The sequence below is a fragment of the Coffea arabica genome, chromosome 3c (assembly GCF_036785885.1).
Source record: "Coffea arabica cultivar ET-39 chromosome 3c, Coffea Arabica ET-39 HiFi, whole genome shotgun sequence".
NCBI classification, from domain to species: domain Eukaryota; kingdom Viridiplantae; phylum Streptophyta; class Magnoliopsida; order Gentianales; family Rubiaceae; genus Coffea; species Coffea arabica.
In genome coordinates this window covers 14,563,260-14,635,348 of record NC_092314.1, presented here as the reverse complement: position 1 = coordinate 14,635,348, position 72,089 = coordinate 14,563,260, and the positions used below count along the sequence as shown (strand labels likewise).

General features: G+C 34.4%; 2 protein-coding genes, 1 non-coding gene and 1 pseudogene across 3 annotated transcripts; 2 read left to right on the top strand and 2 right to left on the bottom strand.

Moving 5' to 3' along the window:
• The first annotated feature begins 36,497 nt into the window (after nucleotides 1–36,497).
• LOC113734748 (norfluorocurarine oxidase-like) lies at nucleotides 36,498–38,830 on the top strand. Its single transcript, XM_027261402.2, has 2 exons — nucleotides 36,498–37,436; nucleotides 38,000–38,830. Exons 1-2 carry the CDS (start codon nucleotides 36,501–36,503, stop codon nucleotides 38,609–38,611), a joined length of 1,548 nt encoding a protein of 515 aa, XP_027117203.1. The 5' UTR covers nucleotides 36,498–36,500; the 3' UTR covers nucleotides 38,612–38,830.
• Nucleotides 38,831–39,152: 322 nt separating this feature from the next.
• LOC113735649 (uncharacterized) lies at nucleotides 39,153–41,974 on the bottom strand. Its single transcript, XM_027262647.1, has 2 exons — nucleotides 41,456–41,974; nucleotides 39,153–39,326 (listed from the first exon to the last, which is right to left on the bottom strand). The coding sequence occupies exons 1-2, from the start codon at nucleotides 41,972–41,974 to the stop codon at nucleotides 39,153–39,155; spliced, it is 693 nt and encodes a 230-aa protein (XP_027118448.1).
• Nucleotides 41,975–44,075: 2,101 nt separating this feature from the next.
• LOC113735650 (hyoscyamine 6-dioxygenase-like) lies at nucleotides 44,076–52,287 on the bottom strand (annotated as a pseudogene).
• An 8,272-nt stretch (nucleotides 52,288–60,559) lies between these two features.
• TRNAA-UGC (transfer RNA alanine (anticodon UGC)) lies at nucleotides 60,560–60,632 on the top strand. The gene has a single exon. It is a non-coding gene; the product is annotated as a tRNA-Ala (tRNA).
• The last annotated feature ends 11,457 nt before the right edge of the window (nucleotides 60,633–72,089 follow it).

Here is a 72,089-nt window from a genome sequence, read left to right as displayed (position 1 = left end):
CCAGCCGATGTTCGATGAAATGCCCGACTGAGAGTTGGGTTAGTCTTGGTGCTTTTAGGTCATACACGTTGTCTCATGAACCTCTCCTTCATGGCTGTTTTTTTCCTTTCGGTTGGGTAGTTTTGTGTCTTAAAAATCTGTTTCTCTTGATAAACCTGGGGTAACTCCATTGATATTCTTAAGACTAGAGGGCTGCATTTTCTATTCGTCAAGGGGGCATGCTGTCATTGTTTTTCTTTCTTTCATTGCTTGTATTCCCCCTTGCTTAGCACGTTCCTGTCTAGGCAGTCTTATGGGCTAATATAGGGTAGTTTATTTTATCCCTTTGATGTTAGTTCTTGGTTGTTCATGCTAAAAATCCGCAGGGTAGTCTTGCTGTTTTGATCTTGATGTCTTGTATTTGAAAAAGTAATTTGATAAACTGCAAAGTTTTGCGGCAAGGAAAACCTAGTAGAAGTAAAGTGCAGCAGTTTTCATTTTTCGGTCGCTGAAATTTTAACAGAAATTAGTTGCAAAAACTTCTTGTCTTCTTTTGTTGCATGAAACTTGCATGAGAGTCTTCCAGGAATCTCATTGTTACTAGGTTTTAGCCATGTTTAATTGGAAATGGATCAAAGTGCTGCATGAATCTTGTTTGCCGAAAGTTCCATGGGGTTGCAAAAGCTCCCGAGTGAAAATTGCAGCAGAGATGTTAGCTGGAAATTGCAGAAGCATAAGCTTCGTAACTTTGCATGAACTTGCAAGAAAAACTTTCAAGAATTGCACTTCGGCCCCCCAAGTCTCCCCTTGTTTCGCTATGGCCCAAAATTAATTAATTTGACAATCTGCTATCATAGTTGGAGAAGGTGATCTGTAGTTTTTGGTAACTTGTGGTCACTGTGGACTGTTTTTTGGTAATAGCTGGTAATAGCATTTTTTGGGGCTGATATTATGCATCATTGTGGACTATTTTTTGTTATAGTTGTGTAGTTTATGGTTATGGTTATGGCTGATCTGTAGTTTTTGGTAACTTGTGGTCACTGTGGACTATTTTTTGGTAATAGCTGGTAATAGTATTTTTTGGGGCTGATGTTATGCATCATTGTAGACTGTTTTTTGTTATGGTTGTGTAGTTTATGGTTATGGTTATAGCTGATATGTAGTTTTTGGTAACTTGTAGTCATTGTGGACTATTTTTTGGTAATAGCTGGTGATAACATTTTTTGGGGCTGATGTTATCCATCATTGTGGACTATTTTTTGTTATGGTTGTGTAGTTTATGGTTATAGTTATGGGGCTGATGGTTGTGTAATAACATTTTTTGGGGCTGATGTTATGCATCATTGTTATCTGAACTTATTCTTTGGGAAATATCTAGGTATCATGTATATAGTGCTGTTAGTTTATCAATAGAGGTAAAAATCTGATTGTTCATCTGCAATAGTATATTATTTTCAAGTACAAGCGACAGACCATGCATGGATAGCAATCTTCTTTTTGCCTATGTAGTGACTTGAAAGAAATGAATATAATGCAAAGGGGGCGTTTGTGAACTTTGATTGGTTTCACCTGTTTAGATGGTCTTCACTTTGACATTGTGAGGCAAATGGCTCATTCTCTTTGCACAGTTTAATCCTACAGAGGCATCGTTTCCTTCATGATTTATGAAGCATAAACTCCTAAAATCAAAGAGGGCTAGTACCTCCCGTATTCACACCTCGTACAATAAGTTGCTTCTGTGTTTTAATATATAAACAACCAAAAGCATAAAGATTAAACAATAATTACTGTGGGAGTCCAATTTAATTGTTCAATAAGTTGAGCTATTTAAAGAAGAAGAAAGAAAATTAAAAAAAAAACTGTTTTAGAGAGCTCTTTAGTTGAGCTTATGCAGTGTTGTATTTGTATAGATTGGACTGTGATTTCTAACTTCTTGCTGGTGTTGTAATATGTGGGCCCAAATTATATGAGGTTCTTAATGAATTGTAATTTTTGTCTTAATAATCTAAGTCTCATTACTTGTTCTTTATTATTGTACTCCTTCCCTTACCTACTTCTTTTACTCTTTTATGACAGATAAATGCTATTCATACTAGCTTCTGGAAGATATCTATGGTTATGGTTGAAGAATGTTGAAGACAAAATTGCCTTTTGCTCATGGAGTGGTTCATTTAGATGTTCTTCAATTTCTTAAACTGTGACTGCTTTTGTAAATGTACCATATATACAAGTGATATTTTGGACAAATGTTATTTTTGTAGGCATTAGTTGGGTAATGTACACTTGAATTTGGCATTTGAGAATGCTATATTATTACCATGTAATCTAATGCAAATACTTTTGGTTATCAATCGTTCATGTTTATTTGTATGATTTGTTTAAAATCAATGATTTAGCAATGATTACAGGCCAAATTATGACTATTAAGCTATTGAGAAATTATCTAATGACAAAACAAAGTTGTCACAAAATAGAAAATAAAAACTCCTTGTCACAACAGAGATTGTCACTAAATCTAAGCTATATTTGTGACGACAATTGTTGTGAGTAAAATAGTTATATACAATGGCTTTCGGTGCTTTTTAGTGACGACTTTAAGTAGAGCATTTTTGACAAAAGATCAAGTCGTCAATAAAACACTTCCGGATTTTCGTCACTAATGACAACTATTTAGTGACGACATTTCAAGTCATCACTAAATAGTTGTCATTAGTGACGACAATCTGGAAGTGTTTTATTGACGACTTGATATTTTGTCAAAAATGATCTACTTAAAGTCGTCACTAATGACAACTATTTAGTGACGACATTTTAGGTAGTCACTGTTTACTTTTACCGACGGGGATTTAGTGACGACTTTGTGACGATCAAAAAGTCGTCAATAAAAGATATTTGTGACGATATTTGTATGTTCTGTGATGACTTTGTGTTGTCACTGATGAGCAATTTTCTTGTAGTGCGTGAGCACTCATTCTTTTTAGTTATTCCTTTCTATGTAATGGGTAGAAAACATTTTTAATCCTAAACTCACTTTCAATCTGTTTTGTAAAACCTCACTTCGTAAAAAGAAGATTCTGACAGCCTCCAGTCCATATACGGTGCACCCTAATTATAACAAAAAAAAAATTCTGATAGCCTTCTAGATGAATTGGACTTGGAATATTCTATTCAATGTTCAACTGTCTGGAGTTAAGTTTCAATTGAATCCCAGATTGTGATTTCAAATAATAGCCAAAAATTTAGGCAGCAATTTAAGCCAAATCAGTTAGGGCAAATGAGAAATTTTACTCAAGGGAAGTTCATTCGCAATTCAATAGTTAGGCACATGTAGATTGATCATAAACTTTAGTTAAACATGAAAATAAGATCAAAACTTGTATTATAGTTAAACATGAAATCAAATACAAAGAGAAAGTGATAGGAGAGATGTCACCCTTGTCACATGAGCTTCAAACTCTCCATCTTTGCTCTTCAAATCTTCATCCAAATCTAATTATAAATACAAGATGGATAAACTACACTACCTATACTATACTACTCTAACTAATGAACTAAAGAAACTCTAGTGAAAGTCTACATTTTTGGTGAATTTCTCTAGCCTTCCAAAAGTTGTGAAAATGCTCCAAAGCCTCTATTTATAGAGGAATTCAAGCTCAAGGTGAATTGTTGAGGTTGATGTAAATTGCTTCTTGGAATCATCAATAGATGTTACTTGAATTCTATATAATTGCTTGCTCAGTTCTAGCCGGATTTCTTGCAGACAAATTGATCAAAAAAACTTGTGTGAACAGAGCACAAGTTGCAGAGTCACAATTCGGGATCCAAGGGCAAGATCCGAGGTCGGATCGCTCAAAATTCCCCTCGGACCTCATTTTTCTTCATTTTTATCTTCACTGCACATTAGGATCCGAGGTCTGTAACATGGGGATCCAAGCTTGGATCCTTCTCTCGGATGTAGCCTCTGATTACAGAAGTTTATCCGAGGTTGGCTTTAGCACAGATCCTAACTCGGATTTACTTGCTATGTTTTTGGTCCAAATTTAACTGATGTTTTCTTGATGATAGAAGCTGAACTAGCTCTTGTGTAAAACATGAAAGTTGTAGCTCTTTGAGTTAGCTTTCCAATGCATCAAGAATTTTCCAATTTTGAACTCTGTGGATTGAGAAATAACCAACATACCCTCAATTGGTCAGAGCTCTGTTTCAGTTTTTGACAACAGAGTTGCACTTCTGTATTTTGACTTTTTGACTTTGAAAACGACTAAACTGGATTTTGATGTCTTCATATCAAATATAGATCTATCTCTTAGCTTTAAAATGGTTCAAGAATTACCTCAATCCAATACTTGTAACTCAAGGTATAGCTGAAATACCACAAGGTGTTAAAGCTGTGAAACTTGCTTCCTTTTATTCTTGATTGCATTTCTTCTCTTGCACTTCATATTCTCTTTTTATCACTTTAAACCATCATCAAATATCTTCTCAAATCACTCCATCTGAGGATTGAATCAGTAAACTACAAAAACATGAAGTTTTTACCATTAAAATCCATAGAAATGCAATTTTACCACTTAAACCATAAAATGCATATTTTCACTAGATTCCTAGTTAATTAGCAATAAAAGTAATTAAAACACACCAAAAATAACTAATAAAAAACACTTAAAACACGTAAAATATCTACTTATCATGTGATATTGTCCATCTCGAAAAAAAAAATTCTGTTCAAAGTGTTTCTTGGAAATCCAAAGTTCTTACCTAGGGTTCCTTTGTGACTCTTGTTGAATCTTGGATTGTGTGAGCTGTTCTCACTTGATACTTGAAACCCTAAATTTTGGTTTTTGAAGTTCTTGAAATTTTTGGGGAAATCTTGGCTGTTCATTTTTGTTTCTTGAATCTTTCTTGAGTTTCTTGAATTTCTTGATTAAATTCCAGAAGTTCTTGAAGATCTTGAAACAATCTTTAAGGTTTCTTGAATTCTCGTGCTCAAACTTTTCAAATCTTGAAATTCTTGAAACCTTGAAAATTTGGGGCTTGTCTTTTAGTGGTTTTGTCACAAGGTTGGTGGCGTTCGTATCAAGATTATTGCTCTTTTTTGGGTATTTTTTGGTTTACAAAGAATAGATTTACATATACATCTACAAATAATCTATATATGGTTGTAACTAGAATTGCACTATTTAACCTGTTAATTTCTCCCTTGTTTTTTTTACCCTGTATGTGAGGCTGAATTTATTCTCTAAACCTAGCTTTACTGCATATATCTTGAATAAGGTTACTAATTTCATCATTGGACTTATAATTTGTCAAATGCAGTTGCTTTGACGCGATTATATGAACACTAGCCTCTAATTGTGCTCTAAAATTAGTTATCTTCAGGCTTTTGATTGTGTCTCGTTCCTCATTACTTTTTGGTATTCAGGTTTCATCAATTGTGCACGTTTTGGGTTTCTGAGTTGATTTTCCCTTTTCACTTTTATGATTTTAAATGCAAAAAATTTTGGTTCCTACAAAATTTGTGATTCATTTATGTGACAAACTAAAATTGTTTCTATAATATATTGTTATTTCTTTTGCAAAAAGTCGTAGTTTGAATGCTTTTCAATTGGTTGATTTGTCAAATAGGTTGAAAAGATTCATCGTACTTTTTCCAGAATCGTTTGGCTTTCTCTTCTTTTGTTATGAATTTCTTTTAATTTGTTATTCAGCAAAAGGTTTGTTTTCTAAGTTTTTCTTTTTTTTTTTTTTGCTTTGTGTTATTTGTTTGAAACGTTAAAGAAGCTTGGTTGTTTGTAGTTGTTTACTTAGTTCCTGATCGAAGAATTCCTGCAGGCACGCAGAATCGATCGTAATAATAAATTACTTGGAGTATTTTCTACTTTATTTATTCTAACAAAAATAAAAAAAAAGTTGAACTCAAAGTGTGTTTTAATCACTACTCAAGAACGATTCAAAAGAATCAAGGTAAACCTTTGAAAACATTCAAGAAAATTACAATAAACCAACAACAGTTGAATAATGATTAATTAAAAGTCTACTAAGACAAGTCCTAATGACACCTATTTATAGGCGAAAAACATCTGAAACCGAAAAGGAAAAAAATATCAAGAAAATGAGAAGACAGTAAAAAATCTTGTTGTTGGCCAATGCTGGATTCAACGCTAGATCAGAGGCTCTCCAAGCCGGAGCCGGCGTCGGATTGAAGTGAAACGGCTTCAAAATTCTTGCAATTCCAAACGATACCGGATGATCCATTCATAGTACAGTAGTTTTTTTTTTTTGTGTGCATTCGGATTCTTTTTGTCCAAATTTTGTTCTTGCAAGTCTTTTTGGTTCCTGGATGATGTTTCACAATTTAAAGTTTATTTCCACGCCTCTTTATTGCCTTACCCTATTTTTATTAATTTAATTAGGAATTCATCAAAACTGATTATAATGATTGGTTAGAATGTAATCCGATAGATCTAATACAAAGATAATGCGATAAGAAAGTTCTGATTCATAATGCTTAAAGATTATCTCAAGCCGCTACCCGTCAAAGAAAAAAGAGTGATTTTTTTTCCATTTCCATGTTGTGTAAAAAATTAGGGAATAAAAATTTCAGGGTTATTATCATGTTACCCCTTAAACTATATCACTACTATCAGTTTATCTCCTAACGTTATCTTTTAGTCACTTTACCCTCATAAGTAATTCAGCTCAACATGTGAAGAAAGTTTGGACAAAAATACCCTTTTATTTTATAGCATTACTACATTATTATTATCATTTTATTTGTTTACATTATAGTGATACAATTACTTTAGTTCCTAACATTATTTTCTAGATATTTTACCTCGTCGTTGTGGCGACCCCACTTCCCCTTAAGGCGAACCAGAGGGTTGGCGGGCCGTCTGCCTAACTCTCGCCAGGACTCACGCCAGCAAGCTAGTAAAATCCTTTCGAAGTATAGCCTAAACTATTACAATATTGATCCTCCAAAATAGACCAATAACTAAGACCACATTAACTTCAGAGATAACAGCACTTTAAGATAGCTACTCGTCGATTCCTAAACACCTTACGCGTTACAAACCATGGAATAAAATCAAACAATCCCAATTAACAAATTCATACTCACCAAATACATTCTTACAGGCTAATTAACAAATTTACACAAGCCACATAACTAATCTAGGGTTTACATTTTCCAGCTTCAAGTGGCAACCCGAAACAAAACTACATTGTTTAATCCGAAATACATTACAACTACAGAGCTAAGTCATAAGGTTCAAATGCATTCATAAGAAAATAGAAGTAGGCTCAGATCTCTCAAATGTCAAGACCTGTCAAGGAAAACAAATAAACGTGGGGTGAGCTAAATCTCAGTGGTGCCCCAAAACATGCAATTACATAAGGCAAGTAGCAATTATTGATTTCAACTAAAGGAAACAATTAGGAAAGTGTATAACAGCACAAGGTAGGATACAGGGGCTCTCAGGAGCCATTCTCCTCGCTTGATCAAAATTTATCGTAACTGACCCTCCGTCAACTTTCACTACCTAAACTCCATTGTAAGGATCGAAGACAACCTAAGAGAGGGGGTGAATTAGGTTTTCTAAAAAATCAGCTAAGATATAGGTCACTTTTCTTTAAAGCCTACCTTTCTTTTCTTAAAGACCACCCAATGGATCAGATTACAAGAAAGCACAGGTATTCATAAGATGAAGAGAAGAATAGTTTATATAGAAAAGCTGTAAACGAAAATAGAGAAACAAACCAGGTTTCAAACTCAACTGGAGTTTGAACAGCACTTTTATATACCAGGTTACTTCAAGTTGAACAATCTTGCAACCAATATCCTTTGTACAAGGGAAGGATCACTTTCTTCTTACCCCAAACCACACTTGGTCAAGTAAGAAAGTTTTACAAACACTCAAAAAATCCTCACAATGCTACACTATTGAAGAAGCCGTGTCACACTTGAAAAACTACAAGAAAATTGCATAAGCTAAGAATACAAATGTTCCTTTGGAGTATTCTAACACTTGAATCACTCACGATCTGATGTAGACTTGATGTACAAAGTTATCCTGATGTGGTTGACTTTGTTCTTTTTATAGGAGACCAGAAAATTCTTCAATTAATGCTGTCAACGGGTAGAAGGCAACTGAAGAGTCAACTAGCCGTTGGTGCTGTCGGACGTCCGATATTCAGTTTTTATGCGTCTGAACGAGATCAATGAGTTCTGAAAGTTTTTTTGAATCTCTTAGGACGTCCGATCCCTTATCACCATGCGTTCGAGGGTAAGATGCACACTTGGAATTTCCTCTTCAATTTCTTTGGACGGCCGATGCGTCCAGAGTGTTGCTTCCGAAGTGCAGCAACGCTTGTCGGACGTCCGATACTCAGGTGTTGAGCGTCCGATCGTGATCAGTAATCGTAGAAGCCCTGGCTTGTCTTTTTCGGACGTCCGAGTCTGAGTTCTTCACACGTCCGAAGATACTCAAAGGATGTCGGACGTCCGATACTCTCCTTTTGTGCGTCCGACACTTCCTCAGCACTTTTCATCCCTTTTTATCTTCTTTTTTGCTTTAAGTCCACAGACCTGTTTAGTGTCGTTTCTGAAAAGGGTCTCTACAAAAAGTATTAGTAACATCCATTTGTTTTGTAATCATCAAAAGATATAAATTAAGATAAACAATCTCCCCCTTTTTGATGATGACAAAACATTTGGATAGAGCAAATATATACGAACTAGGATATAACAACTCCCCCTAACGAAGTGCATGAGTATACAGGAAGAAACGCAATCTACACCATCAGTGCTAATCCAACGCAACTCCCCCTGAAACTGACTCCCCCTAACTAGTTACTCTACACCATCAGTGCTAATCCAATTCTCCCCCTTTTTGTCATTACAAAAGTGAGTATCAGTTTTGATACCAGCAGTATCAGATAACATCAGTACGATCCATCAGAAACATTATCAATAACACGCAATATCAGATAGTATCAGCAAAATCCATTCATGTTCAGCACAATTTGGAATCAACAGAAACATTCATAACAAACACATTCATTCAGCAGATTCCATAACAAACAACCATTAAACATTCATAACAAACACTTAGTTATAACATCTATAAATAGTAGAAAATATCCAATTGTACAGACCAGGTGTACATCACTTAGCCAAAAGTTTTGCAATGCAAAAGATGAACTATAGTCCTAGATTAAGATGCAGTGACCTAATAGTGCCTAAATGGTGATTTTAGATGATCTAGGCCTCCTCCTAGCCAGACGAAACTGTTCAGGGACCTCTTCTTCCTCAGTTTCTTCATCATCATCTTCATATGCTTCCTCAGTTGTTGGAGCCTTGCCTTGATCCTTGGGCTGAGAACAGGAAGCTGGTGTGGTCTCAGTACCAGTAGTTGGCCCTGTGGGCTCAGGTCTTGGCTCTTTCCCATGAACATTTGCATTGTTTTCAGGTATTGGAGGGACAAGAAGATTTCTTTTTTCAATGAAGGAGGATTGTTGGGCAGGGGTCATGGTCATCATGAAACCATCTTCAATAAGCAAGACATGTTGTTTGAGGTCTTCAAGCAAGGAGATGACTTCAGAATTGGATGTGAAGGACTTGCTGGCAGGCTTTCTAGGATGAATGGTGAAGGGAGAGACATAGTCTGACTGATCACGAGAAGTCCTAAGAGTGACAGGGGTTTCATGAAAGTTTTTTCTTCTAGACTCAATCACAGTCTCCTTATAGCACCAATGGCCATCAAAAAATTTTAAGTTCTTTCGTTCAAAGTAAGCTTTTGAGAAAACTGATGAAGCACTGTTTTTGGGAGATTTTTCAGAAAAAGGTATTTCAAAATGGGTAAAGATGGGGGTCAAAAATCTGCCATAAGAGAACTTCCTACGACTGTCAGTGCTAATTTTGAGCAGAAACTTGCACATTACAAATCCAAAATCAATGCGAATTTTTTCAACAAAACAGTAGAAAAGATAGAGTTCCATTTTGTTTGCATCTGTTCTGTGGCCATCAGTTGGCACCAACAAATTTGAAATGATGGTGAAGATGATCAGATTCTGAGGATTGAGATCATCCAATCTTGTCTCAGCAGGAGTATTGAAATGGGTTTGAAAATAGGTCATGAGTTTAGCATTGTAAAAATGATGGTAGGCAGAAGATAATTCCTCATACGAAAAGAAATTTGTAATTTTTCCTTTGAAACCAGATTCAATACTAGTTTTCAGAATGGAATTCACAATGTCAGGAGTTAACGTGATGTCTACAGAGTTGACTCTAGAGATGAGTTCAGTGTGTGATTTACCCTTCCTAAGGTTAACAAAAAATTGATAAAGCATGTCAGGGTAAAAGACATTAGGAATGGTCAGAAGATGAGTCCATTTCTGGAATTCAAACAGTTTAATAACAGGTTCAAGATCAAGCTTACGAAATTCATAGGGAAGGATGAGCCTTTGGGTGAGAACCCTTTTTGAGAGACTAACTCAAATCTGTCTCTGGCTTCATCGTCAATGAATTTTGGGAGATGAGTGGGTTCTTCTACGGGTTGAGAAACAGGAGCCTTTCCAGAACGTTTCCTATTTGATGTTTGTGTGGCAGATGCCTCAACATTTTGAGCCTCAGTCCTTGTCCTTGGAGACTTCCTGGTGAAGGGTTCAGGTGTTTGTTGATTCTCAATAATGTTTCCTTCATCCTACTGATCAACAGAGGGATCGGCAGATTATTTTTTCTTGGATTGGGGAGTGCTCTTCCTCTTTGCAGTTCTCTTTCTTTTACCAGATGATCTTGTGACAGTTTCATCACCCTGGGTAGCCTGCTCTGGTTCCTCATTTCCACCAACAATGTTCCCTTCATAGTTCTGCCCTTCCATCTGCTCATCAGATGATTCAGAGTTGGAGTAACCAATTTTCTTTGGACAGTTTGCTTTACTTTATCACCACGGGTCACAATCTTCTTTTTAGGTGGCACAGGAGGTGGTTCCACAATCTCAATGTCCTCATCTCTAAGTCTAAAGGACCGTCCGGCACTAGTAGATCCTCCTCTGATTCTAACAATGATGCAATGTGGATATGATTTTTGATGCAGAATGTGGTGTATAGAGGAGGAATGCAGTGTGAGCCAACTAGAATGCACTAAAATGCCGCAATGAGAGAGTTATGTGAAGTTAGGGTTTCGTATGTAAATTGGGAGTTTTGGGGTAGTTGGAGGTTAGGAGTGATTTTTATGAGTGGTTAATGAACAATAGAGGTGTAATGGAGTTAGTTGAGTCAATTTCTTGGAACTTGGTTTGATGAGAGAGGAATTTGAATTTCAAATATGAGAGGAAACTGAAAAGTTGCGTCCGACACTATGGAAGATAATGAACTGGAAAGAATGGGTAACTGTCTTATAGTGCTCAATTTTTGAGTGTCGGACGTCCGAACGAAGTGAAGCGTCCGACACAATCGTCCGAACCAGGGTTTTTCTGAAACTGGACGAAGAACACTGTCGGACGTCCGTTCCAATTCATCGGACGTCCGATAAAGATTGACCAGAAACGAAACTTAGAATATTTTTTCTGAAACGCCCAGTTTTGTTCTCAGGAACACAAATTGATCCAGTGGAAGAGCTTTTATGAGGATATCAGCGATTTGCTCTTTAGAACAAACAAACTGGACACGGATTACCCCCTTTGAGACAAGATCGAGAATGAAATGATGCTTTATATCAATGTGCTTAGTCCTAGAGTGCTGAATGGGATTTTTTGTCAGATTAATTGCACTAGTGTTGTCACAGTACATAGGTACACATTCATACACTAAACCAAAATCATTCAATGTGTTTTTCATCCATAACAATTGAGCACAACAAGCACCAGCAGCAACATATTCAGCTTTAATAGTGGACAATGAGATAGCATTTTGTTTTTTACTAAACCAAGATACCAAAACAATTTTCAAGAAAGTTGCATATACCGGTAGTACTTTTCCTATCTATTTTATAACCACCGAAATCAGCATCAGAAAATCCATATAAAGGAAGTTCATGACATTTTGGAAACCACAAACCAAAGTTTAAGGTTCCGTTAAGATATCTAAAAATTCTTTTTACTGCATTCAAGTGTGATTCCTTTGGACAGGATTGAAATCGAGCACATAAGCATACAGCAAACATGATGTCAGGCCTACTGGCAGTTAAATAAAGTAAACTTCCAATCATACCTCTGTACTTCTTTTCCTCAACTTTTGTACCTTCCTCATCTTTGTCAAGTTTGGTAGAGGTGTACATAGGTGTTCCAACAGGCTTTGAATCCTCCATTCCAAATCTTTTCAGCAATTCTTTGGTGTATTTTGTTTGATTTATAAATGTTCCATCTTGGGTTTGAACCACTTGGAGTCCAAGGAAGAAGTTCAGTTCTCCCATCATGCTCATTTCAAATTCTTTTTGCATGATGATGGAAAAGTCCTTGCACAAGCTCTCATTAGTAGCACCAAATATGATATCATCCACATATATTTGCACAATTAAAAGATCTCGTGAGCTTTGTTTTGTGAAAAGTGTAGTATCTACAATACCCCTTTTAAAACCATTTTCAATCAAAAATCCACTCAGGCATTCATACCATGCTCTAGGAGCTTGCTTTAATCCGTATAAAGTTTTTGAGAGTTTAAAAATATGATCTGGATAAGATTCATTTTCAAAACTAGGAGATTGGTCAACATAGATTTTTTGATCTATAAAACCATTTAAGAAAGCACTCTTAACATCCATCTGAAATAATTTAAAATTCTTGAAACATGCAAATACTAGAAACATTCTTATGGACTCCAACCTAGCTACAGGTGCAAAGGACTCATCAAAGTCTATTCCCTCTTCTTGAGTGTATCCTTTAACCACCAGCCTGACCTTATTTCTAACAACCTCCCCTTTATCATTCATTTTATTTCCAAAAACTCATTTTGTGCCAATGATAGGATGGTCTTGTGGTCTAGCAACCAGGGTCCAAACCTTGTTTCTTTCAAATTGGATTAACTCTTCTTCCATAGCTAAAATTCAGTGCTCATCATTCAATGCATCAACAACATTTTTAGGTTCAATATGTGATACTAAAGCAAAATTATCTACTAGGTGTCTAGAAGAACGAGTTCTGACCTTTTCAGATGGATCACCAATTATAAGCTCCCTGGGATGGTTATGAACAAATTTCCAGGTTCTTGGAAGATCATTAGGAGTAGTGGTATCTCTGTCATTCACTTCTCCAGCTGGACTGTCCTGAGTATCAGTATCCTTTAAATCAGTTTCTGGTGAAGCAGAGTCATGATCATTGATTGCTAATTTCTTTAGTTCTTCTTGAACACCTGTATCATCATCTTCACCACAACTCATAGAAATGTCACAATTAGATTCATCAAACGTAATGTGTATCGCCTCCTCTATAGTCAGTGTTCTACGATTATAAACTCTGAAGCCTCTTTTGTTTTCACAATATCCCAAGAAAATTCCCTCATCAGATTTCTTGTCAAACTTCCAAGATGTTCCTTGATATTCAAAATGAAACATTTACAACCAAATATTTTGAAATAACCAACAACAGGTTTTTTGTCAAACATAAGCTCATAGGAGGTTTTGTTCAAAATTGATCTTAGGAGAACTGTGTTCATGGTATAACAGGCTGTGTTTATGGCATCAACCCAAAAATATTTTGGTAAATTGCATTCACTAAGCATGGTTCTAGCAGCCTCTTGGAGAATTTTATTTTTTTTTCTACAACTCCATTTTATTGGGGGACTCTAGCAATAGAGAATTCATGAGTAATGCTATTATGATCTCAAAATTCTGAAAAATCACATAACTTGAATTCTGTCCTATTATCACTTCTAATCCTAACAATTTTCAAGCCAAGCAGATTTTGCACTTTAGCAAACAATGAAGTAAAATTCTTAAAGGCATCATCTTTATAAGCAAGAAATATCACCCAAGTATATCTAAAGTAATCATCAACAATCACAAAACAATATTTCTTACCACCAAGGCTTGTAGTTTGTGTAGGACCAAACAGGTCAAGGTGTAAAAGTTCAAGTGATTTTGAAGTAGAAACACATTTCTTGGGTTTAAAAGATATCTTGACTTGTTTTCCAAATTGGCAAGCATCACATATTCGGTCCTTTTCAAATCTGATTTTTGGGAGACCTCTAACAAGATCCTTTTTAGAGATTTCCTTTAACAAATCCATGTTGAAGTGACACAGTCTTCTATGCCATAACCATGGGTCCTCATTTGCTACTTTGAGAGATTTGAGATAGGAGGAATCAATTTTTTCAAGAACAACTATATAGACATCATTAACCCTTTTTCCTTTGAAAACAATATTGAACTTTGAGTCAAATATGAGACATTCAAGCTTTTTGAACAATACAAACAGATTCCTATCACACAGTTGGCTAACACTTAATAAATTGTAACTCAGATTGTCAACGAGAAGAACATTGTGGATAGAGGTTTGACCATTCTTACCAACATCACCAATACCAATAGTTTTGGCTTTATTATCATCTCCAAACGTTACCTTTTCACTTGCTTTTTGCTTGAGTTTAATGAATTGTGATGCATCACCAGTCATATGTTTTGAACATCCACTATCAATGAACCATTTTGATTCTTTAGCAATGTTATCCTGGTTCACCTACACACAAACTCACAAGATAATACTTGGTACCCTTTACATGTTGGGTCCTTGAGAGTTAGTCTTATCTCATGTCATTCCTCATGTTTTTCTTAACATAACAGTTGCTATTCATGTGACCAAATTGACAACAAAAATTGCATACTGACATTGGATCAATCAAATGAACAGGTTTAATGAATCTGACTTGCCTTCTCCTGTGGATAGCAAACTCATTTGCATTTTGATTCAGTCTTATTTGATGAGTATTAACATAAGGTTTAATGTCATTCTTTTGAAGACGGTTCTGTTTCATATGATGTAACAATTGACATAAATCATCCATCCTTTTTCTTAAGCTACATTGCTCATTTCTTAGTATGTCACAGAAATTTTTCTTTTTATAAAGTTCAGCAATCACATCAGTTTCAGTCCTTTTCAGGTTCTCATTTTCATGCTTAAGACACTTGTTTTGTCGAAAAAGATTTGTATTGTCTTGTATTAGAAAGCTAATTTTCTGCTTTAGTTCCTTGTTTTTAACATAGGATTTTTTCAAGCTGTTATGCATTTTTTCTAGAAAAGAATTAACATCATCATCAGATTCACTATCACTGTCGATTTGAGAGTTGTATTGTGTTACCTCTTCATCTCCAATGGCCATGAAAGCCACTTGAGCAGATTCCTCTTCTTCTTCAACTTCGCCTTCTGAGTTGCAATCATTGCAGGTAATCTGGAAATTGTTGAACTTTGGTTTTCGTTCAACCTTGTTCTCCTTCTTTTTCTTCATTGGACACTTATTTGCATAGTGTCCTGGTTGGCCACATTCGAAACACTTATCAGTCAGATTCTTGTTGAACTCCAGTTTCCCTCTGTTTCTGAAGTCATTAGACTGATTTGGGAAGAAATCGCTGGATCCGCCTTTCCTGAATCTTCTCTTGTTGAGAAATCTTTTGAAACCTCTTGTGATGAGTGCAATATCACTGTCATCACCTTCCAAATTATTTTCATCCTGTGAGGCTGTTTCATCTTCGTCTTGTGAAGCTTTCAGAGCAATACTCTTTCTTACTTTTGTGTCTTCTTCATCCTGCATCTTAGATTTAAGTTTCAGTTCGTAAGAAGTTAGAGAGTTAATCAGAGATTCAATGGATAAAATATTTAGATCCTTGGCTTCCTCAATGGCAGTCACTTTGCTTTCCCAGTCCTTTGATAGAGCATTCAGAATTTTTCTGTTCTTCTCACCTAGAGAGTATTCCTTCTCAAGTACCTCTAAATCCTTGATCAGATCATTGAATCTACAATACATTTTGTCAATATTTTCATGAGGCTCCATCTTAAAAGATTCATACTTAGTGACTAGAATAGATTTCTTTTGTTCTCTCACATTCTCGCTTCCCTCATGGATCTCTCTAAGTTTATCCCAAATTTCTTTTACAGATCTGCAGTCTTTGACTCTAATAGACTCATTTGAGTCTAATGCACTGTATAGAACGTTCATAGCCTTGGCATTTAGAGTGAGATGAGTTCTATTTTCAGCAGTCAGCTCACTTCTGGCCTTTTGTCTCGGCCTATGAGTAGTTTCATCAATAATAGTTGCGTCATATGGACCTTCACTAACAATAAACCACAACTCAATATCAATAGATTGTAAGAATATAATCATCCTTTCCTTCCAACTCACATAGTTTGATCCATTGAACATTGGAGGTCTAGTAACAGATTGTCCCTCAAAGAACATGGCATTGTTGGTTGTCATATCTACTCCCAAACCGATTGAGCTTAATCTCTAGAAAACCAAGCTCTGATACCAATTGTAAGGATCGAAGACAACCTAAGAGGGGGGTGAATTAGGTTTTCTAAAAAATCAGCTAAGATATAGGTCACTTTTCTTCAAAGCTTACATTTCTTTTCTCAAAGACCACCCAATGGATCAGATTACAAGAAAGCACAGGTATTCGTAAGATGAAGAGGAGAACAGTTTATATAGAAAAGCTGTAAACGAAAATAGAGAAACAAACCAGGTTTCAAACTCAACTGGAGTTTGAACAGCACTTTTATATACCAGGTTACTTCAAGTTGAACAATCTTGCAACCAATATCCTGTGTACAAGGAAAGGATCACTTCCTTCTTGTTCCAAACCACACTTGGTCAAACAAGAAAGTTTTACAAACACTCGAAAAACCCTCACAATGCTACACTATTGAAGAAGCTGTGTCACACTTGAAAAACTACAAGAAAATTGCACAAGCTAAGAATACAAATGTTCCTTTGGAGTATTCTAACATTCGAATCACTCACGATATGATGTAGACTTGATGTACAAAGTTATCCTGAGGTGGTTAACTTTGTTCTTTTTATAGGAGACCAGAAAATTTTTCAATTAATGCTGTCAACGGGTAGAAGGCAACTGAAGAGTCAACTAGCCGTTGGTGCTGTCGGACGTCCGATATTCAGTTTTTATGTGTCCGAACGAGATCAATGAGTTCTGGAAGTTTTCTTGAATCTCTTAGGACGTCCGATCCCTTATCACCATGCGTCCGAGGGTAAGATGCACACTTGGAATTTCCTCTTCAATTCCTTCGGACGGCCGATGCGTCCAGAGTGTTGCGTCCGAAGTGCAGCAACGCTTGTCGGACGTCCGATACTCAGGTGTTAAGCGTCCGATCGTGATCAATAATCGTAGAAGCCCTGGCTTGTCTTCTTCGGACGTCCGAGTCTGAGTTCTTCACATGTCCGAAGATATTCAAAGGATGTCGGACGTCCGATACTCTCTTTTTGTGCGTCCGACATCTTCCTCAGCACTTTTCATCCTTTTTGATCTTCTTTTTTGTTTTAAGTCCACAGACCTGTTTAGTGTCGTTTCTGAAAAGGGTCTCTACAAAAAGTATTAGTAACATCCATTTGTTTTGTAATCATCAAAAGATATGAATTGAGATAAACATCCATGTAGATCTTTTTATTTTTCTTATCTCCGACCAACTTATCATACTCCTGTACCGGGCCCGAACGCCAAACAAGAGAGTGGTAATACTCGAGTATACTTTAATATACCTGGTCGAGGGATTCACCCAACGACGTTACATCCAACACGTGGTTACTAGGTCAGGATAAGAGGCCCTCCCACCTTTAAGGTGTGGTACATTCCCCTGCCTAGTGATTTAGTACTTAACATAGGATAAGAGGCCCTCCCACCCTCAGGTGTGATACATTCCCCTACTCAGTACTTAGCACATGAGATAGGATAAAAGACCCTCCTACCCTCAGGTGTGGTACATTCCCCTACTCAGTGCTTAGCAAGTGCAAGCAGGATGTTTACGAAAACATTTCACACAACTCACCACTCGAAAGGCTAATGTGATAAAGTATAAACTGCTCACTTCGATGGATCAGAAACCATTTTCCAGTTTTCACATATCAAGTCAAGAAAGCACTTTAATCAAGTACGCATAGAACAAGCAGGGACACTTACCAAAAGTCAAGTTGGGAATCGAAGTCCACGTCCTCGCTAACTCCTAGAAAACCAAGTTTTAAAACTATAAGTTTTATTATACAAGTTCTTGGTTTACGTATATAAAAAAAATTATCTAGTATATGACTAGTTTATTTTCTCGAAATAAATCGACAATCAACTTAAAGTTAAAACTAGTAAAAATAGTAAATATTTCGTATAGTTTCCTTAAAAATACTTTTCTTTCTAAAGGTGCAATCATTTTCTAAAAATAATAAAGCTAATTTAAGCCAGGAAAAGAAATAACTAGTTGACAATGTATTTCAAATCCCGAATTTCTCACGTGATCGTACAAGACGAATTTTTTGTAGTTTAATACATAGAGTACAATATATTCACGTAGCCCGATTTGAAAATACTCAAGTTCACAGAGTCAAAACGAACTTTTCAGATTCCGATTCACAAGCACATTATATCTCAGATTTGCCAATATAGCAAAATTACATTTCAAACAGCAATATCACTAGGGCTTCCACAATCATTAGCCCTAGGTTTCAACAAATTCATTTCTGATCAAAAATAAAACAAATGACCAAGGCTTCGTCAATCATTAGCTCTTGGTTTCAACAAGCTCATATCAGATCACATTTAAACACAATAAATTCAAGGCCTCCAAGAAATTCCATCGACTAAACCGCAAGGGTTTTATCCACCAAGTAGAAATAATAACAAGTAATTCCAGCAGTTAATTTCATCAAAACTTTAATGCTTGTAAAAATCACTCAAATAGCCAAGGGCTTCATCAATCATTAGCCCTTAGCATCCAACAATCATTTCTTATAGCAATTTAGCCAAAATTTCAAATGTTTAAATCAATTTAGCCAAAATTTCAAATGTTTAAATTTACTAACAGGTACATAACACAGGGACAAGATTTGCAACAATATCCTGTCCAAGATTGCAATCGAAATCTCATTATTCATAGACAAATACAGATTAAACATTTTTTTTCCAGAAATTTTTATTCCAAAAACAACTGAAATTTCCAGTTTCACTCCCTTGACAAAACACAAAATTTTTCCAGCAGCCAAATGGTCCTAAATCCAAACTTTCCTCGTTTAAAACATGGTATTAGGTACTCAAATTCGACATGCAAACACTTAGCTAGCTAATTAACATTTCCAGTTCAAGATTAAATTCGAACAACAGCCATAATCATCAAATTTTCCAGAAATTTTTCCAGCTAGCCTCGGATGATCTTGCATGCAAGTTGATTTCATTTCATTTTTATTTTTCTTGCCTAACCGAGCTAACTATCCTCATGCAAGACTTAAACACCTAGTGTTTAGTTGGATAATCGAAATTACAAGCTCAGATTACTTTAATTAAGCAAGATTAAGTCTGCATTTCCTAATCAACTCTCGGCAATTTCTATTTCCTTCCGAATCAGATTTCTTAAGCTATCAATCTCATCATCCGAACGCACAAACAGTACATGCATGTCTTAATCATCTTATTTTTACTTAGTTAAACACAATTGCATGCTCAGATTGTCAAGAGATAAACGAATTAATCTCAGCATTATCCCCTTACAGTCTCGGCAAACCCATTTTCTGCGCACATCAGAATTTTCCTTTCCTCAATTACTCATCCGAACGCTTAAACATTACATGCAAGCTCCTTAACATCTTCACCTACTTGTAGTTAGTCAGTCTAAGTCCAAGATTTACCTCGAACTGAAGCTTATACGCGTGGCACAAAAGCTGTCAAGTTTCCTCCTCTCTCGGACAGCTTACGCACTCGATGGTTGCAGCTGTGGAGTTGCGGTTGGAACTGATGAAGATGGTGACGATCAGCAGTTGGTTGAGGTTAAGCAAATGCAGAAGGAACTCACGCAATGTTTCTCTCCTTTCTTCCCTCTAGCTCCAGGACAGAACAGAAAAACTGCAGCTCGGGGTTTTCTTTTTCTTACTCTCGGATGCGGCAGGCAGCTCTCTTCTCACGGTCGATACTCACGAGGTAAGGTGGAGTGTTTGAGAGAGGTGATTCGCGGTGAAGAGAGGTTGATTTGTCTCTCTCTCTATCGATATTATCAAGGTAGCAGCTCACAAGGCTCTCTCTCTCTCTCTCTCTCTCTCTCTCTCTCTCTCTGTGTCCAGGGCAGAAGAAGAATGTGAAATGGAGTTGTTTGGTGCTTTGTAGTTGTGGTAGTGGAGATGAGATGGAGATAAGTTGCGGATAAGGGAGTTGAGTGTGCGAGTGGAGAAGAAATGCAGTCTGGCAGAGAATGGAAATGTTCTGATTTGAAGAATGGCCAATGGAGCTCGAATGGTTGCATGGAAATTTTCCGAAATTGTGGAGGCTATTTTAGTCATTTCACATTTCCTCCGAATTTTCACCTAAGACCTCAATTCTAATCTAATTCCCAAAATTTACCCCAAATGTAATTTGAATGCCTAATAATATACTAATCTCGCAAAGATTTAATTATCGAGATTTTAACGTCCTAAGTGTACCCAGTGTTCTTGTAACGGTTTATCTAAAATATATCGATTTCGTCTTAATTCTAGGGTTTCCGTTGACACTTAACGTTATTAACACTTAAAACTAGCTATCGGAATTCAAAGATTTAATATTAAAGCATTAACAAAATCTACATCAAGAAATATTAATTTAACTTGGCAAAAATTCAAATAGTTTAGTATGTTGCACAATTAAATGATTTGTATCATAAGAATTATCTTTACAAACCTAACTAAAACAAATAATAATAAAATTTATTCAAAGTCTAAAATGCACATGTAACAAGTATATTTATGTATATATGTATATATATATATTTTTTTTCAAGGCTCTCACAATCGTTAATCTAACTAGTATGGTCAAAAAATTTTAAATATATTTACCCTTTTTATATATAATTAAAAATAAAAAGTTGGAATGGTTATTCTTCCTTTTTTTCACTTTAAGAGATCGAAAAACATAAAATAAAAGGATTTTCTCAAATTTCTTTTTTCACATTTATTAATACTAGGAAAAGAAAAAGAGATAGGAAAGAAGGATACAAAAAAATTAGATTTTGCAAAAAAAAAGAAAATAAAGAAAAGTCTAACATTATCATATTACTTTAAAGTTATCGAGATTAGGATTGGAATTTGTGGTAAACAAAAAAGTAAAATAATTTTACAATAATAAAAATATTTAATTCTTTCTTATTTGTAATTTTTAAAAAAAGAATTGAGCTCTCTCTCTCTCTCTCTCCCTCTTCCCTCTCCATCTTTCTATTTTTTTTTCAATATTAATAAGATTATCAAAAAGAAAGAAATTAATACTTTTAATTTTATTCTTGATACTAAAAAGGAAAAGAGTTAATCTAAATTTTTTATTATTTTTATTATGCAAAGAGGAGGGTATTTTCTTCTAAAGTTTTTAACTTGCTAAGTTGGTTTAATAGCAGGATAAATTGCCTAAAAAATAACTTTAGGGGATAAATTGATAATGATTCTATATTTTATGGGGATAAAGTGATAATAATTTTAAGGGTTAAACATGTTGATAAGTGAATATTTAACGTACATTTTGTACAAATTTGGCATGAATTTTTGGTATGTTTTGAGAAGATTAAAGCCATATTTGAACTCTTTTGGTGATAATTGCTTAAATATTGTTTAAGGGTTCAAAAAATTGATAAATGAGTGGATTAATGCGTTAATTTTGTGAAATTATGAAGGTAATTGATGTATGAAATTCATGCACAAGCTGAAAGAAATGTAAGGGTCATCCATAGGAAAAAGTACACAAGAAATTGGGAGCAAAAATGTAGAAAAAGGGAAGAAGTGAAAAACTGGAAAATTACTCAACACGGATCCGAGCTCGGATCCGTGTGTACAAGAGAGATCCGAGCCCTCGTCTGTACTTCTGGCGGAGTGTATCCGAGGTTAGGAAGATCCGACCTCAGATCCATTATGGAAAGTCTGCGGATCCAAAGATCCGAGCTCGGATCAATTTTCACTCCTCGGATCCATGGCTCGGATCTGCCTCTCTCCTCAGCAAGTGGCACTGCCGTTTTTCTTTACCTTTCTCACAACTTTTCCAGCTATTTTGAAGGACAGAAATCGGTGGCACATGCTTCTGCAACAAAAGAGAAGACCAAATGAGTGTAGACAAAAAGAAACATTATATCTTTGACTTCTTTTTACAAAATATGAGTGGAGAAAATTATGAAGGAGAAGAGTAGACTTTCTACCACTTTTTATACAGAAACACGGGGGAGAGGTGAGGACATTATCATACGTAGCTAGTTTTTCATCTTATAACATTTTTCTCTCTAGATAGGAGTTCTTGGAGAAGCATTTTTTTGGGAGTTTTCACTTGTAATCATATTGTGCAAGAGCATAGCAGGAATTGGAGAGCTTCACCTTCAATTGGCTAAGTTTTCTTTTATTTTCCTTATACTTGTACTTTATGATGTTTTGCATTAATAAACTTGTGAGTTTGATTGTTAAATCATTCATGAGTAGCTAATTTTCTTTATCTAGGGAAGTAGATGAAACTTATGGCTAAATAATATGAATTGAATGTGATTTACACTTGTTATATCTTGTATTAGCTTGTCTACTTGTGTAGCTGTAATTACTTGTTATTGATTGATCACCAATAGCTTGGTTATAGTTGTTATTGTTCGATGAGAATTGGTAATAACAATGGAAACACATGAGTAGAGCTTGAGTTGTATGTTCATGAAAATAGAGATACACTTAGGTGGATTATTTAGCATTTCATGAAAGAAAACAGAGTAGTAGTAGTATTTCACCATGAAAATAGGGAAATCTATATTGCTTTAGGCCATTTCATCATGAAAATGAGATTTGGAAACTTTGGAAATGAATCTCTAGTTAAACAAGAATAATAGCAAGAAGTAAATCCATTCATTTGTGTTGTTTGTGCCATAAGTGGAATCTATATCCCTAGAATCTTCCTTAAGTGAAATTTCTCTATCTGCATTCAACATTTGTTAAACTAGATTTGTATATCAGATTTGTAGACTACAGCATTATACTTTCTCTGCTCAAATTAATTGTACGTCTAAATAATAGAGAAAACAAGGGCTTAGTAATTGTTTAAATTGCTCCTCGTGGGATCGACCCGATACATATCTTGTACTACAATTGTGACCTGTATACTTGCAGTCCAACGGATGTAAAATCGGAATTAAACTTGCATTGATATAAAAATCCCGTCACATGTCTTTTCACTTTAATTAACAAACACCATTAAGTTTGACCGTTAGTTTTGGGGGTAAAGTGACTAAAAGATAACGTTAAGGGGGAAATTGATAGTAGCACCAAATGTTAAGGGGGTAAAGTGATAATAATCCAAAATTTCATTCTATAATCAGGATAGAAATTGGAGCAAACTATATTACTAGAAAATTTGAGTGAAAATGAAAAATATTGAGAAAAAAAAGGAAAAGGGAAGCAACTTGGGTAAGGAGTCCTTGATTAAGGCCAAAATGAAGAATTAATTTTGAGTTCAAATATCTTTCTTCCTTCCTGCTTCTCAAGTTTCACCCTTTTTCTACTGAAATTTTCTTTTAATAAAAAGCAACTTGAGTTGTAACATTTGATAATGATGAATTTAGTATATGGCATAGATTGAGACCACATTTGAGGTTGCAATACTTTTGGTTAAAAAAGCATTTTTATGTGATAAAAGTACTATTAAGGCATTTTGTAAACATTATCCCATAAAATTAGGAGTAAGGCTTTTGGTGTTAAAAGTACTTTTAGCAAAATATCAAAATTTGGTGCTTTTAGACTAGCTTTTGTGATTTAAAAAATAAAATATTAAATTTAATCATTTTATCCTATATTATGAACTAAATAAATTTAAAAATTTGTAAATTACACATTATTTAAAACAATAAGTATTTATTGAACTATATTTCAAACAATATATTTAAAAGCAGTTAAAAAATCTAAGGGGAAAAATCCAACAAAATCTACAAAAAAATCTACAAAGAACATTTGATCATTAAGCAACTGAGGGAAATAATCTACAAAGAACATTTGATCATTAAGCAACTAAGGGAAAAAATCTACAAAAACAAAGGAAATATACTAAAGGAAGTGGAAGACAATAACAAACAAGATTCTTATCAAATTTAAATATCTTGGAGAGGCTGGCTATCAATATTTTGACTATTTGCTTCTAGCTCCACTTGTTTTTTGTCAATTATTCAAGTGTTCAACTATGACGTTCCCCAGTATTGTGGACTTCAAGAACACCAATCTGGAAAGAAGAAGTTGCAGGTCCTGACTAGGCTTGCTTGCGATCTGTTTGTAGACTTGGTGGTGGGCGTGAGACGAGTTTTGGTCCTCGTTCCCACCGCAATCTATTTTGCAAAATGGATTTTTATGGATCAAGTGAATAATTAATGCAAATCCATCAATTCAATTGGGTTGAAATCGTTATCGATCTAAAGTCATTACCCTTTATACAAATCCATTTAAACTCGCTTTGTATGGACTCCATTTTGCCACATCTATCGTGCAGGATGACCCCTAAATTGTGCACCTTGTCCTAAATAAAAAATGCGGTGCTTATCCATCACAATCTAACATTAGAAGTTGAATCACGAAACAAAAAATGTAAAGGGAGAAGCAATTAGAGAACAATTAAGGTATCCAAAAGTGAAAACTGCAGCTTGATTGGATGATGGACAATATCCTAGTAGGAATGCCGAGCTTATGCGAGGTGCTTCAATTGTTACAAATCAGTACTATATATAAAAGTGCTTTGAATGATTTATCAATGGGTTTTTTTTTTACTTTTTTGATTTATCTAATATGCCTTTTAAGAGAATTTTCCTACATATGCCCTTAATTTCCTGTTGAAATACTAATACCATCCACTTGGGAGTAGGATGCTATGTCTCTAACTATTTTAGACTTTGAGGCTAGTGGTTGTCATTTTGTAAATAGAAATGACTCAATTGCTGCAAATAATAACAAATCAGCCATCTAAGAAGAAAAAAAGATATTGTGTAATAGAAATGACTCACACTTCTTTGGTCTATATGCATACGAAAAGCATGTCAAATGAAGAACACAAGAAAGAGTTACGTATATGTGGAATTACAAAAGACACAAATAGAAAGCTCTAATAAAAGTCAAATTGATTATTTTGTGATTGAATTTGTGTGCATGCATGCAGTGGTTCTTTTGAATATTCTTGTCCATTCTAGCCAAAGAAAAATAATAAAAAAAAAGTTTTGCATAGCAAATGAGTTGACTCTATATGATAATTTATGATATCTCACCCCTACTTTTATGAGAAGAAAAGACTGCTTTTTCCACAACAACTTTGAAAGGCTAAGGCTGCTTTTTTTTCCATAAGAACTTTCAAAAGAAAAGGTTGTTTTTTCCAGTAAGAACTTTCAAAATGTTTGAAGTAAAACAAACGAAAGCCAAAAAAATCCGACAAGGTTATCAATTATGGCATAGCTTTTAGTATAATTGTATTTGATTACTAGTGGACAAAGTTGTCGAACAACTATGACCAAAGAAAGAGCTAGACAATAACTATTGTCATTTCATAGTTAAATACCAAATACCATACATACCAAATACCACTCTAATATTCACCCAACTAACCATTCATTAATTAATGACCAAACCATTCAGTATTTCAGTTCATTCCCACCGTCAAATACCAAATACCATACATTATTTTCCTCCCATACAGAAATACCCTACCATATTTACATATCTACATCTATATAAATTCTTGAAGGGTTTCTTAGTGACAGCCTTTCTAGAAGTCCAAAATCTCAATTCCTTTTTTGTAGATCTTTTATTTATTTTAATTCCTAAAATGTAATGAGTTGATTGCAAAATCATGATTATAGACTATATTCTCATCATTTCAAAATTTAAATTATTTCGAATCTTAACAACTTGATGATACACAGACTTTAAAATTTGAGAGGAAAAAGGAATTTTCTGATCCACATATATGTTTGGTTATGTATTTACTCTAATTTAAAATTACTATTACTATTGTGAATTCATTTTTCTTTGTCTCAAAGATCCATTTTGATTTCTACTCTATATAAATTGCAGAATTTTTAGTTAGAAGCCTTGTTAAACCTCCAAAATCTCTATTCTTCTTTCGTAGATCTTGTATTTATTTTTAATTCCTAAAATGCAACGTCAATTCCATTTTTTTTTATCAATATATTCTTATCATATATGTCTAATTAAAAGAGCTACATAAGATAGCTTCTGTAGAATTGAGCACTCATTCTCATACAACAAAAAACATTCTCATGAACGCGAGCACTCATTCATTTTAGTTATCTTTCTATGTAATGGGTAGAAAACATTTTTAATCTTAAACTCACTTTCAATCTGTTTTGTAAAACCTGACTTCGTAAAAAGAAGATTCTGACAGCCTCCAGTCCATATACGGTGCACCCTAATTATAACAAAAAAAAATCCTGATAGCCATCTAGATGAATTGGACTTGGAATTTTCTATTCAACGTTCAACTGTCTGGAGTTAAGTTTCAATTGAATCCCAGATTGTGATTTCAAATAATAGCCAAAAATTTAGGCAGCAATTTAAGCCAAATCAGTTAGGGCAAATGAGAAATTTTACTCACGGGAAGTTCATTCGCAATTCAATAGTTAGGCACATGTAGATTGATCATAAACTTTAGTTAAACATGAAAATAAGATCAAAACTTGTATTATAGTTAAACATGAAATCAAATACAAAGAGAAAGTGATAGGAGAGATGTCACCCTTGTCACATGAGTTTCAAACTCTCCATATTTGTTCTTCAAATCTTCATCCAAATCTAACTATAAATACAAGATGAATAAACTACACTACCTATACTACACTACTCTAACTAATGAACTAAAGAAACTCTAGTGAAAGTCTACATTTTTGGTGAATTTCTCTAGCCTTCCAAAAGTTGTGAAAATGCTCCAATGCCTCTGTTTATAGAGGAATTCAAGCTCAAGGTGAATTGTTGAGGTTGATGTAAATTGCTTCTTGGAATCATCAATAGATGTTACTTGAATTCTATATAATTGCTTGCTCAGTTCTAGCCGGATTTCTTGCAGATAAATTGGTCAAAAAAGCTTGTGTGAACAGAGCACAAGTTGCAGAATCACAATTCGGGATCCAAGGGCAAGATCTGAGGTCGGATCGCTCAAAATTCCCCTCGGACCTCATTTTTCTTCATTTTTATCTTCACTGCACATTAGGATCCGAGGTCTGTAACATGGGGATCCAAGCTCGGATCCTTCTCTCGGATGTAGCCTCTGATTACAGAAGTTTATCCGAGGTTGGCTTTAGCACAGATCCTAACTCGAATTTACTTGCTATGTTTTTTGTCCAAATTTAACTGATATTTTCTTGATGATAGAAGTTGAACTAGCTCTTGTGTAAAACATGAAAGTTGTAGCTCTTTGAGTTAACTTTCCAATGCATCAAGAATCTTCCAATTTTGAACTTTGTGGATTGAGAAATAACTAACATACTCTCAATTGGTCAGAGCTCTGTTTCAGTTTTTGACAACAGAGTTGCACTTCTGTATTTTGACTTTTTGACTTTGAAAACGACAAAACTGGATTTTGATGCCTTCATATCAAATATAGATCTATTTCTTAGCTTCAAAATGGTTCAAGAGTCACCTCAATCCAATACTTGTAACTCAAGGTATAGCTGAAATACCACAAGGTGTTAAAGCTGTGAAACTTGATTCCTTTTATTCTTGATTGCATTTCTTCTCTTGCACTTCATATTCTCTTTTTATCACTTTAAACCATCATCAAATATCTTCTCAAATCACTCCATCTGAGGATTGAATCAGTAAACTACAAAAACATGAAGTTTTTACCATTAAAATCCATAGAAATGCAATTTTACCACTTAAACCATAAAATGCATATTTTCACTAGATTCCTAGTTAATTAGCAATAAAAGTAATTAAAACACACCAAAAATAACTAATAAAAAACACTTAAAACACGTAAAATATCTACTTATCATGTGATATTGTCCATCTCGAAAAAAAAAATTCTGTTCAAAGTGTTTCTTGGAAATCCAAAGTTCTTACCTAGGGTTCCTTTGTGACTCTTGTTGAATCTTGGATTGTGTGAGCTGTTCTCACTTGATACTTGAAACCCTAAATTTTGGTTTTTGAAGTTCTTGAAATTTTTGGGGAAATCTTGGCTGTTCATTTTTGTTTCTTGAATCTTTCTTGAGTTTCTTGAATTTCTTGATTAAATTCCAGAAGTTCTTGAAGATCTTGAAACAATCTTTAAGGTTTCTTGAATTCTCGTGCTCAAAATTTTCAATTCTTGAAATTCTTGAAACCTTGAAAATTTGGGGCTTGTCTTTTAGTGGTTTCGTCACAAGGTTGGTGGCGTTCGTATCAAAATTATTGCTCTTTTTTGGTTTACAAAGAATAGATTTACATATACATCTACAAATAATCTATATATGGTTGTAACTAGAATTGCACTATTTAACCTGTTAATTTCTCCCTTGTTTTTTTTACCCTGTATGTGAGGCTGAATTTATTCTCTAAACCAAGCTTTATTGCATATATCTTGAATAAGGTTACTAATTTCATCATTGGACTCATAATTTGTCAAATGCAGTTGCTTTGACGTGATTATATGAACACTAGCCTCTAATTGTGCTCTAAAATTAGTTATCTTCAGGCTTTTGATTGTGTCTCGTTCCTCATTACTTTTTGGTATTCAGGTTTCATCAATTGTGCACGTTTTGGGTTTCTGAGTTGATTTTCCCTTTTCACTTTTATGATTTTAAATGCAAAAAATTTTGGTTCCTACAAAATTTGTGATTCATTTATGTGACAAACTAAAATTGTTTCTATAATATATTTGTCATTTCTTTTGCAAAAAGTCGTAGTTGGAATGCTTTTCAATTGGTTGATTTGTCAAATAGGTTGAAAAGATTCATCGTACTTTTTTCAGAATCGTTTGGCTTTCTCTTCTTTTGTTATGAATTTCTTTTAATTTGTTATTCAGCAAAAGGTTTGTTTTCTAAGTTTTTCTTTTTTTTTTTTTTTTTGCTTTGTGTTATTTGTTTGAAACGTTAAAGAAGCTTGGTTGTTTGTAGTTGTTTACTTAGTTCCTGATCGAAGAATTCCTGCAGGCACGCAGAATCGATCGTAATAATAAATTACTTGGAGTATTTTCTACTTTATTTATTCTAACAAAAATTAAAAAAAAAAGTTGAACTCAAAGTGTGTTTTAATCACTACTCAAGAACGATTCAAAAGAATCAAGGTAAACCTTTGAAAACATTCAAGAAAATTACAATAAACCAACAACAGTTGAATAATGATTAATTAAAAGTCTACTAACAAAAGTCCTAATGACACCTATTTATAGGCGAAAAACATCTGAAACTGAAAAGGAAAAAAATATCAAGAAAATGAGATGACAGCAAAAAATCTTGTTGTTGGCCAATGCTGGATCCAATGCTAGATAAGAGGCTCTCCAAGCCGGAGCCGGCGTCGGATTGAAGTGAAACAGCTTCAAAATTCCTGCAATTCCAAACGATACCGGATGATCCATTCATAGTACAGTAGTTTTTTTTTTTTTTTTTTTGTGTGCATACGGATTCTTGTTGTCCAAATTTTGTTCTTGCAAGTCTTTTTGGTTCCTGGATGATGTTTCACAATTTAAAATTTATTTCCACCCCTCTTTATTGCGTTACCCTATTTTTATTAATTTAATTAGGAATTCATCAAAACTGATTATAATGATTGGTTAGAATGTAATCCAATAGATCTAATACAAAGATAATGTGATAAGAAAGTTCTGATTCATAATGCTTAAAGATTATCTCAAGCCGCTACCCGTCAAAGAAAAAAGAGTGATTTTTTTTTTTTCCATTTCCATGTTGTGTAAAAGATTAGGGAATAAAAATTTCAGGGTTATTATCATGTTACCCCCTTAAACTATATCACTACTATCAGTTTATCTCCTAACGTTATCTTTTAGTCACTTTACCCTCATAAGTAATTCAACTCAACATGTGAAGAAAGTTTGAACAAAAATACCCTTTTATTTTATAGCATTACTATATTATTATTATCATTTTATTCGTTTATATTATAGTGATACAATCACTTTAGTTCATAACATTATTTTCTAGATATTTTACCTCATCGTTAATCTAACTAGTATGGTCAAAAAATTTTAAATATATTTACCCTTTTTATATATAATTAAAAATAAAAAGTTGGAATGGTTATTCTTCCTTTTTTTCACTTTAAGAGATCTAAAAACATAAAATAAAAGGATTTTCTCAAATTTCTTTTTTCACATTTATTAATACTTGGAAAAGAAAAAGTGATAGGAAAGAAGGATACAAAAAAAATTAGATTTTGCAAAAAAAAAAAAAGAAAATAAAGAAAAGTCTAACATTATCATATTACTTTAAAGTTATCGAGATTAGGATTGGAATTTGTGGTAAACAAAAAAGTAAAATAATTTTAATATAATAAAAATATTTAATTCTTTCTTATTTGTAATTTTTAAAAAAAGAATTGAGCTCTCTCTCTCCCTCTCCCCTCTCTATCTTTCTATTTTTTTTTTCAATATTAATAGGATTGCCAAAAAGAAAGAAATTAGGGCAAATTACATTTTACCCCCCTGTGGTTTACCCTTTTTTTACATAACCCCTCTATGGTTTCAAAAGCTATACATAACCCCCTCATGGTTTGGATTAAAGTGTCAAAGTGACGGAAATAGTCACTCGTAACGGAACTTCTAAAAATGTCGAAATTACCCTTATAAATACATGACACATTAACCCCGTATGCTTTTTATATTTTACCATATAACCCCCTTATGGTTTAGTACTTTACCATATAACCCCCTTATGATTTTCAAAATATACACATAACCCCCCTTGGTTAATAAATAATTTTTAATTTTACATAAGGGTAATTTAGACATTTTAGGTGACGCCGTTACGAATGATAATTTCCGTTACTTTGACACTTTAATCCAAACCATAAGGGGGTTATGTATAGCTTTTGAAACCACTGGGGGGTTATGTGAAAAAACGCTAAACCACAAGGGGGTAAAGTGGAATTTACCCAAGAAATTAATACTTTTAATTTTATTCTTGATACTAAAAAGGAGAAGAGTTAATCTAAATTTTTTATTATTTGTATTATGTAAAGAGGAGGGTATTTTCTTCTAAAGTTTTTAACTTGCTAAGTTGGTTTACTAGCTGGATAAATTGCCTAAAAAATAACTTTATGGGATAAATTGATAATGATACTATATTTTGTGGGGATAAAGTGATAATAATTTTAAGGGTTAAACATGTTGATAAGTGAATATTTAACGTACATTTTGTACAAATTTGGCATGAATTTTTGGTATGTTTTGAGAAGATTAAAGCCATATTTGAACTCTTTTGGTGAGAATTGCTTAAATATTGTTTAAGGGTTCAAAAAATTGATAAATAAGTGGATTAATGCGTTAATTTTGTGAAATTATGAAGGTAATTGATGTATGAAATTCATGCACAAGCTGAAAGAAATGTAAGGGTCATCCAGAGGACAAAATACACAAGAAATTGGGAGCAAAAATGTAGAAAAAGGGAAGAAGTGAAAAACTGGAAAATTGTTCAACACGAATCCGAGATCCGAGCTCGGATCCGTGTGTACAAGAGAGATCCGAGCTCTCGTCTGTACTTCTGGCGGAGTGTATCCGAGGTCAGGAAGATCCGACCTCGGATCCATCATGGAAAGTCCGCGGATCCAAAGATCCGTGCTCGGATCAATTTTCACTCCTCGGATCCATGGCTCGGATCTACCTCTCTCCTCAGCAAGTGGCACTTTCTCACAACTTTTCCAACTATTTTGAGGGACAGAAATCGGTGGCACATGCTTCTGAAACAAAAGAGAAGACCAAATGAGTGTAGACAAAAAGAAACATCATATCTTTGACTTCTTTTTACAAAATATGAGTGGAGGAAATTATGAAGGAGAAGAGTAGACTTTCTACCACTTTTTATGCAGAAACACAGGGGAGAGGTGAGGACATTACCATACGTAGCTAGTTTTTCATCTTGTAACATTTTTCTCTCTAGATAGGAGTTCTTGGAGAAGCATTTTTTTGGGAGTTTTCACTTGTAATCATATTGTGCAAGAGCATATCAGGAATTGGAGAGATTCACCTTCAATTGGCTAAGCTTTCTTTTATTTTTCTTATACTTGTACTTTATGATATTTTGCATTAATAAACTTGTGAGTTTGATTGTTAAATCATTCATGAGTAGCTAATTTTCTTTATCTAGGGAAGTAGATGAAACTTATGGCTAAATAATATGAATTGAATGTGATTTACACTTGTTATATCTTGTATTAGCTTGTCTACTTGTGTAGCTGTGATTACTTGTTATTGATTGATCACCAATAGCTTGGTTATAGTTGTTATTGTTCGATGAGAATTGGTAATAACAATGGAAACACATGAGTAGAGCTTGAGTTGTATGTTCATGAAAATAGAGATACACTTAGGTGGATTATTTAGCATTTCATGAAAGAAAACAGAGTAGTAGTAGTATTTCACCATGAAAATAGGGAAATCTATATTGCTTTAGGCCAGTTTATCATGAAAATGAGATTTGGAAACTTTGGAAATGAATCTCTAGTTAAACAAGAATAATAGCGAGAAGTAAATCCATTCATTTGTGTTGTTTGTACCATAAGTGGAATTTACATCCCTAGAATCTTCCTTAAGTGAAATTTCTCTATTTGCATTCAGCATTTATTAAACTAGATTTGTATATCAGATTTGTAGACTACAGCATTATACTTTCTCTGCTCAAATTAATTGTAAGTCGAAATAATAGAGAAAACAAGAGCTTAGTAATTGTTTAAATTGCTCCTCGTGGGATCGACCCGATACACATCTTGTACTACAATTGTGACCTGTATACTTGCAGTCCAACGGGTGTAAAATCGGAATTAAACTTGCATTGATATAAAAATCCCGTCACATGTCTTTTCACTTTAATTAACAAACACCATTAAGTTTGACCGTTAGTTTTGGGGGTAAAGTGACTAAAAGATAACGTTAAGGGGGAAATTGATAGTAGCACCAAATGTTAAGGGGGTAAAGTGATAATAATCCAAAATTTCATTCTATAATCAGGATAGAAATTGGAGCAAACTATATTACTAGAAAATTTGAGTGAAAATGAAAAATATTGAGAAAAAAAAGGAAAAGGGAAGCAACTTGGGTAAGGAGTCCTTGATTAAGGCCAAAATGAAGAATTAATTTTGAGTTCAAATCTCTTCCTTTCCTTCCTGCTTCTCAAGTTTCACCCTTTTTCTACTGAAATTTTCTTTTAATAAAAAGCAACTTGAGTTGTAACATTTGATAATGATGAATTTAGTATATGGCATAGATTGAGACCCCATTTGAGGTTGCAATACTTTTGGCTAAAAAAGCATTTTTATGTGATAAAAGTACTATTAAGGCATTTTGTAAACATTATCTCATAAAATTAGGAGTAGGGCTTTTGGTGTTAAAAGTACTTTTAGCAAAATATCAAAATTTGGTGCTTTTAGACTAGCTTTTGCGATTTAAAAAATAAAATATTAAATTTAATCATTTTATCCTATATTATGAACTAAATAAATTTAAAAATTTTTAAATTACACATTATTTAATACAATAAGTATTTATTGAACTATATTTCAAACAATATATTTAAAAGCAGTTAAAAAATCTAAGGGGAAAAATCCAACAAAATCTACAAAGAACATTTGATCATTAAGCAACTGAGGGAAATAATCTACAAAGAACATTTGATCATTAAGCAACTAAGGGAAAAAAATCTACAAAAACAAAGGAAATATACTAAAGGAAGTGGAAGACAATAACAAACAAGATTCTTATCAAATTTAAATATCTTGGAGAGGCTGGCTATCAATATTTTGACTATTTGCTTCTAGCTCCACTTGTTTTTTGTCAATTATTCAAGTGTTCAACTATGACGTTCCCCAGTATTGTGGACTTCAAGAACACCAATCTGGAAAGAAGAAGTTGCAGGTCCTGACTAGGCATGCGTGCGATCTGTTTGTAGACTTGGTGGTGGGCGTGAGACGAGTTTTGGTCCTCGTTCCCACCGCAATCTATTTTGCAAAATGGATTTTTATGGATCAAGTGAATAATTAATGCAAATCCATCAATTCAATTGGGTTGAAATCGTTATCGATCTAAAGTCATTACCCTTTATACAAATCCATTTAAACTCGCTTTGTATGGACTCCATTTTGCCACGTCTTTCTAAAGTCATTTCCCTTTATACAAATCCATTTAAACTTGCTTTGTATGGACTCCATTTTGCCACATCTATCGTGCAGGATGACCCCTAAATTGTGCACCTTGGCCTCAATAAAAAATGCGGTGGTTATCCATCACAATCTAAAATTAGAAGTTGAAGCACGAAACAAAAAATGTAAAGGGAGAAGCAATTAGAGAACAATTAAGGTATCCAAAAGTGAAAACTGCAGCTTGATTGGATGATGGACAATAAAAAAAAGTTTTGCATAGCAAATGAGTTGACTCTAATTTATGATATTTCACACCTACTTTTATGAGAAGAAAAGACTGCTTTTTTCATAACAACTTTGAAAGGCAAATGCTGCTTTTTTTCCACAAGAACTTTCAAAAGAAAAGGTTGTTTTTTCCAGTAAGAACTTTCAAAATGTTTGAGGTAAAACAAACGAAAGCCAAAAAAATCCAACTTGTCATACGAATCAAACGAACCTGATGTAATAAAGGTAAGAGTAAAATAAAGGAAACAATTTGCTCACAAACCTCAATTGAAGAAAAATCTTTCCTCTTCAATTTTTGTTCCAAGTACATAACAATCATCCCACAAGGTTATCAATTATGGCATAGCTTTTAGTATAATTGTATTTGATTACTATGACCAAAGAAAGAGCTGGACAATAACTATTGTCATTTCATAGTCATACTCATATGACAATTAGAATTGAGCACTCATTCTCATACAACAAAAAGCATGGTCATTCTCATACCAAATACCATACATTATTTTCCTCCCATATTTACATATCTACATCTATATAAATTCTTGAAGGGTTTCTTAGTGACAGCCTTTCTAGAGGTCCAAAATCTCAATTCCTTTTTTGTAGATCTTTTATTTATTTTAATTCCTAAAATGTAATGAGTTGATTGCAAAATCATGATTATAGACTATATTCTCATTCCCACCGTTAAATACCAAATACCATACATTATTTTCCTCCCATACAGAAATACCCTACCATATTTACATATCTACATCTATATAAATTCTTGAAGGGTTTCTTAGTGACAGCCTTTCTAGAAGTCCAAAATCTCAATTCCTTTTTTGTAGATCTTTTATTTATTTTAATTCCTAAAATGTAATGAGTTGATTGCAAAATCATGATTTTAGACTATATTCTCATCATTTCAAAATTTAAATTATTTCAAATCTTAACAACTTGATGATACACAGACTTTAAAATTTGAGAGGAAAAAGGAATTTTCTGATCCACATATATGTTTGGTTATGTATTTACTCTAATTTAAAATTACTATTACTATTGTGAATTCATTTTTCTTTATCTCCAAGATCCATTTTGATTTCTACTCTATATAAATTGCAGAATTTTTATTTAGAAGCCTTGTTAAGCCTCCAAACTCTCAATTCCTCTTTCGTAGATCTTGTATTTATTTTTAATTCCTACAATGCAACGTCAATTCCTTTTTTTTTTATCAATATATTCTTATCATATATGTCTAATTAAAAGAGCTACATAAGATATCTTCTGTAGAATTGAGCACTCATTCTCACACAACAAAAAACATTCTCATGAACGTGAGCACTCATTCTTTTTAGTTATTCCTTTCTATGTAATGGGTAGAAAACATTTTTAATCTTAAACTCACTTTCAATCTGTTTTGTAAAACCTGACTTCTAAAATCAAGATTCTGACAGCCTCCAGTCCATATACGGTGCACCCTAATTATAACAAAAAAAATTCTGATAGCCATCTAGATGAATTGGACTTGGAATTTTCTATTCAACGTTCAACTGTCTGGAGTTAAGTTTCAATTGAATCCCAGATAATAGCCAAAAATTTATTTGTATAGATATAAATATATAGAAGATTCCAATATCACTGCTCAAAAAGTGAACGACCCTAGGATCTTCCATGGTCGTACTCGTACAACGGTGCCCTAAATGATGTATTGACTCAATCATCCCCTCTTGTCCCGATTTATTGGATTTTCTATGGTAAAAGCGCGTGAAAAACTAGTATAAAAAGAGAACACCATCACAGCCAAATGCATGCTCATATACAACATGGCTTTGATCAATCTTGATCTTTCATTTTTCTCAATTTTTTCCTTGCTCGTATTCCTTCTATCCCTTCTCAAATGGTTCTATGCTGCTTCTAAACCCCAGAAAAAGTTACCACCATCTCCACCAAAGCTCCCAATTATTGGCAATCTTCACCAGCTTGGCCAGTTCCCACATCGCTCCCTCCAATCACTGTCAAGAAAATATGGTCCACTCGTGCTACTTGAACTGGGAAGCAAGCCAATGCTGGTTGTCTCTTCCTCTGATGCAGCTAGCCAGATCTTGAAAACCCATGATTTATCCTTTGCAAGCAGGCCTAAATCGAGCATCCCAGATAAACTCTTTTACGGAAGCAAGGACATAGCTTTTGCGCCATATGGCGAGTATTGGAGACAACTAAAAAGCATTTCTATGCTTCATCTTTTGAGTAACAAAAGGATTCAGTCTTTTCAACACGTCAGAGACGAAGAGACGTCACTCATGATCGAGAAGATCAGCCTAATGTGTTCTTCCACAGCTGTAAACTTAAGTGACATGTTTTTAATTCTCACAAATGATATAATCTGTAGGGTTGCCTTGGGGAGGAAGTATAGTGAGGAAGAAAATGGGAGGAAAAGTATGGAGAATTTGAAGGTGTTTGGTGAGTTACTGGGTATTTTTGATGTAGGAAACTATATTCCTTCGCTTGCATGGGTTAATCGCTTCAATGGCTTGGATTCTAAAGTGAAGAAAACGGTTAAACAGATTGATGGATTTCTGGAGGGTGTGATAGAAGGGCACATGAATAAGAGGAAAGGAAAGGCTGAAAGCGACTCTACTACTGAGGAAAGATGCCAAGACTTTGTAGATATCTTGATTGAGATTAATGAGGAAAAGACTATGGGCTTTGCTCTTGAGCGAGATGCCATGAAAGCTATCATCCTGGTAAATTTCTCTCTACATCTCTTTGCATTGGTAATAAATCTTTGGGATCGAAGCAACTATGGTTGATTTTGGTGTGGTTGCATACGGTCATTTTATTCTTATTTTTTAAATTTGGTATATACTTATATCAGTAAATTGGAGTACAACATATAAATCACAACCGAACTTGCATCAAATTCTAAATTTTTTACCTGTTTTAACCACTCAAACATATAAATATTCAGGTTTGTTGAGTTAAGCCTTATGAAGCTTGGATTGATGAGTGAATGGAGTAATAATTGGGTTTTGTCAATCGAGATTTGACAAACCTAAACTCAACCCATTTAAATATTCATATATACGTTAGAACTATAAAAGCTCACAAACCTTAGGCTCTTTATTGGACTGTGAGCCAGCCCAAGCTAGCTTATATTTATTGATTTTAAAATCATTTCATTGATAAAGTTTGATTATTACATGGTTTTGAATGAAGTTGGATTGGTACACAATAGAAATAAAGGTTATTGCCATTGTATAATCCAAACATGTTCTAATGCAACACTTTCTTTGATTCCATTATTTAGGATGTCTTTGGTGCTGGATCTGATACAACACATTCAGTTATGGATTGGGGAATGTCAGAACTTCTAAAGAACCCCAAAGTCTTGCATAAATTGCAGGCTGAGGTAAGAGATGTTACTCAAGGAAAACCAGAAATAACTCGAGCTGATATGGAGAAAATGCAGTACTTAAAAGCAGTGATTAAAGAAACTATGAGACTTCATACTCCAGTTCCATTACTGGGTCCTAAAGAATCGAATCAAGACGTCAAAATAATGGGGTATGATGTTCCAAAGAGCACACAGGTACTTGTGAATGCTTGGGCAATTGCAAGAGATCCATTGTTGTGGGAGAACCCTGAGGAATTTCGACCTGAGAGGTTTTTGGGTTCGAGTGTAGATTTTCATGGTTTGAACTTTGAGTTAATTCCGTTTGGTTCCGGACGAAGAGTTTGCCCTGGTATCAACTTCGCCATGTCAGTAACTGAACTTGCATTGGCAAAACTGGTCAACAATTTTAACTTTACATTACCTGATGGAATCAATCCAAACGAGTTGGACATGACCGAATCATTTGGTATCACAGTCCACAGAAAATTTCCTCTGCATGCCATTGCCACACCATACTCTTGCTAATGTCTTTGTTTATGATGTTTCAGCTTTACTTGTTTTGTTTCATTTCTAGTGAAGCTCTTGCAAGTAAATTATAGACTATAGTGATGGGTTATTGTGTACTATGCCCTAAGGATACCGAAGAAGGGGTGGGTTTGGCGTTATCTTGTTTGCACGATGTAACTATAGCTAATAATGCTAGTTAAGTTATATACAATTCACTCTGATAATGTTGGAATTTCATAGTAGTTTAGTCCCTCTTTTTGGTGTGCTTATCATGTGGGGGGGGGGGGGGGGGGGGGGGGTTTGAATGGCAGCCCAAAAATTTTATTAGACACAAACCAAATAAGAGGGGGACATCAACCTTAGCTCATATAGTACATGATAAAACCTCACCTAGTATATGATAAAATGACCAATTAAGAACATTGACAAGCAATCCTACATCTAAGAAAAGACGGAAAAGCTAACTTGTCCAATCTATACTCTCTCCTCGCCATCATCGGCAAGTCAGCTATTCATTCATACAAACAAACCCCGGTTTCTAAAATAGAATAACCTTTGTTCAACAACAAATCTGCCACCTTATTAGCCTCCCTATAACAATGCTGGAGTGGAGTTGGAAACCACCTCTAGGCAACTCAAAATCCTGCTCCACCTCACTGCGAATAGACCACGGGCACTGATAATAATCGTTCAGTATCCGTACTAATACCATTGAATCTGAGTCAACAATAACCTGCATAAATCCCCTTTGAACACACAATTTCATCCCTAATAATAAAGCCTTAGCTTCTGCCTATATACTACTCCCTCCCTTTTTTTATATCTGACGTTTAAGGTTTTGCACACCAATTAAGAAAAGTTTTTCATTGCTTAAATCTGTATACTACTTTCCTTTTGTACCCTCATTAATTGTCCAAGAAAGAATACGGAGGGGCAGATAATTACTAGGGTTATTACAAAGAGAGAAGCAATAATTACTAGGAGTAGTAATTAAGAACCCTGTTGACAGGTTGTTGAAGCCTGTGCAATAATAAAACCTGCTCAAACTAAAGTTAATTTCTGTAGATAGTGGTAAGCAGGGTCGAATCCACAGGGACTGGGAGTAATTGTTTCTTTTTAAATTCATAGTGACAAGGGGGGTGTTCTTATCTCAGGGGTAACAATTTAAGCAATCCAACTAAAAGTAAAATAATAAAAATAAAATAGCCAACTAGAAATTAAAATAACAATTTACTAAAATCAAAGGATCTAGCCAAGGAATAACTTCAACAATGGTGCACCTAATTGATCATTGAAGCAAAGGCAATTCCAATTATTCATCAATAAATAGGTTATAACTACCAAACAAGCAATGACAGTCAACCCCTCCTTACTGTGTCGGTGATCAAGGTACGCCCGTTAATCACTGCTCTAATTGAGAAATAATCCTAGGTACGCCCATAGAATTTAATTCCCCAATTGCCTTACATATTAGAGGAGCCCTATTCTAACCAAATAACGCACTACCAGGGTTATTTTAGATTAGCCCGCGTATCCCTCTGACACGAATCTAATCGTGCCAGTTGTCACTATTTTGAGGTAATTAAACAATTACGGATTTAATACCTCAATTGACAATAGATTACCCAATCAATTAATTATCCGGATCCAAAACAACCAATTAATTAAATAACCATAAGCATAGCAATCAAAAAATATGCGAATACCAATAAATAAAAAGAAAAGATTAAATTAAATCGATCTCACAATTTTTAGGCGAACCAGAGCCTTCGTTGCTCCTTGACTAAAATTGGAAAATTAGTTCATAATTGATGAACTAAACCCACCAGAAATTGTAGCAAAAGCTGCGGCCATCAATTGGGAAGCTGGGCGAATTCAATTCGTCTATTCAATAAAGAAAGAAAGCTACAAGAGTCCACTGAGTGTGTTTGCTTTTGTCCGACATTCGGAGAAGAGAAATTGAATAGGCAGAATCAAAGACAAAAGCTAAGCTCCTCAGCAATCTTCCATGTGTAAGAAAAAGCTAACTAACAAAAACTAAGAAGAAAAGTCAACAACTGTGGCTAGGCTACAAGACGAAAACCTCTCCAAAAAAATGAGCCGCCATTCCTATTCTCTCTAATTCCTCTCTGTGCGGCGGCCTCCTTCCGGAGAGGAAGAAGAAGACAGCCTCAACCCTTCGTTCCTTTTCTCCTTTTATTCTATCTTCCACAAATTATCAAAAAGGACTTGTGTTCCCTTGTTCCAAAAATACCCTGGATGCCTGCTACTTGAACTCTTTCCTGATAACTGTCAAATCGGCACTTATTATGATATTTTCGTTCTACTCCCTGAAATATATGCAAAATACTAAAAGTGAATAGAATCTAACAATTAATCCACATCGGATCGGGTAATAAGGGGAATTAATAATAAAATAACTGACAAAATTGCAACCTATCACCTGTATTGGAAAAGAGAGATAAAAGGGTAAAATTATGAAAAAATAATTAATACTGTATGGGGATAATAAAACGACAGATAAAAGTACAATAGAGCAAATTTCTTAAACATCAGTTATAAAAAAAGGGAGGGAGTGGTACCCTTACCGAAGAAAGAGGAGAAGGCAAAATGTAAGTGCCCCATCGAATCCCAGAGTATCCCCCTCCACCACACATACTTGGATTTCCTTTCGGGCATCCGTCAATATTGAGTTACAACACCCCCTTCTGCAGGGATTGCCAAAAAAAATTCCTGACATTAAAACTTCGCCAATCGTTGCTCAACTAGTTCCAAAAAACGATGCCAATACATAATATTGTGAAATTCCCTGAACTTAATCCAATACACAAACCTCAAATCACTAAAGATAGCTTGACACACCGAATGAAAATCCACAAAAACTCCTTGGTAGAAAGCTATATTCCTTGCCTTCCATAAATTCCAACAGACAAAAATAGGCAAAAGACGAAAGATAAACTTTAATCTTTTGGACTTAGCTGGTTTATACAACCAATTAGCCAAGACCACAAGCAAATGATCTCCAGCATAACGAATTCCACAAGACGATCCAAAAAACTTCAAAACGGCCATCGCCAGCTCCCCTTCCAAAATCAAATGTTTTACCGTTTCAGCTTGAGAGTCCATGCAGCAAAAACATTTGGACGGCATATGAAACTGAAACTTAGTCAGCACATCATCCAAAGGTAACCTACCCCTGAACAATCGCAACATAAAAAATGAAATTTTCAATGGCACCTGCGTATGCCAACATTGTTTAGACATGAATGAAGAATCCCTAGCACCCCATATCTCCTGGAAAGTAGAGAATAAAGAGAACCTACCCGATGTAGATACAACCCAAGTCATGGCATCTGGAACATCCCTAGAAGGAACGGCCATATCCACAAATTCTTGAACAACCTCCACTGGCAGCAGTTGACCCAACAAGATTATATTCCACTCACCATTGTCAATAACATCTTTGAAAGACAGATTTCCTTGCACCTTTAGGAAATCATATATTTACCGTTCTTATATAGTGATATAAATTTACCATTCTTATAGTAATGCATTGATCCAAGTTATCATTGGCGTCAGCCTAGTAGTGATTAGGGGAATGCTCTTGAATTCCCTTCACTATCAGATTCAAGATTTAAATTTTGTGCGTAACAATTGAGATTGAAAGGGCATGGGAAGGAGTAGGAATTTAAAAAAATGTTGATCCAAGTTAACTTTATGACTTATTCAACATTGGTACTGAGAAAATTAACCGAGCAAGGTTGATCTTTAGAACATTTAATTGAAAAAAATGCATATTTCACATCAGAGTTACTCCTGTTGTATTTTCTTTAGAGACAAATGACATACAAACACCATGATCATTCCACTGTATTCTTAAGCATCCCAAAGCATTTAGAGCATTGCTAATATCTTTCCCAAGGTAGCTAGGAGCTACGGAACTCTTTGTATGTGAAAGCTCTATAAAGTATAAACAGGAGGATTTCTTTAGTTAGTCAATGCCGTTGCAGGCAGGGGCGGAGTCAGAAAAAAATCTTAGTGGGGGCAAAACTAACACTAAAATTTTTTATCCATTTTTTGTCTAATTTTTAAACAAAAAAAATAAATTCACCAACAAGTACAAATGATATGTATATTACATGAAAAACATAAAAAGACAAATTCAAAATTATTAATGTAATAATAATTTTATTTCAAAAACAATCTAAATTATTTACAATTATTCACGACGAGTTTTCATATTTTGATAACAGTTTACAACTTTCTCATTTTCAACTTCCCCAAGTAACTTCTTTTATTGTCATTTTTTGCACTTTCATTATCCTTGGCTTCTTTTTTATTAGATGACTCTTTTTCCATTGATTTCCTCTTGAAATATCTCTCCGTAGCTAAAGAAATTAAAATCAATAAATAAGATACTAATCCAATTAAAATATTAAATGTACAATAAAATCTATCCAAGAACTATTTTACAAGTTAAAGTTATTTATTAAATGACTTATTTATTCATTACTATATCAAATCATTAATCACAACATATGAACCTAATCAAGTTAATTAGACAAAAGGATCCATACAAGAATAATTTAAAAGTTAAAATATATGTCAAATGGCCCTCTATTCATCATTACATTAACTCCATATAAGAAACTAATCAAGGAATATAAAAAATAAATTATAAATCCATAAAATCACCATTTCACAAGTTAAAATATTTATCAAATAACCCATTTACTAGTTATTACATTAACTAATCAATTTTCAAATTTCTTTAAAACAGTAATAGTCTCATGCTCTAGAAATATATTTGCAAACAAATTTAAAATAATAATAATAATAAGTAATTGTTTAGAACCTAATTTTGATGGTCTTCCAAAATTGGTGAAAAGAGTTGCAAATCAGTGGCGGACCTAGGTCTCAGAATATTAATTGATTCTGGTGCAATTTCTAAATTGGATAAAGTGATCAAGAGAAAGAGTTACAAGCTTCGGTTGTGGAAGAAAAAGTGGCTCTCGTATGTTGGGGAGTGGGGACAACCAAGAGCCAGAGGAGGAAAGGGAAATTGGGGAGTGGGGACAAATGAAATAAATGATTAATGATAATTGGATGAAGTGATAAAAAGAAAGAGTAGTTAGTTGAGTGTGGAAGAAGAGGAGCCGGGGGTTGTGAAGTGAAATGGGGGACCACAGGAGTAAAGGGAACTTGGGGAGTGTGAACCAAAAGTAATAATTGATATAATTGGTATTTGACCCTGTTGGGGGAAAATGGGGACCAGAGGAGGAAAGTGAATGATATAAATTTTGTGACCCATTCTTTCACAATTTTTCTAAAAAAAATTCTGGGAGCACTTTTAAAATTATGTCAAAATTATAGAAGTATTATAGGAATTTAAGGGCCCCAGTGCCCCTCCTTTAAATCCGCCCCTGGTTGCAGGTTCTATTGCGACATCATTAGATGGAGCCGAGAACGTTGCGATGGTTGTTCAAGCTTTTGTGTTTGTTACCACTCGATGTTTAGGACTTGTGAACAAATCATTACTGATTACCCGTACCATTTACAAAAGAGATGGATACCTAGCAGGGGGTATACATGATTATTGGCAAGAATTATAGTTCAATGAGCTTCAGAATAATACGTACATTCAATAGGAGACCACAAATGATGATTAATGCATTAGGCTAAGGTTCAACACCAACCCACTGTTTTCTTTCTTGAAGAACTGAAGTCCAGGTATTGTGCCTTGATGAAGCATAATTATGAGATCAAGATCATAGTGTTCTGGCATTCCCAGTCTAAGAACAGCTGAACTTTGGTTAGCTCATCTTCAAAGTAGCCTATGAGTCCCAATCCTTCACAAATCAGATCCGAAATCCTCAAGAGAAACTTTTGTGCTTCAACACAATATGTACTTATGACATCCCTGAAAAAAGGTTGTATGAATTGTGGTGCTAATCATTGTAACGGAATTCCTGGCTTCATTCTTATTTAAATAAGTTGGGTCATACGTAGAGGGTTTACCGACATCTGGTAGGCTTTTCAGGCAATGATTGAATATGATCCTCCACAGGATGGCAGCTGTGTGTGACATTATCACTCTAGTAGTGAAAATCTTGTTTGTGATAATTTAGAGTGCTTGAGAAGATTCTGCAGATTTGGCTGATGTCGTTGTCGTTGGAGTAAAAGCCTGGCAGCCTAAAGAACTCCTGGATAACATTCATTGTCTCCTCCATTAAGCCTTCAGAAACTCCATGATTAATGACCTGAACTAACAGCATTTACTTATGAGTAGCAAGATTGATAATGCGTCCCAAATGATGGTCTTAGACAATCACCATCAAGGATTATGTTTAGTTTTTCAGTTCAAACATAACCAGTGCTATGAACCTGAAAGAATCCAAATTCTTGGCTTGCTTTCATAATCTGCCCAATGATTTCAGCTTGTTCAAGCCTGCAGCTTCCTCAAGGTCAATGGTTGGAATGTTTTGTAAGGCTTGCCTCCTTTGGCAATTACGACCTACATGATTGATTCTAACCTAACCTATAAAAAGCCTGTAGTATTTCATCAATTGTACATTTTTTCGTTAGGTATGGATTAGAAGATCCTTACTCTAAATTCTTCTTCTACTTTTCTCTTCTTCTACACATCTACATAGTTTTTTTGTCCACATAGACAAGAATGAGGCAAGAAGATAAGGGAGTTGTAAGGATTAATCTCTGTTCAACAACAATGACTAGAGATAAATCATTTAAATTTCTACTGCTTAGTACAATTTGTTTGTAATTATTTGGTTTACATGTGGTATCAAAGCCAGCCTCTAACCATGTTATTTAACATATAACTTCATGGTTTGTTGGCAATGAGAAGAGCTACATAGATTCATTTATTATTAATGAATCAAATCCAATTTGTCATGGGATCTATGTACCCATTATCTCAATGATTGAGAATTAATGGTTAATCCCATGTATATGTATCATCCTTGTGATGATTTATTTGGTCATTCAAGTATGTATCATACATATATCGTTAGTATGACATTTGATCTTCATTTGGTTATGCTTGTATATGACAACATAGTTAATTATGTCTTGCATGAATAATGGTTAGTATACTTATGCCTTTTGACTTTGCATCATGTATGCTAAAATATCATATAGGTTAAACTTTGCTTTTGGGGCACTTTATGAGTTCTACTTAAATGACTCCATGCCTCTTGAAATTGTGATTAATAATTGGCATCAGCGGTTTGTTTGTTTGCTGCACTTTTGCATAATTATTTAAAAGTATAATTTGTGACATCTATCAACCTTTCATTTTTGTCACCTATTTTGATGCTATCATAAAGATTTTTGCATCTTGTATTTAAGAGTGGCCATAGCATCTTATATGCTTGATACTTAGAATTTTAATCACATAAATGTCTAGTAATTAAATGAATAACATCTAATTAAGTAAGCAATTAATTTGTTAAAATTACCACTTGGGCAGTAGGAAAATGGTAGTTTTAATAAGATTAATTGAAATAAGATAGTAAATTTAACATTGTGTTAAGAGATTTTTCTAAAACCATATGTATGAAAATTTTCTATTTTTATAGTTTAAATTTACTAGTCTTGTTAGAAAGAAAGTAAATTCAATGCATGTTTGGCACCCTCTACCCACAGGAAGCTAAGGTTTGAATTTATTATTTGAATTAACATTGGTTAATTCAATCCTTATGTCTTAAATTTCATAGCAATAATGTATGTTTATTCTTGGATATTTCAATTTTTTCTACCATTACTCTTTTTAATAATTCATCTCATATTTCAATGCTATCCGGTGAAAACTACATCGAATGGAAGGACAAGATTCTTCTAACATTAGGGTGCATGGATCTTAATTTGGTGCTTTGTGAGAATGAACAACCCATTCCCACATATTCTAGTTTGTCAAATGAAAAAGGCTACTTATGAGTAGTGAGAGCGATCTAATCGCCTAAGCTTGATGCTCATCAAGTCACACATCAGTCAAACTAATAGGGGTTCAATCCCTGATTGTGACCGAGTCAAAGTTTACATGAAAGCAATTGATGAACAATTTGTAAACTCTGACAAGGATTTGGATAGCACCATTATGAAGAAATTTGCAAGCATGACACTTGACAAAAGTAGGAGTGTGTGCGAGCACATTATAAAAATGAGAGATATTGCAACCAAACTAAAGTCCCTTAAAGTTGAGATTTTTGAGTCATTTCTTGTACATTTCATTCTCAACTCTATTCCATCGGAATATACTACATTTAAGATCTCTTATAATACACATAAAGAAGAATGGTCAATTAATGAACTCATGACCATGTGTGTTCAGGAGGAGGAGAGATTGAAATATGAGACACCAAAAAGTGTTCGTCTTGTGACTCATGGCAAAGGAAATGCAAAGAAAGGAAAACGCAAGAGTGTTCCTATGAAAAAAGATAGCAAATAAAGAAATATACAGTTTTTACAAGAAGAAAAGGCATTGGAAGAAAGATTGCCTCAAGTACAAAAAGTGGCTCGAAAAGAAAGGTAATCTCACCTTCGTGTGTTAGTAATCTAACTTCACTGAAGTTTCTGATAATGTTTGGTGGATTGATTGTGGTTTGGCAATTCACATTTCCAAAACCATGCAGGGCTTTCTGAACCTAAGGAAGCCATTGGGAAGTGAACAAATCATCTATTTTGGAAATTAGATGCATTCATCTGTTGAAGGCATAGGGACCTATAGACTTATTTTAAATACCGATTTTCAATTAGATCTTGAAAATATCTTTTATGTTCCATCCTTTTCTAAAAATTTAATTTCTCTTTCAAGACTATCTATTATTAGATATGATTCCAATTCTCATCTTTCAACTATGAATCTTTTGAAAAATAATAAAATTATTGGTTCTGCCAAATTGGATGGAATGTTATTTAAACTTGAGTTACACTCCACATACGAATATAGCCTTTTAACAATGCATGGTACTAGTACTAAATGCAGTATTATCAGTGAGAACTCTCTAAAACTTTGGCATAGGAGATTGGGATATATCCCTATTGATAGAATGAAAAGGTTAGTGAATGATGGAGTCCTAGAAACTTTAAATTTCACTGACTTTGGTACTCGGTAGTCTGCATAAATGGTAAGCAGACTAACAAGACCTCAAAATGTGCCAAAAGAAGTTCTCAATTACTTGAGATTATACACACAGATATTTGTAGGCCTTTTCCTACCTCTTGCTTAAATGGTCAGAGATATTTTGTCTCAATTATAGATGATTATTCAAAATTTATGTATCTTTATCTCTTGTTTGATAAATTAGAAGCACTTGATGCTTTTAAAATTTTCAAACTAGAGGTAGAGAAACAGAAGGAAGAGAAAATCAAAATTGTGAAATCAGATAGGGGTGGCAAATATTATGTAAGGCACATAGATAAAAGACAAGCATACGATCCATTTGCTAAGTTTCTTTAAGGAGAAGGTATTGTTGCTCAATATACAATGCCTAGCACACCACAACAAAATGGTATAACCGAAAGGAGAAATCGAACTCTCATTGACATGGTTAGAAGCATGATTAGCAGCACTAGTTTATCTTTATTCTTATGGAGTGAAACTTTAAAAACAACTGTGTATATTTTAAATAGGGTACCATCCAAGACTGTCCCTACGACGCCTTTTGAAATTTGAAATAGATGGGAACCTAGTTTAAAACATTTACACGTATGGGGTTGTCAAGTTCAAGTGAGGCTATATAACCCATACATTAAGAAATTGGATGAACGTACAGTTAGTGATTTTTTCATAGGCTATGCTGTTAACTCTAAAGGGTTTAGATTTTACTGTCCTTCACACACTCTAAATATTATTGAAGTTAGAAATGCTAAGTTTCTTGAGGAGCATAAAATCAGTGGGAGTGGTTCTCAAAAGGTGGAATTTGAAGAAGTAAAGTATGCACTTATGTCACCTTTAAATGATCTAGTTGTTATTCAAAATATTGAAGAACAACCAGTTGAGCAACCCCCACCTAAGTGGCCACAACAATCAACAATAGTTGATCCCTCTAATCAAACTCCCCATAAAATAGTGGGAGTTAGAATATCCACAAGAATTAAAAGGCCGGCAATTTCTAGTGATTATGAAGTAATCTTCAAGAGTCTGACTATGATGTTGGACTTAAGGATGGCCTTAGTTCATTTTTCACAAGCCATGAGTGGAGAAAACTCCACATCTTAGTATAATGCCATGAAAGAAGAAATGGAATCAATGGCTAAAAATAAAGTATGGGATCTCGTTGAATTCCAAAAAGGTCTCTATTGTGGGTTGCAAATAGGTGTTCAAAACCAAAAGAGATTCAATGGGTTGACTGCCATGAAACCTTTTCTCCCATTTCAAAATAGGATTCATTGCATGTTATCATGGCAATAGTAGCCCACTTTGATTTAGAATTAAATCAAATGGATATGAAAATGGCGTTCCTTAATGGGGATCTTGAAGAAAAGGCATACATGTGTCAACTTGAGGGTTTTGTCAATAATGACAACAACCAACTTGTTTGCAAGTTAAAGAAATCTATCTATAGACTAAAACAAGCTTCCCGCCAATGGAATATTAAGTTTCATAATGTTGTCTCTTCATTTAGTCTTGTAGAGAATATTGTTGACCAATGCATATATCTTAAGACAAATTCACTACAAGAAAATTGGTCATCAGTGACAACTTTTCTTTGTGATGAAAAAAAGTTGTCACAAAAGGAGATCCTTTATTGACAACTTTCTAACTCGTCACAAACCTCTAATGGGAGCCAACTCATTTGTGACGACTTAGAAAAAGTCGTCACTAGTAAATTCCCGCCAAGATTTAGCAAGAGCGCGGGAGTGTTTAGAACACACAATAGTGACGACATTAAGAACATCATCACTATTGCTTGGCCTATTTACTGACGATTTTTTGTTGTCGTCACTGATCACTAAAAAAAAAAAATTAGTGACAACATTTTGTAGTGATGACAATAAGTCGTCACAAAAGGAGCTTCTTTAGTCGCAATACCTAAAGTTGTCACAATTGCATCAAAGTAACTAAATGTTTAGTGACGACCTGTTATTTTCGTCACAAACTACACTGCAAGAAATATGGTCATTAGTGACAATATTTTCTAGTGACGACAAAAGTTGTCACAAAACGTGGTTGTTTAGTGACGACAAGGAAAGTTGTCATAATTGCTTAAAGCAACTAAGTCTTCAGTGACGACCTTGAAAAACGTTGTCACTAAAATGATCTATATAGTGACAACTTCTAATATCGTCACTGTCACTCTACCGATTCGGATTTAGTGACAAGAATTAATCGTCACTGTTTAAAGTACTTATTTCTAAGTCACTTTCATTAATTCTACTGTGCCACCCTAACTTTTGCGATTTAGCCCTAAATGTTGTAAAAAATTCCATTAATTCCATTATAATACCTTAACTTTTACAATTTAGCCCCATATGTAGTACACCGATTTCTTTAATTCTATTATTACTCCCTAACTTTTGTAATTTAGCCCCATATGTAATTCACCAATTTCATTAATTCTACTATGGCACTCTAACTTTTGCAATTTAACCCCCATATGTAATACACCAATTTTATTATTTCTATTATGGCACCCTAACTTTTACAATTTAGCCCCTATTTTTTTATTAGGAAATTGCGAATGGTATCTTGATAAACTATGCATAAATATTTTATAATTTTCTCAAACTTAAGTAATAATTTGTTATAAACTCTAAAGATATATCTTTCATTATAATAGTTATAAGGCAGGCAGGTCTTTTTATCAATGGAATAAGAAATTTATGCCAGATTTATCCTTTGTACTACATGCCAAGTAGTATTAGCAAAGGAATAACAAAGTACTACAAAGTAATTAACAAAATAGCCTTCAGGGAGTGTAGTTTATGGGCAAATGAGCATTATCTATTCGGCATTTTACTCTCAAACATATAATTTATGATAAATTTATAAATGTTTGTAAGTAAAATTCAAAAAGTGTTACACTGATTTCTTACAAAACGAAAACTGGCAGGTTATCTTTTCAACATAAATTAAATTTTTTTAAAAAAAGAAATGGCCCATAAAGTACCAACTCTTTGTGGGTTTTTTCCATTACATGAACAAATATTCTGCTCTTTATGGGCATTTCACTCTAAATCATTTAATTTATGTTAAATACATAAATGTTTGTAAGTAAAATTCAAAAAGTGTTGCACTAATATTTTTATGAAAGGGAAACTGGTAGGTTTTGTATTTAACATAAATTAAATATGTGAAAGCAAAAAAAAAAAAGAAATTACCCATAAATCTATGTCTTGCAAATCTATACTAGTAAAATAGTTTCAAACAAAATTAAACATTAAAATAAACTGTAATTTATACACATTAAAATATCTGTAATTTATACACATTTTGCAACTACTACTTTGTGTTTTCTCTATAATGAATTTTTTAACTATTGAGAACTTAAGTTTTGTCTGGCAAATCTATACTAGTACAATAGTTTTAAACAAAATTAAACATTAAAATAAATGTTTGAAAAAGAACAAAAGTACATTTATCACTTGCAGTAATGTAACAAAATTTTCTCAACCATTATCAATATTTTCACAAAAGTATTAAAAACTAGCAATTGACAATATTAAAAACTAGCAATTTAATTAGTGACGACTTTCCTTGTCATTATAATCTTGAATAAATTAGTGATAACATTATGTCATCACTAAATTTTCTTTGATTTTGACTTAACAATAATGTCTTATTAATAGCATTTGATTATTTTTAATGAAAGTCTGTTATAACCATAGAATTTGACTTTCGTTATTTTCAATTAATGATGTATTTTAGTGCTGCAATTATAAAAAATTGCAGGGCTAAAATATTTGCAAATTATAAAAGTATATTTTCACTTATATGTAATTAACAAATTTTGTCACCTATATTGATGAAAATTTGTGTTTTTGTACTAAAAAATAAAGAATAATACTATAGCAATAAAATCTATGCTTCAAACCAAATTAAAAATAAAAAAAAAGCATGATGATTGGTCTCAAATGTTGGGAAAAGCAGAGGGAAAAGAGGAACCAGGCGGCAGGCTGAGCAAAAAATGGAGGAAACAAGCAACGAAAAAAACACACAAAAGGGAAATGGGGGTTTCAGCTTCAATCATCCGATAAAAATTTTCCAATCACCACTGCCAAATTTCCCACCACCTCAACCGGCTGCCGGCTGCCACCACTCTCTTTCCACCCTCCGTCCTCAAATTCCCCCCAATTTCCCCAAACGAATCCTCCACAAAAACCCCTCATTTCCCATTCTGCTCCTCCCCACTTCTAATACAAGCCTTTTCTGCCAACGCCTCCACCACAGCCCTTCCCCTTTACCGCCGTCTCTGTCCGCGCCAAGCCCAAAAAAAACTCATCCTCAGGAACCTTTCTGTTCTCGGTGAAAAGGGCAAGAACAGCTACAACGTCGAGACTCTCATCAAATTCTTCTCCACCTGCTCCTCTTCCGTGGATGGCTTGAGCAGCAACAGCAGCGGAGATTTCCAACTCACCGAGCCGTCACCACCCATCGGATATCCATTGCCGCCTGCGAATTTCACCAAGAAAGCCTTGTAAGTCGTCTTCCCTCTTTGAACTTCAGTTCCCATTCAAGCACAAACGTCTGAGCTCCCAAAGCATGTTTTCCGTGTCTCTGTTAGTACAATTTTCTTGTTGATTGTTTATGGTTTTAGAATATACAGGCTCTAGGTGTCGATTGGACTGATTTATCTCGTGTTTATAACAAATTTTGGGCTAGTCATAACCTCAATTGAGCACAATATGCTGAAGTTTTTCACGCCCATTTAGTGTTTGATAAAATGCCCGAACGGAAATCTTGAACCAAAAGAGGAGATTTTATGTTTTTTTTAATTTGAGAGAGACTCTGGCCAGTCCAAAGCATATATTTTTCCAAATATGGAATCAATGTCCCCTTGTGTCGAGAAATTTGATTTTATTTGACAAAACAATTGGGAAAATAGTTTTTTTTCTCTAGCTATTTATCAAGAAAGAGCATAACATACTATTCACTATTTTTGAGTTTTCAACATCATTCGTATGTTAATATGAAGCTTCATATATAAGGTAAATATGCAAATCCACCGCTGGAGAGAATTCGACATGCTACTTTTCGGTTTTCTTGGTCAATCTTGTTTTCTTTCCGTGAATGAGAGTATATAGCCATTAGAAGTGAAACATAAGATGTTCCCAATGTTGCCTCAATCTTGTTTTCTTTGTTGTTATTAGCAATAAAAGATGTTTAATATTCCAAATTCTGTAAACAACCTTCTATATTGCTGAATAATGTTACAGATAGAAGTGTTGAATTCTAGAGGGGCAACCCTCTCTTTTGTTCTGTACTTTAGTTGCTGCCTCTGATGCTAAGCGGATTTTGTTCTGATTTTAGGCTTCTCAAGAGCTTAGCTTTTTTGCAGCTGGCAATGATTTTAGGCACTGGAGAAAGAAAATAGTGAAGATGGAAATAATTCTGATTCTAGCAGTTATTCTAATGATAATGAGGACGAAAGGCTGGAGAGCAAATCTATCACCACCTCTTGGCCTCAAAGTTACAGGTAGTATCATCTTATCGCACATATCTATATTTGTTTCTTTCTACATCTATCTATGGTGTTCTCTATGTTTGTTCTGTTCTTGTTGTGCAGATTCTGTATTTAGCAGTGAAGCACTTGGTTTCTTGAAAGCTGTTATATTTATATGGTACCAGATATTTAGCTTTACCTATTCATTTTTGGCTAGGAGAGATATTTAGAAATGGGATTGAAATGCTTTCATCATTCATATTTTGAAGCTTCTTCAAGTATTTTCATTCTGTTTCGGCCATGAATATCAATAGTTTATGAGTTTGAATGGATCCAGTAACATCAGTAAAGGATAGCTATGGGCTTAAGGTAGGCTATGTAATGTTATCAAAAGGCCAGAGCATTTTATGTCTTCCTTGGATCCTTCTTCAGCTTAGCGGAACTTGGTAGGATGCACTTATATTGCTAAGTACTGCCTCTATTGAAAAGATTTTCCTTCGTCATGAGGGATTGGTGGTTAATCCCTGTGAACCATCTTTGGAAGTGAAGGAGTTGTATTTGTCCTTGCTACATTTATCAATGGTAGAAACCATATTTTGGATATTACCTTTCATCGAACGGCTGATTCTGGAAGACTGAACCAATTTCCATAACTTGTGTGTCATAACATCTGGCCAGAACTATACCAACCTTTAGACAGTCTGCTAGATATTTTGATTGAAATAAGTGCCAGAGATCCACTCTCCTCCTCCAATCATGTACCAGCGTTTCTTATTTGCATCGGTTTTCAGTTGTTTTTGGAGAGGATAAAACATACTGGTTTGATCAAAAGTACAACCATCACTCCCTCATGTGCAATTCTACCAGCTGCAAATAATTTCGCTCTTAGCTTTTAAGATTTAGAATCAATTCCAATGGTTCTTTGTTAATTTGTTTTAAACTTGCATAACTGGATTATATATTTGAGAAATGGTTACATTAGTCATCTCACTTGGACTGTGTTCAAACTCTGGTTAATAATGCTTGGTATCTCATATCCTTGTATCAGGCAGTCCATCGATTTATACAGTAGTGTACCATCTCCAAGTCTTAACTTCCTGGGGACGCCTACGTTATCATGTTTAGGCAGCTCATGTATCTCTTATTCATTAACAAGAAGATACACTCCTGAAGTACTCCCTTCTTCGCAAAACCTCTATTACCACCAGTAGCAGATGCACGTCGGCCACCATAAAGGCGTAGTTCACATTCTCTGCTGCCCTCCATTCAAGGGAGGCCTTCCTTAAGAAAAGCAACTGCTGACAAGAAATCATCCAAGGTCTCACATGAGGTTTCTCTTCCTAGCCAGAGTTCATATGGACAAGCTGTGGTGAATGGTAGGTTTATTTGATTGAACATCCATCAATCTACATAGAAATGCAGGAATATTAAAGAAGCATTTATCAGAGGAACTGCATAATTAACTTGTATGTTGACGTGAATGTTGATGATTCGTACTTCAGTAATCTGTCCTTATTCAACTTCTAGATGTAGGAATATGAACTTGCTCGCTTTACTGTAAATTAAAAAGAAAAGCCTAAATTTGCTATAATCTATTCACTCACTGAGAACTTTGATGGCTTGCATAATATTCTAAATCCTTTTCTTCTATCTGTAGATATATATTCTACCTATACATTTGATCCTTTTCCCTTTTCACTGATGTAAGGAAGTTCGTCCTTGCAGTTCCTTGCAAAATGAAATAAAATATCAAATCAGAAACTATCATGAAACATCTAGAACCGTTTGAAGGCCTTGACAATTCTGATTTTGCCTTTGCATTTAGCTACTAATGTGCTCATGGTGAATGAAGACACATAAAAATTATGTACATTTACTTTTCACAGGCATAAATGTTCTTTGTGGTGTTGGAATTCTTTCAACTACTTGTGCTGTCAAAGAAGGTGGATGGGTTGGGCTCTCAATTCTGTTTATCTTTACTGTTGTTTCTTACTACACTGGGATTCTCCTGCATTCCTGTTTGGACAGTCAACCTGGGCTCGACACTTACCCGGATATTGGCCATGCTGCCTTTGGTAATGTGGGACGTATTGCTACATCTGTAAGTATATTGTAAAATTGTCATTTTCTGAATGCTTGTTTGATGGTCCCCTTTATCTTTGAGGATTTCAGAAACTTTTTATTGGCCTTAACAATTTTGGAGCCAGAGTGGTTTTTTGGACTCTCTGAAGTTTACTTGGGAGGGTTGACAATGATAACTTTTGTTATAGCTGAAGAAATTGTATATGATGTTACAATTCGATACCTTCTTATTAACTCTAAATGGAAATGATACCTTTCTGTCTCTAGGGTACTGATAGTTAATTTGTTGCCTTTTCAGGTTTCACTCATGCCAGATCCAAAAGCTAGATCATATTTATGCAGCCTCTTTGTCACTGCTGCTTTGATTTGTTGCGTATACTTCATCGGAACTGCATTCCTTGCGAAGGATGACATGGTAAGTGTCTTTCTTTTAGTTCTTTTTAATTCATTCCATGGGACATGGACTTTGCTTTAATTACCCTGCTGTTATAATGGTTTGCTTCAATGGGTATCACATAAACATTTCTGAGGGCACTTTGGGCTTTGACGCTACAACTTCTGGTTAACTTCAAATATCAGGCGGACTTTGTTTCTCCTCTTTCCCCTCTTTCAAGAGCTGTGTTGCAGGATTTTGGTAGCATTTTACTAAGTGCAACAAATATTAGTTTCAAAGAATTGCAAGATCTTCAACATTCACATTTGGATAATCTGTACTGTGGTATATTAGAAGAGAGATGATGTCAAGATGTGGTAAAAATTTAGCAAAAGCCTTAGTTATATTGATTTAACAATTTTTAAAGAAGACAGAACCTAATTATTCTTTATTGCTATCCTTTGCTTTTTAGGTTTCTATAACCCTCTATAAAGCATGCATCATGATATATTGATTTATGCCTTTTAACGTGCCTTCGCATCGCGCTACTGTAGTTATTATTCAATAGAAAATGTTAGCCAAAGGCTATCATTCAGGAGAAAATATTCACTACAGAATCAACTGCCGTTACTCCATTTTTTGTATCAGTACATAGCTGCTCTTATAAACTAATAATGTATATTGCTTTTGCGTGTTAACCAAGGATATTTTCAATCAATACTTAACTGCTCTTATCAACTAATATATACTGCTTTTGCATGGGAGGGAACCTTACTAACAGGTCTCAAGCTCCCACGCCTTGCGTGGGAAGCAGACCCTAGTATTTGTATAGATTGGACTGTGATTTCTAACTTCTTGCTGGTGTTGTAATATGTGGGCCCAAATTATATGAGGTTCTTAATGAATTGTAATTTTTGTCTTAATAATCTAAGTCTCATTACTTGTTCTTTATTATTGTACTCCTCCGCTTACCTACTTCTTTTACTCTTTTATGACAGATAAATGCTATTCATACTAGCTTTTGGAAGATATCTATGGTTATGGTTGAAGAATGTTGAAGACAAAATTGCCTTTTGCTCATGGAGTGGTTCATTTAAATGTTCTTCAATTTCTTAAACTGTGATTGCTTTTGTAAATGTACCTTATGTACAAGTGATATTTTGGACAAATGTTATTTTTGTAGGCATTAGTTGGGTAATGTACACTTGAATTTGGCATTTGAGAATGCTATATTATTACCATGTAATCTAATGCAAATACTTTTGGTTATCAATCGTTCATGTTTATTTGTATGGTTTGTTTAAAATCAATGATTTAGCAATGATTACAGGCCAAATTATGACTATTAAGCTATTGAGAAATTATCTAATGACAAAAAAAAGTTGTCATAAAATAGAAAATAAAAACTCCTTGTCACAACAGAGACTGTCACTAAATCTAAGCTAAATTTGTGACGACAATTGTTGTCAGTAAAATAGTTATATACAATGGCTTTCGGTGCTTTTTAGTGACGACCTTAAGTAGAGCATTTTTTACAAAAGGTCAATTTGTCAATAAAATACTTCCGGATTGTTGTCACTAATGACAACTATTTAGTGACGACATTTTAGGTCGTCACTAAATAGTTGTCATTAGTGACGACAATCTGGAAGTGTTTTATTGACGACTTGATCTTTTGTCAAAAATGCTCTACTTAAAGTCGTCACTAATGAGAACTATTTAGTACTGTTTACTTTTACCGACGGGGATTTAGTGACGACTTTGTGACGATTAAAAAGTCGTCAATAAAAGGTATTTGTGACGATATTTGTATGTTCTGTGATGACTTTGTGTTGTCACTGATGAACAATTTTCTTGTAGTGATTGGAGCAAATATATCTTTTTATTCTTATATATAGATGATATTCTTCTTGTAAGTAATGATATGAGTTTGCTGCATGAAACTAAACATTTTCTTGCACAAAACTTTGAAATGAAGGATATGGGTGAAGCCTGTTATGTCAATGTCATTGGCATAGAGATTTATAGAGATAAAACAAGAAAAATTCTTAGTCTATCTCAAAAGACCTACATTGAAAACGTTTTAGAAAGATTTGGAATGTAGCACTGCTCTTCCATTGCAGCTCCCATTATCAAAGGAGAAAAGTTCAGTTTGGATCAATGTCCTAAAAATGAGTTGGAATGAAAAGAGATGGATAGCATTGATGGGTTCTAAATATGAGTACAAGTTTAATTCCAAAATATACCCGTTGACTGTAAGTATACAGGTCAATAGTAGTTTAGAATATATATCGGGTCGATTCAACTAGGAGTAACTTTTACAAGTACTAAGATCTTACTTACTTTATTATTTAAACCAACTATTAATAAAAGCAAGAGAAATTGTAATTACTTACAACTTAAGTTTTCTACTAATTAGCTTGCAAGACACAATGAAAAAATTTCACTAAATACTTGACTCTAGAAGTGTAGAGTCCACTTATAGAACAAAAGATACAAGTGAATAGATTTACCTCTTGTTACTACTCTTGTTCAACTAGGGGTTCATTTCCAATGTTATCAAAACTCACTCTCATGATGAAATGGCCTAGACTATACTAGTGACAAATATATATTTTGCCTAGTATTTTGTACATATTTTGGATGGATTGTGATTGAATTGGGGTTAAAATGATGTTGAGAATGACTATTTTGATGATTAGGTGATTACTAGTTGATGTAGTAAGCAAAGTAAGAAAAATTGTGTGAAAATGAAAAGATTTATCTGCTAAATTGGTTGTGACAGGAAGACAAGATATATGGTGTCGGATACCTGGTCTCAAAGAAAATATATGATGCTATATAGAAGGAGTCAAGTTGGATAATCGCACCAGATACTCATCAGTGAGTTTTTGAAGAAGAGTGTATAGTAGTATACGGCACCGGATAGTGAAATTCGCTTCGGATATCGCATTGTATACTTGGGCGGGAAAAATCTCCAATTTGTGCAATTTGTACAACTTGATGCCAACTTTTCAGCTCCATTTTTGGTGACAACTAGGACGTCTTGACAGCTGCTAGCTGGGTCCAAAGCATCAATTTTTCTCACTTTTTTGCAACTTTAAGTCATTTTCAATATCCAATTATGTCAAGAAAGAATGGATGAAGAGTTTTGGGAGATAAGCTACTTAAAGAAGAGAAAAGACACTTTTGTTAGATATATGAAGAAGTTAAAAGAGAGGAGGAGAGTAACTTTCTTAGACTAGAACTTGTACTTTCTCTCTCTAGAATAGAATAGGACTTTTAACAAAAACTCTTGATGTAATCTTGGCACTTTGAAGGCGAACGAGAATTTGGAGCTTGGAGATCCTTGTTCCTTCAATTGAATAAGCATTTTCTTCTTCCTTTCTCTTTATTTTGTTGGATATATGTTGGCATTCATCAAAGATTTAAGCATCATGTGTTTATTCTTCATGTCTAGCTAATATATTTGTTCTAGGAGTAGATGATGCCTTGTATTTCTTGATCTTTGTTGGGATAAGTTGATGAATGTTGCCTTTTGTACTTGCTAGTTCATTTAAACTTGCGTGGACATTTGTGAATGCTTGATTACAATTTACAAATTATTTTAGTTGTTGTTTATCAATGAAAGTTGGTAGATGATGATGGAACTAGGTTAGATGGAGCTTAGAATCGTGGCACATGAAAGTAGTGTTGAGACTAGGTATAATACATTCTTGAGTTTAATAGCACCATGCTTGTTGTTTCACCACGAAAGTAGGGAAATGCATGTATAGGTGACACTCGATTCATCGTGAAAGCTAGTTTCGGATACCTTATGTGAATAAATCCTTAGCAAGACAAGTTGTGTAATATTTATCACTCATTTGAACTATAGACAAGAACACTTGGTTAATTCCATATCCTAGAGCTTGTGTTTTAGTTGAGTTCATCCATTAACTTGTAGTTGGTACACATTAGTATATAGAATAGCTTTTATTCCTCATTATTGTTGCTTGTCTAGATAATAAAGTAGGATTAAATTCGAGTAGTTGTGAGTGCTCCTCAAGGGATCGACCTTAACCTCCTTGTACTGCAAAACGACCTATATACTTGTAGCTACGAGGGAGTTATTGAACAAAACTAGGGTGCAGGGGAATCTCGTCAAAATTTTGACACCGTTGCTGGGGAGCACGGCAATTTTAGAACCAAACGATCTTTATTAATCTAGATTTTGATTGTAGTGAGATTTTGGATATAATTTTTGGTGTAAAAGATTGCTTCTGTTGAAGTAATTGCATTTATATTGGGTAAAAGTTGTCTTGATTTATCTTTTTGACTATTGGCAGTATATGTATCGAGCCTTTCAGACAATTGTGCCGTTAGACCCAAAAATTGAGAAGACTTTGAGGAGAACGAGAAGGTGTGCACTACAAGAAGACATGGAAGATCAACAAGAAGGGACACTATATATTGAACTTCCCCTAATGGAGCAAATGACAGAAGAGGCTAATAGAAGATTATTGAGAGATTTTGCATTATCGGGAGGAAATGGCCTGCAAATGAGTCTCACACGACCCACGGAAAATGCTAACAACTTTGAGATTAAACCTGCATTAATATAAATGGTGCAACAATCTCAATTCAAAGGTAATGTTACTGTTGATCCTAACTCTGGTATAGCTGTGTTTATTGAAATTTGTGATATCATTAAAATGAATGGTGTTAGTGAAGATGCAATTCAACTGAGCTTGTTTCCATTTTCATTGAGGGATAAAGCTAAAGTCTAGTTGAATTCACATCCACCTAACACTTTCACAAGTTGGGAAGATTTGTCTTGCTTATTTTTAAATAAATATTTCCCACCAGCAAAAACTGCTAAGTTAAGAATGGATATAACTAATCAAAGGGGATGTAGCTCACATGGTAGAGTGCTCGCTTTGCATGCGAGAGGTACGGGGTTCGATACCCCGCATCTTCAATATTTCTCAATTTTTTTGACAAAAAAAAAAAGAATGGATATAACTAGCTTTTGTCAGTAGGAGGGAGAATCTTTGTACCAAGCATGGGAGTGATTTAGGAAATTATAACGAAGATGTCCATATTACGGTCTTCCATATTGGCTCATTGTGCAGACATTCTACAATGGATTGAATTTTACTACTAAGACTCATATGAATGCTGTAGTCGGAGGAGCATTGATGGATAAATCAGCTGCCCAAACTCATGAATTGATTGAAGAAATGGTTGCGAACAATTATTAATGGGCTAACGAGAGAGGTAACACTAGAAAGGTGGCAGGTATGTTTGAACTTGATAGTTTAAATTTGTTGAATGCCAAGATAGATAATGTGGTAAAGATGTTGAATACTCATATGACTAATGTTGGTTCTAGTTCGAGTTCGCATGTAACTTGTTGTACCATATATGGAGGAAATCATGATGATTTTAGTTGTACTAATGAACAGGTACAGTTTGTTAGTAATTATAATCGGTCTCCACAAAACAATCCTTACTCGAACACATACAATTCGGAATAGAGAAATCATCCAAATTTTGGATGGATGGACCAAGCCAACAAACCAAGACCACAAAATCTCCCAGGATTTCAACCAGGGCCTATGAATATGGAGACTAAGCCTGCCTGGGAGCTTGCGATAGAGAAGCTAGCCAATGCTACAAATGATAAAATTGATAGGTTAGCGAGTGCAACTTCCGAGAGATTTGAGAGGATTGAGGGAAGATTGTGCCAACTTACTACAATGTATAGAAATGTTGAGATCCAAATTGGTCAAATTGCTAGCTCTTTGAATCCTAGGAATCCGGGGGAGTTGCCTAGCAAAATCGAAACAAACCTGAGAGAGCGAGTTAATGCAATAACATTTAGAAGTGGTAAATAATTAGAGGATCCTAACCTTGGCGTGTCTTGTGAGAATAAGGAAGATGGAAAGAGTGAAAAAAGAGAAATTAACAAGGAGAAAGATTACATAGTTATTGATGTGGATTTACCTATTTCTAAAGTTTCTCCTAATGTTAATACTAATGTTTCCATTCCCTTTCCTCATAAGTTTAAGCAAGAGAAGCAAGAGAGGGAGTTTGATAAATTTTTTAAGATTTTCAAGCAACTACATATTAATATTCCTCTTCTTGATGGTATTATGCAGATTTCTTCCTATGCTCGATTTTTAAAGGATCTTATGTCCAAGAAAAGGAAGCTTGTGGATAATGAGGTAATTGCATTAACAGAAAAATGTAGTACCGTCATTCAAAACAAGCTCCCTCCTAAATTGAAGGACCCCAGTAGTTTTTCTGTACCTTGCACTATTGGCAATATTGATTTCTCAAATGCGGTATGTGATTTAGGTGCAAATGTATCTTTGATCCCTTTATCTATTGCCAGAAAATTGGGGTTAATTGAATTAAAAGCTACTAATATTACATTGCAGTTGGCGGATAGGACAATCAAATATCCCATAGGTGTGTTAGAAAATGTGCTCATGAAAATTGAAAATTTTGTTATACCTATAGATTTTGTTATCCTAGATATAAAGAAAGATGTAAGCACACCTATAATATTAGGTAGACCATTTCTTACCACTACTGGTACAGTAATTGATGTACAAGAAGGTAAACTTTTATTTAGAGTGAATGGTGAAACTGTGATTTTTAATCTGTCTAATGGAAAGTGCATTCACTCTACTAACTCCAATTTAGAGGATTCACAGGTGACTATGGCCACTAATGAAATGGAGCAAAAAGAAGAAGGAAGCACTCCTTGTCATCATGAGAAGCATGATCAAGCCATGAAGGGATCGAGGCATGACATTTTTATCAAGAAAGTTGAGAACTTTTCTCCATTTGATAAAGTCAAAGGTGAAACATTGAGTAAAATTGAGAAGGGTATGAATTCCCAACCATACAATGTTGATGAATATTATTTTCATCAAACTAACAATCATCCTAGACCTTTGACGTTGTTAGATAAAGGAGAACAATGCTCTGCTTATCACAAGAAGAGATGGTCTGGGAAATTTAATCCCTGGAGAGGATTTAGTCCTCCTTCTTTTATTTGAAAAGCTTAATTAATAAGTCAAATTTAACGACTTTAAATAAAGCGCTGGTTGGGAGGCAACCCAACGAAATTTAGATTTTATTGTAGTTAACCTGTTAATGAATATTTTGTTTGTGTTTATAGGTTGCAACATCAAGGAATCAAGACAAAAGATGGTAGCATGAGCTAAGGACATAAGGAAGTTTTCATTCATTTTCATGAATTATTTCATGTTTGATGTGTGGGAAAGATAAGTTTTGGTGTTAATTTTTTGTGTTGGGAGATGTTTTTGAAATGATGTCTTGAGAGTGGAAAGCATGGTACCAATGGAACATAGGTGAAGGGTAATGCATAGACACTCTTAGCGAGATAACTGAGCCTATATCTAATGCATTTCATTGCTAAGCGGAGCCAAATTTTGTGTTTTTTAATTTCTCAGAATTTTTAAAATTTTCAATATACAGTTTTGTATAATTGTTATTGTCTCATATACTTGCCTCATATAGCAGATAGAATAGAGCATATTTTCTGACTTATATATGTATCTAATATCTGGTGCGAGTTTCAGTATATGTCTTCTGGTAGTAGTTTAGTATCCGGCTCCGTATAGTTGCTTTTGCTTCAAATAGTGCATCAGATACTGTTAAAAACTTGGCATCAGAGTCAAAATTCTCTGATCACTATCTGGCCCAGTATCTAATGCTAAACAAGTATATACGGTGCCAGATACCTCCAGATCTGCAATTATAATCACTCCGCGAAAATGAATCTCAATTTGCCTTCTTCTTCTACTTTCGCAATTTCAAACCCATTGCATACCATACCTTTAGATTCTTCATTTCTAGCCATTTAAACTTCAAATTCTTTTCTCCAAAGTACTCATCCAACATTTGTGACTCAGTCCCACGGATTCAAAGTCAGAAAAACATGGTTTAATCTAAGGAGTCAACCAAGAACCCTAGCATTTGTAGCTCTGAATTCATGGTAATTGAGACAAATTTTGTGGTTAATTTTTAGGGATTTTCACATATTTGCATCACAAATCATCCAGTCACTTGTTCCAGGTATGATTATCTCACAAACTGTTCGATTTCAATTTTCGGCTATGCTAAATAGAGATTTTTGTTTTCATGAAATTGCAAAGTTGAGATGCTATGATCATGAGAGGGTTCAGATTAATACTTGACAATTCTCTTTTGCTATATTATGCATATTATTGGTGACAATGATTTCATGTGAGAAAATTTTTGTTTACATACTGCAAATTTTTATTGGGTTCTGTAGGGTTATTAAGGGAAGTGGCTGAATTTCTCATGGGTTTCATGTAATTTGATTGAAGGTGGTGATATTATGATTAGCAATCTCTAATATTGTGTTCTGGAATAAGATTCATGTGGTTCTGTTGGAATTTGGTTATAGAATAGGATGAAGAGAAATTCAACATTTCACTTCCATAGCAATCACAATCCAGTATTTCACCGAGCATCACAAACATTGACCTTTTTTGCTCTTGAATTGTTTTGATGTTGCAATAATGAACATTTTCACTTGTTTTCACTTAGTTCTTGTGCCTGTGTCGTGTTACTTTTCTACTAGTTTCTTTTGATGTTTTTAATGTTCTTTGTTTGTGTTGTGTTCAAGTTAGGAAGTACGGTTCAAACTCATTCAACTCACTTTACGGTCAAAGCAAGAGGAGTTTTGCTTCCTTTATCTCTCTTTATTAGTTTTGGTCCCTCATATTGCAGACAATGTGAACTTTGAGTGTGGGGGAGGTATAATTTTGTGTGCATTATGTGAGTTGTGATGGGTAGAGTAAAGTATTTGGACTTTTGATTGAATTATAAGTACATAAGGTATATATTTTGAATTGTTGGCATGAAGTTTTTGTGCATGTGTAGGGAAAATGCTGCTTAATTTTTTTTGGGATAGTAAGCTAGGAAATGTCTCCCCTGTTGGTTGATTTAGCACATATTCTGATATAAAAAAAATTTCATGACCTGAAGAACTGGAAGTAATTGTGATGCAATTGTGTAAGTATTGAATCTAGAGAAGTATATTATATGAAACAAGGGTGTTCGTGTTAAAAGTGCATGCTCAGTTAGAAGATTTGTCTTTAAATGATTCCTTGAAATTGTGGGATTGACATGATGAGTGTGGGCATCATTTCTCTACTTGTAGCTCCTTGGTTTTGATGCAACTTTGAAAAAAAAAAAAAAGAGGAAAAAGTGTAAAAAGAGGAAAAGCAAAATAAATACAACTTGAGCACTGAGTAACCAGGCGTTAGCACCTACAAGTGTTAGCTCTTGCGTCAAAAGGTACTTGAGTAAGGAAGTGCTGAATAACCGGGAACCTGCATCTACAAATGTTAGTTTTCACGTAAAAAGACAATTTCAATGTGCTAAGAAAGAAGATTGAATTCCCCTTTGCAATCTAATTACACAAAACTAAAGAGCAAAGAGTAGAGGAATTGGAACATGCATTAGTAATGAAAATCATACATTCATGTGATCATTTGAAAGCGAAACTTTGACCTGAGTTCGTCCACTTTGAAGCATGAGTACCCTTATTCCATATAATATCATGAGAACTAAAATGGTTATTCAGCAATTGCATAGCAGTTAGCTTTTGGTGACGTGAAAATTTTTTTTTGATGGGGTATATGTGCGATCTCAACCTTGAATCATTGCATAATAGATTTTGTAAATTGATTGAGAACAAGCAATGATTCAAGTGTGGAGGAGTTGACAAGTATATATTTTGCCTAATATTTTGTACATATTTTGGATGGATTGTAATGGAATTAGGCTTGAAATGATGTTGAGAATGACTATTATGATGATTAGGTGATAACTAGTTGATGTAGTAAGCAAAGTATGAAAAATTGTGTGAAATGGAAAGATTTATCTGCTAAATTGGTTGTGACAGGAAGACAAGATATACAGTGCCGGATACCTGGTCTCAGGGAAAATATACAACGCCAGATAGAAGGAGTCAAATTAGATAATCGCACCAGATACTCGTCAGTGATTTTTTCGAAAAAGAGTGTTTAGCAGTATACGACACTGGATAGTGAAATTTCCTTTGGATACTACATCGTATACTTGGGCGTGAAAAATCTCCAAGTTGCGCTATTTGCACAACTTGATGCCAACTTTTCAACTCCTTTTCTGGTGACAACTAGGACGTCTTGACAGCTGCTAGCTGGGTCTAAAGCATCAATTTTTCTCACCTTTTCGCAACTTTAAGTCATTTTCAATATCCAATTATGTCAAGAAAGAATGGATGAAGACTTTTGGGAAAGAAGCTTCTTGAAGAATAGAAAAGACACTTTTGTTGGATATATGAAGAAGTTAGAAGAGAGGAAGAGAGTAACTTTCTTAGACTAGAACTTGTACTTTCTCTCTCTAGAATAGAATAGGACTTTTAACAAAAACTCTTGATGAACTCTTGATGTAATTTTGGTACTTTGAAGGCAAAGAAGAATTTGGAGATTGGAGATTCTTGTTCATCCAATTGGATAAAGATTTTCTTCTCTCTTTCTCTTTATTTTGTTGGATATATGTTGGGATTCATCAAAGATTTATGTTTCATGTGTTTATTTTTCATGTCTAGCTAATATATTTGTTCTAGGAGTGGATGATGCCTTGTGTTTCTTGATCTTAGTTGGAATGAGTTGATGAATGTTGTCTTTTGTACTTGCTAGTTCATTTAAGCTTGTTTGGACATTTGTGAATGCTTGATCACCATTTACAAATTATTTTAGTTGTTGTTTATCAATGAAAGTTGGTAGATGATGATGGAACAAGCTTAGATGGAGCTTAGGATCTTGGCACACGAAAGTCGTGTTGAGACTAGATGGGTTTTAATACATTCTTGAGTTTAATGGCACCATGCTTGTTGTTTCACCACGAAAGTAGGGAAATGCATGTATAGGTGACACGCAATTCAACGTGAAAGCGAGTTTCAGATATCTTATGTGAATGAACCCTTAGCAAGACAAGTAGTGTAATATTAATCACTCATTTGAAATATAGACAAGAACACTTGGTTAATTCCATATCCTAGGGTTTGTGTTTTAGTTGAGTTCATCCATTAACTTGTAGTTGTTACACATTAGTATATAGAATAGCTTTTATTCCTCATTGTTGTTGCTTGTCTAGATTATAAAGTAGGATTAAGTTCTAGTAGTTGTGAGTGCTCCTCAAGGAATCGACCTTAACTTCCTTGTACTACAAAGCAACTTGTATACTTGCAACTAATAAGAGAGTTATTGAACAAAACTAGGGTGCAGGGGAATCTCGTCAACTAGGTTTTTCCTATTCTTATGGTGAATTACTAGATCTACTCTTGTATTCTTCATGAAATGCAAAGTTAATCCACTTAAGTGTACCTCTACTCTCATGAGTCTACTACATAAGTTCCATTTATTTCGTTCCATCATTATTGCCAACTTTCATTGATTAATAACAACTAAGGACTTGCTATTGATGATCAAGTAACAACAAATGATAAGCTTGCATAAATGAGCAAGTTAATACAAGATGTAACAAGTGTAAATCATATTCAATTCATATCAAGTAGTCATAAACTTCATCTACTCCTTATATCTAGAAATTTAGCTACTCATATGATATATCACAAAAAAGAATATAGTTTCATTGCATGAACACATATTGAATCACAAGTAAAAAGATATATAAAGAAAGTTTAGCCAAGATGATGAACAAGCTCCCAATGATCTTTTATTTTTTCAACAAGAAGTGTACAATGAAATCTCTAATTGTTCTCACAATTTTCTTGTTAGAAATAACAAAAAAGGACTACAATTAAACTCTAAAGCTAAAATCTGAAAAGAACTCCTTCTAATGAGTAACTTCTCTCTTCCCTAATGATTCTTATATATACAATGTTAAGAGAGTCAAAAAGCGTCAAATGACAATACATAAAGCTTTCATTCCACTCCCTTAAGGTTTCTTGAGCATGTACAGCCGAAATTCTGCGTTGGAATTGAGTTGGAAAGTAGTGTGAAAATGGAATAAGCTGTAAGACAAGTTGCAGAAAATTTGAGCACAATACGTGACCTTGGAATACGCGACCTCAGCTTACATATTCGAAGTCGTGTTTTCTCCTCTGCTTCGTTTTCTTGCGTTTTTTCTGCTCCAATTCGATTCTAAGGTTTAAAACAAGATGTCCTCAATTGAATCCATGCATTGCGCCAAGAATAATTGTCTTGAGTAACCAATGTCCTTTCCCAATTATCATTGAATCACGCTCTAATGAAGTTGAAGTGTATTCGACTTGATTGGATGATTTGTGTTTTCTCAATTCCTGCAAATATAACCACTTTTTGCATATTAAGTTGCTCTAATGAAACTTGCAAATTTTATAAACTTAAAGAGCAAGTTATATCCTAAATCATCCTAATTTGTACAAAAAATAAGTACAAAATACTACTTAATAATACTAATAATAAACACTTATCAAATTCCCCTACACTTGAATCATTGCTTGTCCTCAAGTAATAAGACAATATCCCGATAATGATTTAAGAGGCAAGATGAATCAAGTAAATTTCAAATTCAATCCTTCTCTCAACTCGGCAAACTTTTATTGTGCAATCATTCCTATTACCCTCAATACTCATCATATCATATAAAAGAGAGATAATTATACCGAAAATTTAAGCCAACAACGTTAATCTCTCTCTCTCGTCTACTCTCACAAATAACAAACCTATATAGTCAGCTTAGAGTTTCTTCCTTTAAAATGACATGTTGATCTTCCGAGGTTTAAGAGAAAACTATTCACTTTTAGTTTTCTTTTATTCATTCTTAACAGAGTGAAAGTGTCTTTTGATTCAATAGTAAATATTTTTAGCTGAAGATCCCCGGTTACTCGACATTTCACTTATTTCTCCTTAATTCTAAATATCTTTTTATGCGAAAGTTGACATTTTTAGATGAAAACTACCGACTACTCGATATTTGAATTTATTGGATTTTTTTTTATGAACAATCCCCTCAAGAATATAGATACAAGGAAGAAAAAACCTTAGCAACTATATAAATTAATTACATGTAAAACCAGGTAGGATGAAAGATTTCATTATCATGCAAAATTGTAGACATAATTTTTCCTATTTTACAAGATATATTTTTTCACATATAATAATAGTTATCACATAATAATTACTTTCAAGTTGAGTGAACATCGAATTGTCAAGTTACTTAAATCATCTCACTTAAATAGAAGGAATTTAAACAAAAAGGGACTTAATTGTCATGTATTGGTGAATTTCATCTAAGTAGATTGTAAAATTTGGGGCTAAAAGTTGAAGTTTGGACAAAGTTTTGAAAAAATTTTGACAGAGTTTCCCATTACAATTAGAGGAAACTCCCTGCCAGCAATACCCAAGAAGCAGCATTTTAAGCACAAGAAAATTTTCCAATAGTATGTTCAATCATTTAAGCACAAAAGTAATATCTAAAGACAATTCTTCCCCCACACTTAACATACACATTATTCTCAATATGTAGGGAAAGAAAGTAAAGAAAATAAGAACAAGTTACACCCCAATTTTAATGGTTGAGATCCAGATTAACCATGAGTTACGAGCCATCCACAATCAACAACCAAGTATCTACTAGAGCTGCCACAAGTCCCCAAGTACAAAACGATAAGTGCAAGTTAAATATGCTATGAAGAACAGATAAAAAGAAAACTACTAAAAATAAGCAAAATGGAAACAAAAATAAAGAGTATGATGAATCCGGCTTGGTTTCAATCATCTTCATCTTTGTCACCAGTGGGAGGTGGAGGCATGACCAAATGATCTTCAATGCGCCTTCGGCGAATGTCCATCGACCCCAACTGATAGTCAATGGTATCTAAGCAATTAAATAACCTTTGCCAATTGGATTGAGGTGGTGGAGGAGGTGGAGCAGTGGTAGAGGGTCCAATTTTATCCTGGACCGTTGCTCTTGAATCGGCTAAGGAATAAGAGCCACATCATTGCCCATGCTACTAAGTGAACAGACGGATAACTCTGTGCTAGGACGAACAGTCTCCCATGTGGCTCTAGCCAAATTGACCCCTGCCTCTCGAACACCAAGGATAGTAGCCGAGAAAATGCTAACTTAAACGACGTTGTGCGTCTTCTAGCCGTCAATCGTATGTAACTTATGATGATGTTTGGAAGGGGAATATGAACATACGAAGAGTTCCGGTTGTGAAATATGAGTCTAGGAAATAAATATCGCTTTTCCGGACTTCACTGTGATCAATCTTCTTTAGGATCACATTGTGCGCCATCATGTATATAATGAGGTGACGGCAAGTGTCAAAGACGCTTGCCACTATCGTCTCCTTCCTTACAGATCGGAATGGTTGGTACTCGAGACCAAACTGAGACATGGAATGTGATGGATCCCACTTTTTGTTGGGAGCAACAAACCCTTTCTTCAAATCAACCACCGCACCAATGTTGGTGCAACCCAATATTTGTACTAGCAGGTCACGACTTAAGTAAATCCTAGTCCCGAGCACCCAAGAGTCCACCAACTTCCCATTGCGACTCATCTTGTTAGCAGTGTTGGCATAGAACTCGCGCACTAAGTCAGGGTAATAGTGAGTTAGCAAGTTAAGAATAGGTGCCCAACCAAGTTGGTTGAATGCCTTAGAGATGCGGTACACCGACTCAATCTCCGAACTCACATGCTTTTCAAAGATAAACTCCAAGTTAGCATGTGTCTTGTGCCATTTTTTATTCTTTCGAGTTGAAAATTTAGCACTATCATAAACCTCTGGCTGAGCTTGTCATGACGTGCTCCCCATTGATGCGGTGGCGTAGGTTGAGGCAAAGGTGATCTTTCCTTTTCTTCACTTTCTTCGACTTTCTTGCTCACCTCCATCTCCTCGCTTTCTTTACTACTAGAAGAAGAGGATTCACGAACCACTGATCATTTTCCTCTCACTATGGTATCTAAGAAAGAAAGGACCATTACTTCATATATCAAAATTGTGTACACATTACACATTATACAAAATGTAATTCTTACAAAATGTCTAAGAAAATTTTTTTCAATTATAGTATCTGTAGATATTTTATAGAATTATCTTTCAAGTATAAGGATCAAAATAGGCTCAATTAATCATACATACACATCTTAATGTCATAAATAATCAATGCAAATCCCCAAAATGTACAATATTATGACATATAAGACATTACATGAAAAATTCCAGAAAATTGCTAAAAGCACCAAATTATTAACATCGGCAACAAATATGATCAATTTAGTGTCTTTTAGCAACAATCATATTCATAGCAAATATAAATTAGCAACAATAATCCACATTTAGCAATAAATATAATTAGGCAAAAATCATCCCAAAAATCATAAAATTCATTAAAATTACTCCTAATTAACAATGTACATGCTAAAACATCACCAACCAACCATATCTTAGCCAAACACATAAATGAATATGTCTCATTATCATTCAAAGCTAATTTCCAATTTTTTTCAATATAGCAACCTTAATTTTTTATCAACCATATGGACATCAATTACTACATTTGAACATGTAATCATACTTAAACAATCTCAATTAGAATATTAGAGGTCATAAACATCCATAATTCTCGTCAAAAATTTGAAATTAGAAGATGTCCGAAAATTCAGGAACTTGAAAAATACCAACTTCTAAAACTCAAAGAATTGATGTAGAAACTTACCTCAATCACATAGAATGACGTTTGGTGATGAAGAATATGGAACAAAACCCTATCAACAACACCTCAATTGACCTCAAATTGTAAAATTGAACAACTAAGAACCCTAGCCTCAATTTCTTAAAAATAAATGGGCCTGTTTGGAACTTGAGTTTTTTGGGAGTTTGTCTAAAACTTTACTGTAGTGTACTGTAGAAGTTTTTGAAAAACTTTTGTAGAAGTTTTTATAAGGTGAAAATTTTTTTTGTAAGGTGCAAAATTTTGTAGAAGTTTTTGTAGAGTGAAAATTTTTTTTCCTTTTATTTTTTTTCTTTCTTTTTCTTTTTCTCTTCTTTCTTTCCTTTTTCTTTTCTTTCCTCTCTTCTTCTTCTTCTTTCTTTCTTTCCTCCCCGTTACCTCCCAGCAGCTCACGCCCACCACCCCTCTCCTCCCTTTCCCCTTCTCCTCCCGCCACCTCCCCTCTGCCACCGTGACCCCCTCCCTCCCACCAACCCCCTGTGCCCCTTCCCCCCTTGCCATCGCGACCCCCTTCCCCCGCCACCCTCCCGCCCTTTCCCTCGGCCACCCCCGCCCTTTCCTCTGCCAACATGACCCCCTGCCCTTCCCCCTTCCCTGTCCCTTTTCCCGAAACTCCCTTCCCCGCCGCCCCTCCT

What these genes read in the sequence shown, in the direction of transcription:
- LOC113734748 (XM_027261402.2), top strand. Translation starts at nt 36,501, where the DNA reads ATGCTCATATACAACATGGCTTTGATCAATCTTGATCTTTCATTTTTC. An exon ending in CCATGAAAGCTATCATCCTG is followed by an intron (nt 37,437 to 37,999) that starts GTAAATTTCTCT and finishes TCCATTATTTAG; the next exon opens with GATGTCTTTGGTGCTGGATC.
- LOC113735649 (XM_027262647.1), bottom strand. Translation starts at nt 41,974, where the DNA reads ATGGCCGTTCCTTCTAGGGATGTTCCAGATGCCATGACTTGGGTTGTA. An exon ending in TTTTTGTGGATTTTCATTCG is followed by an intron (nt 39,327 to 41,455) that starts GTGTGTCAAGCT and finishes GGATTTATGCAG; the next exon opens with GTTATTGTTGACTCAGATTC.